Genomic DNA, 72,089 nt, shown 5'->3' on the forward strand with positions numbered 1-72,089 from the left:
CAACTGCCTAGTGCCCAATAGTAGGCCACGAGTCGAGTCCCCGTGGTGGCTCGTTGACCTTGTCCAATGGTACAGTCCTCTCATGCCCCTTAACCTCCTTATATAAAAGAACTTAGAGCTCTCAACGCCTTTTGCCTTGGTTATGGGACTAGGCATGAGTAAAAAGTAAGTAGTAGAAAGTAGAAACCGGATATAGGCTGCAATTTACTGGATATAAGTAGAAACCAGAGGTAGGCCTTTTTGGGCCCATTCTTTACATTTGAATTTATTGGTTTTTGCTCCTAGTATATATATTTTTTAAACTTGTTTATATTAATGGCCTAATCTTATATAAAAGGAAGTTCCAAATAAAACAATTTTTTAATTGATTAAGAAAATGAATAATCCACTAATCCATATATATTCAATAGTGATGTGGAACATCTCATCAAATCCATTCTTGCTTACTATGCTGATTTTTGTTAAACTGAGCTATAAAATTGATAGGACTTATAGAGTAGAATTAAATAAACATGTCTATGTAGAAGTTTCTATTTTTACACTAATAAAAAAATTAAAATGAACGAAACAATCTTTTTTTTTTTTACAACTTTAGTATTTTAGTATATTATTTGGTGTATCCAAAAACAAATTATTCCCGAATTATACTGATTTGGTGTTTACAAAAATGAATTATTTTTGAATTATATGCAAATCACGAATTTTTAACTCTGCTGAATTTTTTTCCGAAATATTAAGTTGTCACAATTTATGTCTTTCATGTGAGCACTGGAAGCGTGTCATGCAAGGCCACGCTGGAGCTAATTCGGTACGTTCGTTAATCGCTATCCATTGTTCCCTGGTGTTTTTTATGAAACCCTGAATCTGTGAGTATGATGCTGTACCATTATGGGCTTGTGTAAACTTAGGGGCTATGGGCTCATGTCCAGTAGGTATTCAATCCAAGTGTCAGTTGTAACATTATCTCACTCACTCTATACAAGAAGATACATAATTCGTATCCTTTGCAATAACTCAAAAAAGAATCTTTTGAGTTAATATATCTGGACCGTATTTGCTGCCACTTATAAGCTGTCTATATTTCCAAAAAAATTATACTTACAAATTAATAAAAATTTAAAGCCTTATTGACAGATTGGAAAATTTGAAAAATCCAATATGATTTAGTTCCATGCGATGATACTGTCATGGTATGACTGTTAGCAATGGTTCTCAAACAGAAGTTCTGTAAAGAAATTTAAGAAGATTGATCCTTTCTTAAATGTGATAATAATAACAAATCAGGAGGGGGATATTATATAACTTTACTCTCGCTGCATGTTTTGATTCAATCAACCATTTTGAGAATTTTTACTCCCAGACCCCTTGTTTGGATTTTGAAACTGTTAAAGCTTAATACTTTATCTGGGTAGGAACTAGGAAGACATGAGTAATTCCTGCAGAGATATTCTTAGCCCATTGATGCATTCTCTACTATTTTTTCGTTTCTGGACAGAGACCATGTCTCACCTAATCACCTTGTCTCCAGGCAACTCCAATATGTTCATGGTGCGCCTCTTGACAGTTGACACCAACCTACTGCTTATCACTTCCTATCTACAAAAAAATTGATGAATGGTAATGTAACCTCATTTTATTTCATATTAATTATTTCTCTGACTTGCACAAATTGAGTTTTTGGAGTCTAATATAATATGTATTATATTTGTTTGAAAACACAAACTCATGGAATATGCACTGACATGGCGCAACAAATCAGACCCAAACGGTATTCTTCTTTTCTCTTCTATACTTGTTTTTTAAGATCGTATTTAATTTTCATCATGAATTAAGACAAACTTGTAACATATGCATATCTAGTGTTAAACCCACCACTGAATCCAAATAAATTAAACATGATCAGGGCCTGTGTACTACAAGGGCGTCTACCGCCTCTTCTATCAATACGATCCGTACCCATATGGTACGGATGGCAAAAAAAACAAAAATGGGGTCATTCTGTCTCAACCGACCTGATCAATTGGATAGCACTTGAATCAGCAATTATCCCATCCGACCCATTTGACAAGTATGGTAATTGGTCTGGCTCAGCCACCTTACCAGGTAACAAACCCGTCATCCTCTACACTGGGGTTATTGACCCACAACAACAACAAGTACAAAACATAGCATACCCAAAAAAGCTTTCAGACCCGTACTTTGAATGAATGAGTCAAACTCAATTACAACCCAGTAATTACACATGCTGAATGGATCAATGGAAGTTAGTTTTGTGACCCTACAACTGCATGGCAGAGACCTGATAACCAATGGAGGGTTGGGATTGGAAGCAAGTGGGGTTCAGAGGGGAAGGTCATCATGTATAAAAAGTTCAGATTTCATTATATGGATACGTGTAGAGAACGCACTATACTCTGTCTAATGTATCAGGCATGTGAGAATGTCCAGATTTGAAGTGTTGAAGGTTAGCTTGGACTTGTTGAGATATGATTGGTACATTTATATTACATTTACAAAGGGAATAAAAATATAAAATATGCACCCCACCCACTCTCAAAGTGCAAAACTCATATAATTATTTTGATACTAGTGAAAAGTAAGTGCCGATCTTTGAATGCTAATATAAACATTGTTGTCGAACTAATTGCCAAAATATATAAAGAAGAAAATAATATATAAATAAATAAAAAAACATTGTTGTCAGTGGTGACTTGAACTCTTTCTAAGGAGTCTGCGTTTTCTGTTACATACATCAGCTGCAACTCGTTGTTACAAGTCCCAAACAAGTGGGTCCCACAAATTATATTATTATAAGGCCCATATGAAGTGATAGGGGAACCCACACATTAGCCCACTTTAACGGGAATTTGTGACTGAACCTGAGAATTCAAAAAATTTAAACAAGCACAACTTGCCCCAACCTACCAGAGTATGACTGAACCCGAGAATCCCGACAAATCAAATGGCAAAAGCCTAACCTGACCCCAAGCTTGATATAACATACAGCCTAGCATGACCAGTATCCTGGGATTATACATAACCAAAATGGTATTGAACTTTGATCTGATTTGAAGGGGCCCCCTGAGATCACAAACAACTCAGAATCTAAATTTGCCTTTGAAGTGGACTTATTTACTGAAAAAGACTTGTCAGACACAAACAAAAATTGACCAGAACTTAACAGTAAAACAACAATGAACCTAATGAAATAGAATGATAAGCATCATAATTCGTGTTGGTTTTATATACATAAATGCACTAAACTAATCCTACCAACTATTATTATATAAAAAAAAATACTATCAATTATTTGTTAACAAATACCAGAGTCTACTACTTGCATTGTCTTGGCCGAAAGTTCTCTTCTAGCAGAAGGGATCCAATAAGCCTTTCAAGCCTCTCTGCACCAGGGCCCAGCTGTAAGTGGGTCACATTGCCCACAACTAAGCATGGATCAGAGGCCTCACTGTCAGTGACATTCTCAGCCGGTTTTTTACCAGCACACCAGCCACCTGGCACGATCATCCCGGGGCTACGAAGTAGGAGATCTGAGTCAATTTGATCCAAAACTGGGTCGTTACTTCTGAATTTGCGGGCAAATGGTGCATTGCTACTGACCATCCTGAATAGAAGAAATATAAAACAAAACAAATGAAGAGATGAGTAATAAAGCTCCTGTCACCAGGATTTCATAACAGTACATTACTTCTGGCTGTGACTCACAAATTATGAAAATTCAATGTTATCTTCATTAAAATTGATGGCACTGCGCATAACAATAACAAACTTATGCCAGTTACTACTTACTAGCTTGACCGGGACATACCTAGAGAAGTCAGAGACAGTGAGGTGGTGGGGATGTTGCTTAGGTGGGTTATCCCAGGAGATAAAATGTAGATCATGATTAACTGTAGTATTCTGAAATTCCTTGGAATTGCAGATCACTGTGTGGAAATATCCCTCGGGAGAAGAAAGGAAATTTGCATAGTACATTAAAATGGTACGAGGTAAGTTGTCCCAACCCCATATGCAATAGTCGACAAAAGGCCGTGACAGTGCCATCCATGCAGATCCTGATTTAATAAAAGGAAAGAATAAACAAAAATAATATGCCACTCAAGACATTTGTCATGCATCAGCAAATAAGATACACTTGAGAAAACTTGCAAATACGAATATTTCCTAGAAGGCTTTGCTGAGGCATCAGAAAATTCTCGGTCTGTACTTCCTTACAAAGTACAGGCAGCCAGCACATGCATGGTTAGAAAATTTCTACTGATACTGTATCAGTTCCCAACAAAACTAGACTTTCCCAATAGTATTACAAACCAGTACAAACTAGTGATAATCCCTGCTCAGTGGCACTTAGAAATTAGAATGCATTAACAGTACCAAGTTGCAGTGAGCAGGTTGGTACGTCAACAATTGAATACTGGCAGTTAGAGAGAAAGCATACCAGTAAAGAGCTTGAAGGCAGTTGGTACACTTCTCCTTTGTGGAATCCAAAATACATCAGCTTTTTTTGTCATGTACAACCCAGGATCGACTATAACCGGTTTCGCCCTCTGAAATCTAATTAAAAAATAAAAGAAAACGAAATTAGAAAAAAAGACAAAACACACACATCTACACCCACACTCACACATGCAAACAGATGCAAGTTAAAATGAAAGTAATTTCAAAAGTGATATATATAAGTAAAAGACGTACTCCTTCCAACCAATATCACTAGTATGATCGATGAAATTAAGATCTCGTGGTATCTTGGAGAATGCATACAACAGATCTGCATATACAAAAGTTAAGTGGCTAAGTATTTTTTAATTGTTTGTGCAACTCTGTCAAGGAAATGATAAAAATCAAGCAACTGTAAAATTTCCTTTAATACACCTCCCTATGTATTTTATTCAGTACCTCCCTATGAATTCATTTTTTTTTTAAAATTGACTCTCCGCAAACCAAAACCCAGAAATAAACAAATCTCCTAATAAAACCACAATTAATTCATTAAAACAAAGTGGGAATTAGATCTTGTAGTTGTGATTATTCTACGAGAATTGATTAAATAAACCTATCCACAGAAAGAACACTAAATAACTAATCACATTTTTTGCTAAATTAATAGCACAAACAATTGTAAGAAATCCAATTAAATGAAAAAAAGGTACCATCTTGTGTAACCAAGGGATAATCGGACGCGCTCAAATTGATGAACCAATCCCAATCACTGCCTTCCCAAAGCAACAAGGAAGCGGCATGGAGTGTGTTGGCAACCATGGTGGGCCCGCGGTAAGTGATCAAATTGGCCTTTGCGATCATCTTAACATTCCCGATTTCCTTGAAAAGGGGATGGTTCTCAACAAACACCTTAAGTGCATCCCTCTCCTCTTGCGGGGCCTCGCGATCCAGGTGCACAATGTAGCTGTTGGAGGGGTGGTAGAGAGCAAGGAGGGTTCTCTGCAACATGGACCCATCACCGAGTGAGCCAGAGATAAGGTAAGCGAGGCGTGGAGGTGAAGAAATAGGGGAGGTGTCAGAGATGCGGAGCTTGGATTCTATGAAGAGAGACGGAGCGGGGTTAGAGGAACCGAAGGAAGCGAACGAAAAGAGGAACGGAAATGGCGACAGGGAGTAGAAGAAGAGCACAAGGAGCAACAGAGGTAGGGTTAGGAGGAGAGATACAGGAAGTATCCATTTCCGATCGTAAAGGCGGGAGGAAGAGAAAGATCCTCCTCTGTGGAGATGAGATTTCATCGCCATGGCGAGGGGTAAACTGGGAAATTGGGTGTCTCCTTGTGATTTCATCTGTTTTGTGCTTTCCCTGATCAGAACAATCTAGAATTCATATCACCTGAGTTAACTCAAATTGTGAGTTTATATATGGACCGTCAGATCTTTTTCAAGGAGTCCCTTGCATTTCACGTCAGGTCGGATTGGCGCGGATTCTGATCGGACGATGAGATCTGAATTTGAGTTACTTCAGATGATCCGAAACAATTTGTGCTCCTCTCCAAGTGTAAATGAATTCCTTGAATCGCGAACCAGATCTGAACTGTTTATGATCTATCGAACGGTTTAGATTAATATTTGACTCGGTAATTGTCTAGATCTTGACTTTTCCACTCTGAAATGAACAGATCAGATCTGAACGTACAATCTAATGAATACGGTACTAAATAGAGAGGATCTGAGAGTTGGCTTATCTCAGTATGAATTCGTATCCTCTGAGATATCTCAAACTTTGCATGACTTTATGGAAAATCCCAACCGTTTAAATACGTTCTGCACGAATCTCAAAGCAGACCCCTACATCACCCCCGAATAGGCACTGGACACGTCGGTCACGCAAAAATTGAGATATCTCAGAGGATACGCACTCATCTGGGTATAGCAACGAATTCAACCAACTACCAAAAAAAAAAAATGATATTGGACCCGATTTTTAGGTAGAGGTAAATTAGGAAATAAATCTGCTACGATCCTAAAGGGGTCGTAGGGTCCTACGATTCTAAATCTAATCTTTTATTTATTTTGAGATTCGTGCATAAAAAACAACTTCTATAGAGATTTGTGCAACTCAAAAATTGAAAGGTTGGATTTAGAATCGTAGGACCCTACAATCCTTTAGGATCGTAGCAGATTTATTTCTGGTAAATTAAGGGTAACAGGTTAGGTTGGATTCACGTTTAATTTCTCCTTGACAATTACAACACGCAAAATCAAACTTTTCTTTTCAAATGGAAGACTTGAAAATTTAAATCTTTCTTCTTTTAGTGCATGTTATTGTGGCTTGCAAAAAAATAATTCGAGTTAGTTGACATATTAATTTTATTTTGATTAATTTAGTAATCGAAACCGAATTGAATTCAAATGGACAATATATCAAAAAATTAGCATAAATGAATTTGAATTGACTCGAACTGTATCGAGCTCCAATTATTAGTATTTTTTACTTATGTCATATTATTTTATATAAATAAAGTGAATAATGACTTAATAGTTATTTTTAGGTAAAAAATAATTTAATTATTAATATCATGCTGATATTATAGTAAAATATTTTAAGATATTACAAAACCACATGTCTAACATATATGATAGGCACATTGTGTACAGGTTAATAAATACTTCAAAATTGAATAACTTGAGAATTTAAAATTTTGTTCAATTCGAGCTCGAACAAGTCAATCAAAATATATTTGAATTCGAACTCGAACAAATAAAAAATCTAATCAAGCAAATAAACTCGAACCAGAAACATGAGTGAACTGCAAGTTACAAACTAATTAAACTCGAAGCACATTCATCATTATATATTTTGAAGTTAAAAATTTGGATCACACAATGCAATGCTCTTTATGTAGGATATGGTAAGTTTGAAATTCAGAAGAAATGATTAATTGTGAATATTAAATAGTTGAATAATTTGACCTCCAATCTTAAAAAAAAAAAAAAAAAGTAATTTTCAATCACTGTCATGTGTTCATTGCTCTCTTTTTTTCCTGCTTACTAAATGTGTCTTAATTTTTCAATGGATTTGTTATCAGATGTGATGGAACTTCAATAGGAAAATAGTGAATACAAGATTAAAAACAAAGCAGCCAAATCAAAAAAAAAAAAAACAAGAAATTATGGTGGATCTCTTAAAAAGATGTGCATAATTTTAGAATAAATTATTAAATTTTAATGTCATATCGAGCTATACAAAATTAGTTACTCAAAATTTTTCATGAGAAATGGTTATGAACTTATGATAAGAATAAATAGTTTTGCACCTGTCAAAAAAAAATATTTTTTACTGGTTAAAAAGAAAAATTGACGACACTGTCGTTAAACTGAAACTAATACAAATATTGAGCTACGAGGAAAACAACTCTCTGAACATTTTTTTCTTTGATCGCTAATTTCGGTTATGTGGTCCTTAAGATAAAGATGAAATTATAAGATCCTCTAAAAAGAAAAAAAAATGCGAAAGAAAAATTTCATTAAATCGGTACAAATTTAAAAATGTAAAATAAAATAAAAATTTTAATATCAATGAAATTGTGGGCTAGACTCATATTTTTCTTAAAAAAAAAATTAAAATAGTTTTATTGGTTCAATTAATTGCCAAAGCTTTTACTAACTTTTATTCTGGCCGGTAATAATTATGTGAACCCGTTTAACTGCTTCTATTACTTAAAAGTATTTTTAGGTTGGGTTGATCCTTTGTCAAATTTAGGTATAACAAAAGAGTAGTAGGCAGCGCCAATGTGGAACAAGGTTCTTCAAACATGCTTCACTACTGCCTTGCTGAGTGATGAATGATTCTAAGTTTTTGGTTTGTTTAGTTGTATGATTTTCAATTTTTAAAGTACATGCAAATTTTAATTAAAGTTTTGCATGTACATGCAAATTTTTTAATTTGTGTGATCCGTTGAAATTCATATACTGCATAAGTGATGCATGTACATGCAAATTTTTTAAAGTTTTGAATTTATTTAGCGCACGGTCAAGCAGTCAAAACAATGAACATTTTATAAGTTGTTTTTTAATTGTTTCATGTATTAATTTTTCATCATTTTTTTTACCACTTGACTGTGTGCTAAATGAATTTGAAACTTTAAAATTTTTGCATGTATATGTATTACTCACAAAGTACTTGAATTTTAACAATTTGGATCTGTAATTCGAAATCAATCTGATAGTCTTTTGAATGTGTGCTCACCAATCTTTCTTGATGAGCACATCACACTCTAGTTTTGTTCTTGAATATAAGATTCGTAGTTCAAAGTCAACATGTTGAATGTAAGATTTGTAATTGTAGTTTTGGTACCTATTCCCCGTTAATTCTTGTGGTTTTTCGAATGAAAATCGGTGTATACATCTTACTTTTGATTAAAAAAAAATAAAAAATAAATATGTATTCAACATTATAATGACGTGCACTTTAAAAATTTTGAAAAATTGTCCGTAGACAACACTTAATCTAATGTATATCCTTTTTTAAGTCTGAGGAGCTTATGAGGCAGGGAGGTAATTAGGGGCATTTATTCTTTGTCAAATTTCAATCTCGACCACATTTAATTTTATGGTCCAAATGGGTCTGACATGTGTCAGAATTCACTCTCGATCACAATTCCATGATTATAATTTCATGGTCCAGATGTGGCTGACCTTTGTCAAAATTCACGCTCGGTCATAATTCCATGGTCTAGATTAGTGGTTTGCTAAACCCGTTAGGGGTTGAACCCGTTTTGCCCGGCCCGTACCCGTTACCCGTGGTACCCGTACCCGTTGCCCGGGTACAAACGGGTAGACGGGTACGGGTAATAAACGGACCGGACAACATAATTTTGAAAAAAACCCGTTGTACCCGTACCCGTCTACCCGCCAACCCGTACCCGCCTACCCGTACCCGTACCTGACCCGTTACAAAATTTGAATTTCAAAATTTTTTTGGCGGCACCCTATAGAATTCAGATCCAGTGCAATACCTGACTGAGTAGAATGAGATCTGAGTCATCAATTTTAATTTGGCATGAATCTCAAAACGGACCCCTATATCTAAACTCCATCCGGGATGTCCTTTAACTTGGCACAAATCTCAAAGCATAAAAATTCAGAAAAAAAACAGAAAAGAAAAAAAAAAAAAAAAAAACCCGCCCGTACCCGTCAACCCGCAACGGGTACGGGTAATAAACGGGTAGGGTAGTGGTTTTGGGAAAACTACCCGTCTACCCGTTGCGGGTTGTACCCGTACCCGTCCTACCCGTCTACCCGTTACCCCTAACGGGTTACCCGGAACGGGTCACGGGTAACCCGTTAGCAAACCACTAGTCTAGATGTGTTTAACATTATCTTCAGCATTTCGGAAGCTCAGACTTTACACTTGACTATGTAACGAGTGAAGAAAATTGTATACATTTCGCAAAATTAACTAAATCCCCTGCCATGCTTTTGTATGATGCATAGAATTAGAAACATAAACAAATATTATATATATCTGGATTTTAAAATAAATAATTTGTGTTGCTTCAATCTTTATTGTGCATGGGGTTAGCAAACATACTACAAAAAATAATTCATCCTGTACAGTTTTATTGAGTCATCCATAACTGCTTTATGTTCACATATATATATTCTAATATGTACATTTTTTTTTCTGATAAGCAGTGTATAAAATAAAAAAGGCGCCACAAGCATAGCAACAAGGGATGCATAAAAGAAAACTCTCCTAAATCATAAACCCTAAACTCTAATTAATGATTGGCTCAAATATATTTATTTAATGACACACTGTCTAATTGATTGGCTCAAAATCTTTCTTAGTGTTATCTCACTACAGCAGAACTAGCTTTCAGCAACCAGTATCCCGGTCGCTGAAAGTAAAAGCGTTGGTCACAGATACTTACCCCGGTCGCTGATGCTCTACTGATGACGTCATCGATCGCTGAATGACGTCATCCGGTCACTGATACTTTTTCTGCGACCAATTTTTTTGTCACTGATATTTTTTGCTAACGTCAGAAAAAAATATCTGCAATCACAAAAAATGATCTCTGATAATGAAAACCGGTCGTAAATACTCAAATTTTTAGAGACCAATATCAGTGGTCGCTGATAGTTTTTTTCCGAGACCAAAAAAACGGTCACTGATACTTAAAACTGAAGCACTGATCGCAAACTCGGATCTGGAGGCGGCAGAATATATGCATTTGGACCGCGAACATTTCTCTGACTATACTCTCCTTCGTTGCCCGCCGGTGCCTTCTCCTTTCCCTTTCCCTTTCCACTCGGTGTCATATCTAGAGTTGAGATGATAAAAATCAATTAGTTTCACTCAAGCGAATTAAAAAAACCAAGTAAATATAAAGATATTAGCCTAATATGCCTATTGAAAGATGATAAAAAACAAGTAATACGAAAGATATTAACTTAATGTTTTAATTTACGTTGTTTTTTTTTCTTTTATTTTCTTGATTATTTCCTTGTAATTCTTGTTTTGTTACAATCTCAGGAACAATCCCATCAACGAAGAGACTTGGGTCATTCAATTCATCTGCAGCACACACTACAAATTCGGTTGGCGGACCATCTTCCTGAAAGAACTCGGTCAAATGTGGAGTGTTTTCCACAGATGCATCTCCATCGAACAAAATAAGTGGTTTTCTTTTCCGTTTTGTCTTGATAGTAACCCACCATTCTTGTCTCTCTCGCTTCGATGACGCATAAGGCAAGTAATACACTTGCATTGTTTGGCAGGGAAACACAAAATGCTCATCCTTTTGAAGAAGCCTTATATGATTCATCTCCACTAATCCATGCTCCTTATCTACCCGCAACCCCCTATGTGTGTCGAACCAACGACACTTGAACAAGAATACTTTGTTGTTCACGCCACTATATTCCAACTGAATAATTTCTTCAAGTATGCCGAAATAGTCCATTGATGTGCCTTCCCAATTCTCTCATTCAACACAAACACCGTAATTTATTGTTTTCATGTTTATCCCATATGACTCAGTGTGAAACCGGAAACTGTTCATATCGTACATGTTGTAACATTGAACTCATCGTGTGACTGGCCCACGCGCAATTTCAGCTCATCCACGAGAGGTTGCAAGTAGATGTCTATGCTTCTAGTAGGACTATTGGGCTCTGGTATCAATAGGGACAAGAATATGTTGTTGTCACACATCACCAAGACCTGGAGGAATGTTATAAACAACTAGAAATACAGGCCAATTGCTGTAAGACCGACCCCCCATATTGAAAGGAGAGAAACCATCTGAACAAAACCCAAGATACACATTTCTAGGGTCTGTTGCAAAATCTGGGTTCAGACGATTGAATTATTTCCATGCTTCACCATCAACAGGATGAACCATGACCCCTTCCTTTTCCCATTTTCCTTCTTTATGCCAATGCATTTGTTCAGCGATTGTAGAGTGAAACTAATTGCAGTCGGTTCGATGTTGAAAAGGCTAATACATAGAGACTGCTAATCGTGGCTAGGATAGACATGCGAAGAATGCTAGTCGCAGTCGGATTTGAGATATACATATCCCTGAGTTCCCTGAGTGAGGGATGGTCAGTGATTAACAAGATTTTAAAGTAACAAGTCATTACATGAATAGTAGTCATTGCATGGTATGATAATTTAGATTGCATTGTGATTGTCAAATGAATAAAGTTGTTTAGTATGATCAAAAGGAAATGTTTTACAAATCTTTAGGCTGAAACTAAATCCTACACTAAGAGAATGATTGATCTCTCACTCGTTCCATTTTTATGTGAGTTCTAGATAATGAGGAAGGTGTCAGATCAAGATCGCGAGTAAAAGCAAGTGGAATGATTCGTATTTAGATTAAATGTCACTTATGTTTATTTTGTTTCATATGCTATTTTTCAATAAATTGATACCCTTGAATAGACATAGTTGTTACCGTATTTCTAACCATGTTTATAATTGCCGCAATTGAACCACTTTGATTATTGTTGTAAAACTATGATTTGTAAAATTGATGTGAAATTTGTAGATGTTATTGATAATGTATGTAATGTGTATACGTATTTAATACATGATGGATTGTCTGACATAATTTTAGCTTAAGTGCTGACGTGCGGATCATATGTATGTTTACTGATTACAATAGGTAGATATCAGTTCGAAGATGATGAAGATCGATCCAAAAAGTGAATACAAGTGTTTTGACAGATTTCATTTTTTTTTTCCCATTGTTTTGCTTGCTGCAGATGACTTTTAAGTTAATGACTTCAAAAAGGATAGTGAAAGTGAAATTATATAAATACAACTTCCAAAAAGAAAAATTATATGAATACTACAGTTATTTAATGAGAGAACCGTTGTACTTTGGTTTGAAGATTCAACTTTTTTGTAGGAGTGAACCAAATTTGTTTCACACTTGATGATGATGCATAATTGTACTTGACAATTAAGATACCATATACCATATACCATATACCATTTGACCTGTTTTACAAATCCAAACACTTAAATCCAGAACCCTAAATCATAAACCTGAAAAATCTACTTAAAATGAAAGGTCAAGCTATAAATTATTCAACAATGCACAACTTATAAGTATTGTAATAATTAAAAAACCCGTACACTTCCTTGAATTTGTGAATACCTAATTAAACCTTCTTTATTTAATAAAAGAGGAGGGATGAGTTACAACACTTTTGAGTTACAACGTCTATTTTTTTCATTTTCAAAGTCCAAATCGTCGATTCAAACCGTTAGATATTCAATCTATATTAAAATGTGCTTGGAGACCAAATTATATTTTTTGGAATTTTTTTGCTATTTATTAAGATGGGTACAAAATCGTTGTTTTTTTTTTTTTTTGAAAACTTGGTAGTAGCTACCAAGGTTCGTGAGGGGGAATCGAACTCTCGACCTTTGGGTATAACAACTCTAGGACATTTTCCTAGCCAATTGTACTACCTCCCCTTTCAAATCGCTGTTTTTTAATTGTAACTTTGTTGTAACTCAAAAAGTGTTGTAACTCGATCCCTCCTCTTAATAAAAATTTAAATTTCTAAGGAAATAACAAATGAATTTCAAAATATAGGATAAATGAGTTCTAATAAAAATACTGACCCAACATATTTTTACAGACAATTAAACAAAAATGAACAGGGATGGGATACACTATTGCATCCCAAAATTGAAAATAAATCAGGTAGCTTTTCTCTCCCTCCTCTGTTGCATCAAAAATTAGAAGTTGGAGACAGGAAGCATGTGTTCCCAATTTTAAAACGCGGTGGTATATTCCATTAGAAATGCAACGAAAACTGATAGCACAATGCAAATCCCTTCGTCATTCTTCTCAGGCTTGTAAGACAAGTGTTATAATATCTATAGCTTAATATATCATATGTTCTATCATAAACACACACAGATTATACTAGTCACAAACATGAATTTATAACAAGAGCAAAGAATGCCGGGGGGGGGGGGGGGGGGGGGGGGGGGTTTATTAGGTGGCTATATAAATAAAATTTGCACTAGTCTACATATCTTTCCCCTTCCCTCTCTCTCTATTTTTTATCTGCCACCATAAAGTTAGCTTAGCAAGGCAAAATTAAGCCAACTCAAAAATTCTCTCAAGATGAAAAATCTTGATTCCAATATATACTTTTACTAGTTAGGCTTCACCTCTACATGATTTTGATCTGCAAAAAGCAAAATGGCATGTAAATATAGCTTGGTGTGAAACTGAGGAAATAGAAGCACTAGGAAATTGAAACAAATTTCTCACCTAGAGCAAAATTTGAACATGCAACTATGCAAGAAAGGATCTCATGCCTGGTTCACATCTATCGGGTAACTTCCAAGCACTCTCAAAAAGGTTGCAAATTCCTATCATACAACCAAACAATCGTGCTAAATTATTTAAGTATGACAGAGAATAGATAGATACCTTTAACGGATTAAGCAAGTCTACTAGTGGAAAATACCTTCAAATGGTTAAGAGCATTGCGGGAATTAGGTTCAGCCATCGATGCCATGAAATCCACATAAAAGAGATAGTCGAAGTACCTAATCACAGCATATACCAAAATAAACATGTTACATTTTCTTTAATTCCTAAACATATAGTAAGCTGTTTGATGTGCTCACTTTGATTGTACTCCATTGCCATCATTACAGATTCGCAATGGTCTCTTCTTGCTCGGCCGGCTTTCTATCTGTATATAAAAAAAAATGTAAATAAACTTGAGTAGAACTAGGGTGCTCTTAAGCTCACCAAAGTTTTGGTGAGCTTAACTCTAAAACTCATCAAATCGATTTCAAAAGACGAATCCGAACCGTTGAAACCCACCTACCTTACGTGTGATGCATCTACATGTGAAATTTTTAAACATTCGAATTAATTTAGTATAAAGTCAAGCGGTCAAAAACGTCCAAAAAATGAATGCACTAAAATTAATTTATTAACCTTCTAATTTTGACCGCTTGACTTTATACTAAATTAATTCGAATGTTTAAAAATTTCACATGTAGATGCATCACACGTAAGGTAGGCGGGTTTCAACGGTTCGGATTCGTCTTTTGAAATCGATTTGATGAGTTTTAGAGTTAAGCTCACCAAAACTTTGTGTGACCTTAAGAGCACCCTAGTTCTACTCAATAAACTTAGCAACATGCAGAATTCCTTCCATTAAATCTGAAGGTACAATAAAATGAATGAGATAATTTTTACCTTAGTAAGGTTGATATCCCTCATAGCAAATACAGCTAGTGCTTTGAAAAGCACACCAGGGCCCTCTTCTAGAGAAAAGACTATGCTAGTCTGTAACAAAGAAAAAAAAAACCAAATAACAATAATATACATGGTAGTCTACAGAATTAAGAAGCATATATGGCACACTAGATCCAAGAATAAATCAAAAAGTACAAAAATGATTAGGAGGACAAAAATTATACCTTGAATGGCTCCTCGATACGAGGCATTATTGGCTCTCTTGCAAGCATCAAGAAACGGGTGATATTATCTTGGTCATCCTACATTACCATACAATAATACAAGTGTGAACTTAGAAAAAGAAGAAAGGTATGAAATAAAAATAAAAAAGGGGGAGATATAAAAATTACCTGAATATCTGGTGCCAGAATATTCATCCCATATAGCTCTGCTGCACGTGTGCTGGCAATGGCAGCAGCGTCTCGTATATTGTTAACAAAAATAAACTACATAAAAGTTTATTGTTATTTATAATTCAATTTTTTAAGCAGCACAACAACATTTTTCTAATTAATTACAGTTCAGACACGATAACCATGCTAGGTCAAACCATTAGAACCCTAAAAAAGAGCCTCAGATGTGAATGCTTAAATTATTATGCTCAGTATGAGTAACATAATTATAGCCATCATGAAACAGAGGTTCAGTCTGTACCAGTCAGCCTCCCTAAGAGCACCACATGATATGGAGAAGGCAATGGTGGAAATAAAAACAAAAGAAAATTTGTACCTGTGCAGCACCAGCTGTATCATCAACAGCTTCTCTAACCATGCCTTTGTTGGTCAACAACTTTGTCAAAGTGTGTTCGCACTGTGCCAGAGCCTACAATGATACGATTTCCAGATACAGAAGGCATTTTTTTTGGAGAGCAAAAGAAAAAGAAGAGTATCAACCAACAAATTAACTAAAGAGCTTAGGTAAGAAGGACTTAAAAAAAATTGTTTACCACTTGAAACCTAAACCCTGCTTGAAAGATAAAAAATAAAGAAGTAAAATCATGATGCAACTTTGTTATCAGGACGGAGAATTCTTAGTTTGAAGTAAGAACCAGATTTATAAATCAAATGACATGGTTAATTAAATAAGGTTTCCTATATGAGCTAATGTTCGAAATAAAAGTTTGCAGGACTCAACAAAACTAAACTCGAAAAATAAGATGAAGAAAAATAAAGCTCTTTCATATATTGTTTACCTAAGCATGACTATAGTTGAAATAAAAGTTTGCGGGACTCAACAAGACTAAACTCGAAAATAAGATGAATAAAAAGAAAGCTCTTTCATGTATTATTTCGTAAGGATTGAGTGTATGTAGACTATGTTTTCCTTTATCCAATATAATATTAGCAAAACAAGACACAATAGTACTTCTGGTGTAAAACTTACTGAACCAAACCAAATTAAAAAGCCACTGCTCTTAGATAACATTAGCACACAAGTTTGAAATAGATATAGATTGACTTATCAACCATGACTTCTAAAAATGCTAAATAAACAAAACATAAATGCTATAAACACAGAGATGTGCATGAATGTACCTGGGGATGACTGAGAACCCTCTTAATATCCCCAAAATTGACACCTGGAAGAGCCAAGAGACAGTGGTGAACAGCATGCTGCACCTCTCCAACAATGTGCAAATTATGCCGCAATAACAAATCATAGTTACGGTGTATGCTACCCCCCAGTGAATTCTCAATTGGTAAGACTGCACAATCAACTTTTTTGGTCTCCACTGCCTGTTAGATATGCAACAAATCACAGCAAGTATAATTAGATTAAAAGTTGGGTATTGTACAAATCATAAATACACACTCTGTTGTCTGGAATCCCAATTCATTGATTATAGCCTCAATATTACACTCTACCTTTTTGGATTGCACATTCCAATATTATTTTGTATTTTCTGATTGCCAAACAATTAAAAAATGGACAGCAACAATGATATCAAATATTTTTTTGTACTTTCCGATTGCAAAACATTAAAAAAAATGAACAGCAACACTTACATCAAATGCAGTCTCGAAGAATTCGCAAGGAACAGCATCACAATTTGGATATGCTTTTCTAGCAGCCGCTTCGCTGTGTGCCCCCGGCACTCCCTAAATTACAAAATATAGTTCAATTTAAGAATAAACACCTTTGCACATAGAAATCACAAGAAAAATAATAATTACTCAACAAAACAAATTACCTGATAAGCGACTCTTAATTTGGGACCATTTGCTGAGTTGCTGACATCAGAGCTCGTGAGAGGCCCTAAATTAATAATAAAAAAAATAACAAGGAAAGAGAAACTATCAAATAAAATTTGGAAAATAAAAATAAGAGTATATTAAGTGAAGACAAGGGGGAGAATCTTAGAAGCTGTGCTGGTCTCACTTGTCGGAGACCCATCAAACTTGAGGGCCTTGGCAGTGCGACAGTTGTCTCCAAGAAGAGAGGCCGAGAAGAGGGTTCTTCGGCACATACTCTCAATGGAGGGGGCAGTAATCAGCTTGAGCCTTCTCTTCATGATTTGTGATGTATACTGAGTGGTTTGATGGATTGGATGTTGTGGGGAGAGAGCGAGGTACATGCTTCAGTCTACAGATGAGAGAGGAGGGTCAACACAATTGAGTAGTAGAGTATATATATCAAGGCTTTATAAGTACCACATATCACGCTAATAATTGCAACTTGCAAGCAATAGAAATGCAACAGTATTGCAACATTTGACATTGGTGCAGTTTAAAAGACTAAAAACCAAAATATGGAGAAAATGCTAGCTAGCAGAGAATGCATGCTGAAGGCATAACATAAAATTAGAATATTTCCTGTAATTCACACAAACATAAAGATTGGGTTTCCATATTACATATACTTGATTTCAAAGTGCTTGCTGCATGCTTATAGATACACAACTAGGAACATTAAAATAGAAAGAATAAAAGAGTTGATACTGGTGCAGTCCCCAGCATTCTGTGCAAGAATTAAATCATAACTCAAAATGTGTGTTACTGGTACAGTCCCCAGCATTTTGTGTCCCAGTCACAGATAAGTATGATCAGCCCCCAGAAACACTTTATGCATGTGGTTTGGATGGTTGGTATCATCAAAATCAAGGAGGGAGCCTATGTGTTCTACACCGGCACTTACTCAAATCAGGTATAATATGGCTGTGTCAAATGATCCCAATGATATTATACAGTTTGACAATTAAATAATCAGGAAAGCACCGTTTAACTTTATTAGAAATGAAAATCCATAATACTACAGGACCACATTTTTTTTTAATTGATAATCAGAACAAAGGCACATGATTATATATTTAGATCCACCCAAGTATAATTTGAGTTACAAGGTATTGACAGGAAAATGCAATCAGACATGTCAATTTTCACAGCAGTCTAACACAGCTACGAGAAAAAATGAATAAAGAGAGCCCCCGTTGCCAAGATGATATCCACCAAGCGCCAAATTTTAAATAAAGGGCAGATGTTGACAAGTCGTGTGAAATGAAAAAAACATAAAAAGTACAAGAAAAAATAGAAACAATAAAGAAACCAATAAGTAAATGCAAGTAGGTATGAGTAACATTCCAAGTCAAAGAAGTATTAAAATTATAATCAGGGACAAATCCAAACCAGTCTAGAAGTAGACATGTGTCCTTCCTTGGAATTGGTAAAGGTTAATTAAAATTTAAAAAAAGGAAGCCTAAGCATATAATCAGATTTAAAAAAAACACCGACTCTTACTTCTCTCGAGTGTTTCTAAATTGCGTGCTCTATCTCTCTCTGGATGCAAAATTTACGATGAAAAAATATAGTCAAAACAATAAAAATTGACCTTGTGCTGGAGTTTAACAGGGTGAGATCGAGATCGAGAGAGTGTCGTTTCCATCCAAAAGCGCGCGAGCGAGAGAGGGAGCGAGGATCAGACGAAGGTTAGCAAGAGGAAGAGATTAAGCGTCAGGCTTACGATTGCGTGAATTCATATCACCTGAGGTAACAGAAAATTTGAGTTTAGATCCGGACGTCCGATTTGATTAGGCACGAATATTAAAGGATATCCGTACATACTACCCCGGACCCGATTAGCCATGATTCTGATTGGCGGTCCGGATCTAAGCTCATATATTCTGTTACCTCAAAGAATGAGGTCTCACGATGCGTACGGAGAGGAGAAAGGATGAAAAAACACCTGAGATATGATCCGACGGTTACTATTGATTAGCGATTAAATCGAGTTAATCGGTGACGGTTTAAGGATCAAGAAAGGTCGATCAACGGCTGAAATTGACTCTATCTGATCGTTTTAATCTGAATATTGACGGATCAGGATTCAGGACAACTACGTATTAAAGGGCATGTTTGGTTGAAACGTTAGAACAGTTAGAATAACAAAATTGATGTTTGTCTTACTAAAATAGCTTGTTCTAATGTTTTGTGAGAATAACTTACACGTAATTGGTCCCGTTTGTTGAGTTTGGTCACATTTAACCATATTATTCATAATTTAAGTTAGTTCATTTAAAATTTACTATTTGATCAAAGATCTAACGATCATAATTACACGCGACTACGTATTGTGCTGTGATTAGATCTTTTTTGTGGTGTGCCATGTTGTGCCAATTTTTTTTTAAAGATGATCATAGTACGTGAATAACCACAGTACATAATCCGCAAATCACAATACATTACCAGTATACCGTATCGTACAATATCGTGACAGAACCATATCATGCAGTGAAGTATCCAGTTAAGCATAAGCATGACTTGTTTACATCTTGTGGCTGTGGTCCACAAGCTCGTCTCGATTCATTTTCTCAGGCAATTCGACCAAATTGCATGAAATTTTGGTGAAATGAATTGCAATTACTATCAAATCAGGATTTACAAAAATATATATGAGTATATGACACTCAGTGGTGTAATCATAATTTTAGTCAGGAATGGACAATAAAATAACCAAAAATTTGATCTAAAATTTTAATTGTTCATGCTATTTTTTTCCATATCCTTAATCAGTTAAAAAAAATATTGAAGAAATGAGAAAGAAGCAAAAAAAAAATTAGAAACTAATTTAAATACAAATAAAAAAAAAACAAAATTAAGAGAAATGAAGGCGTCGTGGATGTTTAAATGGAGGGAAAAAGGAGAAAAAGAGAAATAAATAAGAGTAAATTGATGAAAATGGAGACATCCTATGCATTGAAAATGGAGAGAAGAAAAATATGGCAACAACAACTTTTTCTCTATGTAGTTCCTTGTATATAATATTTTATTATATAGACATGGCTCATATGATCTCATTACAAATCTTTTGGCGGCTCATGTACACGAATTCGTATCCTCTGCATTAACTCAAAAGGGAATCTTTTGAGTTGATAAATTTTAATTATTTGATATGTTTTAAAATTCGTGTAGACTAAATCTGCACTAATATTAAAGAACTCCTAAGTTATAAGCAGGAGCTGGATTGGCTCCGTTTAAAATCAGACGGTTGAGATTCATTAACCCAAAATATTTTCTTTTGAGTTAACACAGTGGATACGCATTCCATGTACACCAAGTATAGGTGAAGGGGTCATCTTCTGCATCTAATATTTGACAATGGAAAATAAGAAAAATTGGATCTTAAAAATTACGAAAATGAACAAGAGAGACGGATTTATCAAGCTTATGTTAGAAATTTATTTTAAAACTCAAAATTTAAATAATATTTATTTTAATATTAACGGTTTTTAACTTTATGAATTATAGAGCTATTTGTGAAGTAATTTCATTGATCCAATCTCTACATAAAAACTCACTGTTTGCTGCCACAGAATATCAAATAAAGTATATATTATATATGAGGCATGAGCTGTGTATTAATACTATCAGTTATAGGCAAAGAACTTAATGACTTGATATGCAATTCATTGCATTTGTCCGTTTGAGCTCAATTGAATTCTATCAGTTTGAGGTACTCTATGACTCATTCATTTTCATTAATTTTTGAAACATTAAAATATAATGAATATGAATGTCATGAATGCACATATTTGCCTATAAATAGTACATGATACTTGAAGATAAGATTATCCAAAGAATCATCCAATAATCTATTCAACAATTTACATTCTCTTGCTCTTCCTATTAGCTCTATATAATTCATAAATTTAATTTCTATTCTCCCACAAACAAATATTTTATTTATAGAAAACATATTATTCTGCTATCATTGTTGAAAGAAGCTACATCAACCTCTACCACGGTTGCGCCCGAAGCTAGAGGAATACCGGCATAATTTGGGGCAAGCTTAACCGATTATTCTTGCGCTTAGGACGGAAAGTTACCTTAGGTTCGCATTTTGCAGCTCCGGGTAACAAGGTTTTAATTATTATATTCTTGATTAAATTTTAATTATATTTTAATTTATTTTATTGATCAAATTTCATATTTAAATTAGTTGATTAGTTAATATTTTTCCAACAGCTTATTCCTTGTAACCAAAGGAAGAGAGGGTTGAGAATAACACATCTACACATTTTCATTGTAGGGATAGTCAGAATTAATAATCTGTGGTAGGGAAAACTCAAATATATGGATTAAGCTTGATTATCAAAATCCAGGGGTGGGCACACCCTTGATCTACTGTAGCTCCGTCTCTAATGACACTATTGAAATGGTGCATCGTAGCTAGGGATGAAAACGGTATGGACAATATTTGATTTGTATTCAAAAACTTAGATGTGGATATCTAATATCCGAATATCCACGTGGATAAGGATATTGATATGATTTTACGTTTTAATTATATGTATCTGAATAGTAGATATATACCATATATTTTAACATATATTATGAAAAAATTATATTATTCATCATTATAATTAGATAATATTACAAACTTTAATATTTGTTTATATCATTTTCATAAAATATCTGATTTGATCCGGATCCGTATCTGTATCCGTCTGATATCCGCTTTGTATCCGTATCCGAAAAATGAAAAGGGTTATGTATATGGTTTTACCACTAACCGCTTTGTAGCTGCTCCATTTTCACCCCTAATCGTAGCTGGTATTGCTTCTAGAATGGAAAAAACATGCTGTGACTAATACATCGTGACTTTGATCTCGTACTGTGCCGTGTCGTAACCAAGTTAATTTTTCACATGCCATGTCGTGACTAAAATATCAAAGGGGTGATCACGCCACGTGAGTCACGTCATGCCCAAACGTGCCGTGACCAAACATGCCTCGCATGCCTCGCGTGACTTGCGTGACCATTTAATCATAATTTAAGTTAGTTTATTCAAGATTCATCATTTAATCAATATCTAATAATCCTAATTACACGTGACTCGCGTGACTATGCGCTGTGACTAGATCTTTCACGTGACATGACATGTCGTATCATGCTAAAGTTTCAAAAGATAGTCATGGCACGCGAATGATCACAGTACAGGACACGCGTGCCGTACCGTTCCGTAACGAAACTAGCTCCGCCATGCCATTTTTCCCACTCTAATTGCATCTGTTTATGTCCCAAGTTCAATCTCATGTTGATCCCACCTTCCAGTCTCGGAGGAATAGATCTCAGGCTCTGCACCGCGGGCCTTCCAGCAGGTGAAACTTGACTCCTTATAGCGCAGCGAACATCAAATGGGAGGGTGGGGAATTGATGGAAAATTTTGGATCTCACAGATATATTTTGTTACTTAATTCGAAGAAGAAATATTAAGTTTGATGTTTTGAAAATAAAGGACATTGTATACAAAATTTCAATAATTATCATTGCTAGGATTGTTCATCGAGATTTATTCCGAAAATAATGATATCTATTTCAGAATTAATTAAGTTTTTACAATGAAGAATTTTATTAAAGAATCTTACAATAAATCTCATCAATTTTTGTAATGATAAATTCAAATTCAAATTTTATTTTTGTAGTTTACAAATTTTGAGTTTGAATTCTGGTCATCCGCATCAGATTTGACACGAGCATTAAAGAGGTTTGAATTTTCAAATTGATTCGAATTGACTCAGATTTTAATCAGACAGTGGAGATTCAAACTCAAATTTGAGTTACCTTAATAAATAGGGACCCATAACTATATCCCCAATTCATATTACCTAAGGTAACAAAATATTTTTTTTGGACCCGGACCGTCGAATTCATAATCTGCACGGATATTAAACAATTTTATCATTAAAATTTATTTTAGTACCTAAAATTAATATCACCTCGGAGGGATATGGAGATGGTGATGTTTTGAAGACTAGGTTGGAATGATGTTATATTTGAAGGATGTAGGACTGTAGATTAGTGTCTGATTCTGATATGATATCTATTGAGCGCCGATACTGTCGAGTAAAGCTAGCGTGTGACATGCTCACCAAGAAAGTTTGGTGAGCATAACTCCAAAAGTATATCGGATCGACGTTAAATGTCAAATCCAAACCGTTGAAATCCATGTACTTCATGAGTGATGCATATACATGCAAAATTTTGAAACTTTCGAGTTTATTTGCTACACGGTCAAGTGGTCAAAGAAATAATAAAAATTGAATATATAAAATAACTTATAATAAAATGTTCATTTCTTTGACCACTTGACCGTGTAGCAAATAAACTCAAAATTTTCAAAATTTTGCATATATATGCATCACTCATGAAGTACATGGATTTCAACGGTTTGGATTTGACATTTGACGTCGATCCGATATGCTTTTGGAGTTATGCTCACCAAATTTTCTTGGTGAGCATGTCACACGCTAGCTTTACTCGATACTGTCAGTGTCAACTGTAGATTCGTAGTCCGCAATGCCCATCCATCTATTTTTTGGTTTTTTAATCATAGTCCGCATTGACCACACGACGAGTCACTCGGTCCCAAAAGGCCCAAAATAGGTGAACCCAACATGAGACTGTCTATATATCTGATACTGATACTGACCCAGGCCCAAATTAAAGTTGTACGAAAGAACAAAAATTACACACGAGAAGAAATGAAACCTGCTCTGAGTGCTCTCTCTCTCTCTCTCCCTCTCCCTCACCTTTAACAGTCTCACTCTCCTTCCAAAGTTCCAATCCTATGTGTACTGAGTACTGACAGGTTTTTAGGATCGACTCGCGTCTAATTAAGAAAAAAAAAAAAGAGAGCAAGAGAGAAGAAATTAGAAGCAGCGATCGACCGCCGACCCAACTCGTCATTTCTGGTTTCTTGGTCGACCCAAATTGAAATTCCTAACCCATTTCTGAGCCTGCCCTCGAAAAAATCGTTTTTTTTTTTTTTAATATCTTTTTTGCCCCCTTGTGCACAGTTCTAATTCATCTCTCGATTGAACAAATTGACGCTCTTTTAGTGTGAATTCTCCTTGCCATGGGAGACCTTGAGCCATGGTTGGTCCATTCCAACGGACATTTGTCACAGCCTAACCCAGAGAGCTTGCTCCATCCATACCCGCCAAATCCTGATCCGACGACCATTGATGAAGCCACGTGGCAGCGGGCTGAGGAGGCCGCAAAAGAGGTCCTACGCCATGTTCACCCAACTATTGCTTCAGAGAAGAGTAGAAAAGCTGTGGTCGAGTATGTGAACCACATTATTACAAAATATATTGGAACCGTGGTAATTTTTTTTTTTTTAGGTCCTTGATTTCAGTCTAAGCAATGGCAGGTGCTTAGTCTTATTTATTTATTGTAAAGTTTGTGAGCCTTAGTTTAAACTTTGGTTGTTTCTTGGGTTAGGTGAGACCATTGATTATATACTGGACAGGTTTTAGTTTGCGTTTTAGGGCCTAACTTTTGGTTATGCATGTTGAATTTACTGTGCAAATACTTTTGACTGTTTGAAGCTATCTTTTAATCTGTTGAATATTTGTGTTTGAAAAAGGATAGTTAGGGTAAGATCCATACCAGAGACATCTTTGATGGATGCATTAGTTTCTTGCACAAGAGAATCTAATGTTAAATTTTCATCACAGAATAACCAGAATGGTGTTCATATTTTGGGAATCATATGGTTGCACAATTGCCTTTATTTCACTATGGAAGATGGGTTGCAATTTTTTTTTCGGTTATTCCATAGTGTGATGCTGTAAATACAAATGATTTTGCATTTAGAAAGCGCAATGTTTGATACAAAAGTGCAACGACTGAATGGCTCATTTTATCAGATTGCAAAAAATTTTGGTCATTCCCAAACTGTGATGCTGTTAATACTATTGGTTTTGCATCTAGAAAGCCTAATGGCTGATAGAAAACCTCATTGACTGAAATTAGCAGGTGCAGGTGATTTCTTTAGGGTGGTGTGGGTTGCTTTTATTGTTCTGTTAGGAGAATTCTTATTAGTGAACCTAGATTGTAGACATGTGCATTTATGTTAATAATGCATGGAAACAGTTTTTTTTTTTTTTGGCATTCTCGGTTAAAGAGGGTCCTTAATAGCTAGCTGCATGTCATGGGAATTGAAATAGATATTTAGTGCACGCAGTGTGGTATGTTTCAGTCAAACATCCCACAATAAGTCTGTTCATTACATGACTTGTACAAATTAACTTATTAGTAAATTCCTAAATGGCAATGTAGCTTTTCAGTGAGCTCTCTATTTGAAATGAGAAGCATATTTTCCAAAGTTCTGATGAGTGAAGAAAATAAATATTGTACTTCCCATATTTTTCTTAATACACATACAGATACTCTGATTTTTTTTTTCCTTTTTCATTTTTCCATTCGTACTTCGCACGTATAACGTATTCAAAGCAAATGCACTTGAGCTTATACTTTTAAATGATTGATACTGGTCTAAAATCTAAGAAATAATGCTCTTTAAGCTAACAAACTTGAGTATATTATGTTTTCTGTTTTTCTTCCCCTTTTTTTTTGTTTTCATTTGTTCTCTATTTTGCCATAAGTTGGCGTCTCCATCTCCATTTAATAGGTATTTTTCTTTACCATTTTTTTCTTGTAGGTATCTCCATTTGGTTCGGTGCCTCTAAAAACGTATCTGCCTGATGGGGATATCGATCTGACGGCTTTGGCGGAGCCCACCTCAGAGCACTTGTTGCCTGAAGATGTGTGGAATGTTCTTCAAATGGAGGAGAGAAACCCTTGTGCTATGTATGAGGTCAAGGACGTGCAACTCATCCTTGCTGAGGTTTGTTTTCTTATACTATTTTTCATAGTTATTTTCATTGTCGAGTCCAGTGTTCAGTGAGAACTATTGAAGTTTGAATTTTTTTAAAAGGAGAGTTTGACATGGAGTAATTCAAAATTACTGATTGACTATCATCAAGTTACAAAACTTAACTGAAATAAAACTGAAAAGTAATTGAAAACTGGGTACTTCTCTGCAAAAAAATGCGGCTGAAGGTGGGTTAGTGAACAGCAAAATAAAATTGCTAAACAAGACTAACGGATACTTGCAAATAAAATTAAGAAATGCTTCCTTTTGTCAGCTTATTAAATGGAGTTTTGTTTTTCCGTGTGCACTTCTACAAAGGCTAAAAAGACTTTAACCATTTCTGTAACATTTAAATTGATGAACGGTTATTTTACAATTTCTGGAAAATGTAGGGATAATTGAAACAGCATTTGTAAACATTTGCCCTTTTGTTTGTATTGTTTTTTCCCCTAATAACAGGTGAAACTTGTGAAATGTTTAGTGCAAAATATTGTGGTTGATATTTCATTTAATCAAGTTGGAGGCCTGTTCACTCTCTGCTTCCTTGAAGAGGTGTTTTTATTTATTGGACCCTTTCTTTCTCATATATTTCTTTTTTAGTGAGGTGTTTTTTTTTTTTTTTTAATGTTTGGATTCCTTTTATGTAGGTGGATGTTCTGATAGGAAAAGATCATCTTTTCAAGCGTAGCATCATGCTAATAAAATCATGGTGTTACTACGAAAGCCGAATCCTTGGGGCCCACCATGGCCTGATCTCGACTTATGCTTTGGAAACACTTATTATATATATATTCCACCTTTATCACAAAACTCTCGACTCTCCCCTAGTGGTGAACATTTCTTTCATGGTTGATTTATCCTTTTCATGCTTACCAATGATTGAAATTCTAGCAAGAAAACTCGAACCACACTCACTTTTTTTTTTTCTCATTCATTGCCTTCTTGTAGGTTTTGTACCGTTTTTTGGATTACTATAGTAAATTTGACTGGGAGAATCAGGGTATCAGTGTCCATGGACCCATATCTCTTGCATCCTTACCTGAAATAGTAGGTAAGTAAAGCTCAACCCTAAAAAAAAATAGTGGCCAAGTAAAACTAAGGAACTTACTGTTATATTAAACAATAGGTTTTATTTTTACTGTTGTAATTTTTTTTTTGTATTACTGTCTTAAAATAAAAGCTGAAACACCTGTGGTCCCTGCAAGTGACCTGCTAATACAAGAAGACTTTGTGAATCGATGTTTGGAACGATACCAGGTTAAGATACCGAATAGACCTATTGATGTCAGAGGTTTCTGCCGCAAGAGTTTAAACATTGTCGATCCATTGAAACCAACAAATAATCTCGGTCGCAGCGTCTGCAGAGGTTAGTTTTTATTGTTTTCTACTGTTCCCTCTATGAGGGAGCATCCTTCCAGTTTTCCAATTTGGCCCAAGCTAGCCCCAATTGGGCCTCTGTCAGTTGAGCTTCTTAAATTAAGTATACAATCAAGGCTTAATTAATTAATTCCAAATAAGTCTAATTATGCGATATGTAGATATTTAGCCATCAATTTAAGCTTCAACATTGAACTTTTCATAATAATAATACAACTCCATTTGTTTTTCCTTCTATATAACCCTAAACTGGATTCGATTTTACCACAACTCTTAGTTGCAACCAACGATTCAACCAAACTTGTGACAATTCTAAACTTCTGTGAAAACTCAGGCAACTTCTACAGGATACGCAGTGCCTTTGTTTTTGGGGCCCGCAAGCTGGGCCAGATACTAAGTCACCCTGCTGACTCTATCCCTGATGAGGTCAGCACCTTCTTTCGCAATACCCTTGAGCGCCATGGCTCTGTGGGTCCCCGTCCTGACGTTCCTGAACAAACCTCCCCTTCTCCCTATGCAGATATCAAGGTATCCCTTGCACAGATGTCAATACACTATCCTAACGGGCTCATGCCAGATTATAGACCATTTGGCTACCCCCACCATCTCGCACCGAATTATCCTAATGTTTCTTCACAGTTCGTCAATGAAGAGAACTTTAATAGGTCAGGTGGGCCTGAGCCTGATTTGTCAGAGTCCGGCTCAGCATCTCCCTCGGAGGAACCTTCAGAGCCTGATGGGTTTGCTGATATAACTGGTAACAATGAATTGAATGCAATGAATCTTTTCTTTGCAATTAATCTTTTGGAGAACAAGCAGCCCGACTCGTTTATCTTACCGGGTCAATCTGCGGGACCGGATTCTAGTCCTGTGGTGCCCATTGCGTATAGGCCGTTTATGGGTGGAAGGTATGGGAGAAGAGGCATGTATGGGTATCCGGGGGTGAATGGTGTTGTGCCTGGTCCACATTTTGCAGCGGGCCCCATTGGATATTATGTCCTGAGCCCACAGATTGTCTCGCCAACTGGCAGCCATCATGTTGCAGATGATCCACCCAAGACAAGGGGGACTGGTACATATCTCCCATTGTCGGTAAGAAATTTATTTTATCTCCTTTCTTCTAGTAAAACACTAATACAATATTGTTTTAATTTAAGAATTCACTTTTTTAAATGCAAGGATAGGCTACAAATTCCGTCAAACAGTTTTGGGGAAATTTACATGTCTCGACTTGTGTATGCAAACCATCAGCAGTAAATATAAGACTATTAGACAAAAGGAAATAGTAGAATAGAATTATATAATGTATGTAGTTCCTTTCGCGAAAAGTTCTTGTGATTAAATCCAGGACCAATTTTCTACTAGCGCCTGATCACTGTGCAGGAAACCTTCTGTAGTTCTTTCTTAACTGCAGTAACCAGAGTCCATCATATATTTTCTCCTGAATTGTTGCAGCATCATAGAAAACACCGTCATCAACAGCAACAACACCGAGAACAGGTACACCCAAGAGGCAAATCCCGGAATTCGGTCTGGTCAGACCCACAATAATGCATTTAAGATGTTACTAATGCTTTGGTAGTGATGTTGTATCATAATCTAATAAAAGAGGTTTTTTTCCTTTCTCCTTAGCTATGCCACGCACGGCTTTTTGACCATTTGAATCTCTTCTTCTACGCTGATTTTGTATAATCTAACAGTTAATATTTTTTACTGGATTATATAAACATAATGCATTTAATGCTTCCATGGACTTCTTTATTATTGTGTAGGTTCGCCTAATGTAAGGCATAGATTGAATTTTCACATTGTGCGATTCTCGTTCGAAATTTTTGTGCATAGATCGGCGTTGTATTTAATATGATAGTCTTCATCGTATTTTAAAAATTCAATTTCCTCTAGCGTATTTTTCTGTTTTCATAGCAAAATCCGAAGAACAACTCTAATTATTGGTAACAAGCATTATAACTATTAGAACTATGAGATTTCATGATGATCATGATATGAAATGATTTAGAAATAAGTGACCGAACTGAAACGAGAAAACGAACCAAGCACGAGCTCATTAGATAAGTGACCGAACTGCAACGAGGTAGCTCATTTCCAGACCTGAATCGAACAAGCTATTTACGAATGTAAGCCCGAACTTCAATTGTAAGAAAATAAAACGGAAAGAAACCCTGGCCTTACCAACTATCCATGTTGAATTCACATACAGTGCAATAAATAAATTCGAACCAGTTTTTTTTTTTTTTAACTTGACACGAATCTGGACTCTTAGAATTTGATCCGATTAGAATTAATCTGAGCCCTTAATTTCTCATGCAACAACCTCAGATGGCTGAGGAGGAGACGGAGTCATCCATATAAGGTGACGATGATGTAAGTGCCACGTGTACAAAATGCCATGTCGGCGCGCGCGTGTGAGAGGTGTGCGCAAAAGAGAACAGGAGAGGCCAGACCAAGAATCAATCATTCTCTAAAGGCCCAAAATAGGTGAACCCAACATGAAACTGTCCATGATACAGGGCTACAGGCACAAATTTCACAAATTTCTCAGAAGTTTTATTAATAAAGAACAACAAAATTTACACACGAGAAGAAACCTTCTTTCTCTCTTTGCCTCACTTTTACACTTTCTCACTCTCCTTCCAATCCGTCTTTTATCCTCCCCTCTCTCTGTACTGACAATTTTTCAGGATCGACTCGCGCCTGAGAGAAAACGAAAAAAATCCGAATAGAAAATTTGTGTTTATATAGCGATCCGCCGCCGACCCAAGTCGTGATTTGTGGTTTCTTTGTCGACCCAGATTGAATTTCCGACTAAAAATCCCATTTTGTCAATTACCCAAATCGCCATAACCCATTTCTGAGCCTCACCTCAAAGAAGTTATCTTTTTTCTCTTTTCCCCCATTTGCACAGTTTCAATTTATCTCTCGATTGAACAAATTAGCGTCCTTTTAGTGTGAGTTCTTCTCGCCATGGGAGACCTTGAGCCATGGATGGTCCAATCCAACGGACACCTGTCACAGCCTAATCCAGAGGGCTTGCTCCATTATGGACCGAATCCTGATCCGACAACCATTGATGAAGCCACGTGGCAGCGGGCTGAGGACGCTGCACAGGAGGTCATACGCCATGTTCACCCAACTAATGCTTCAGAGAAGAGTAGAAAAGCTGTGGTTGAGTATGTGAACCACATTATCACAAAATATATTGGAACCGTGGTAACTTTTTTTTTTAATTCCTTGATTTTAGTATTAACACTGACAGGTGCTTAGTTTTATTTGTTTATTGTAAAGTACAGCCTTAGTTTAAGCTGGTAGTTTTTTGGGGTAGGTGAGACCATTGATTTATTTATATACCTAGCAGATTTTAGTTTCAATTTTAACTTGGGATGAGTATATATGTAGCTTATGGGGTTTATGGCAGGTATTGTTAATATATTAACTTATAAATAGGAAAGTGAATCCAATCTGATACTGGTCGTTCCATTAACTATTTAAAACCTTTCGACTTTTATAATGTTAATCTGCTGTAGGGCATGTTGAAATAACTGTGTAAAATTTTTGACTGTTTGAAGCTATTTTTTTAATTTGTTGATTATTTGTGTTGAAAATATTGAAGAAGAATTTGCATGATTCATACCCATCCTTCAGAAGAATACAGTGTGGAAATTTTGCATTGTTGGATTAGTGGGTTTGGAATATGTTAAGATATATTTAAAAATGATAGTTTGGTTAAGATCCTTGCTGGAGATATTGTTGTTGGATGTGTTAGTTCCTTGCATTCCTTGCACAAGGGGGGTGGGGGGGGGGGGGGGGGGGGGGGGGGGATGTTATTCATTGCAGGCGGCAAAGTTGTCTCAGTTAGGAGGATTCTTAAAAGTTAATCTGGATTGTAGACATGCACATTTATGTTAATAATGCATGGAAACAGTAAAAGTTTTGGCATTCTCGATTAAAAGTAGAGGGTCCTTAATAGTTGTGTGTCAGTGGAAATGAATAAGAAATTTCAGTCAATTCTAGTCTGAAGACATGGCAATAATTTCATCATTAAAACGGCTGGAGCACTTTTAGTTTGCATGTAATCTGTAGGGTCGCTAGTAGTGCACGTACAGAATTTTGGGTTATTTTCTTTTATCCTTATTCATTTTTACATTCGTACCTTGCACTTACTCAAATCAAATGTACTTCAACTTAATACTTCTTAAATGATTAATACTGTTCTGAAATCTAACAAACATGAGTATATTCTGTTTTTTTTTTTTTTTTTTTTTTTTTGTTCTCTAATTTTGCCTTTAGTCAGCATCTCCATTTAGTAGTACCAACCAGTGCACCAATATGTATCTTCTTTAGTTATAGGTATTTAAGTATTTCCAACATTAACTTTTTTACCATTTTTTTTCTTGTAGGTGTCTCCATTTGGCTCGGTGCCTCTAAAAACATATCTGCCTGATGGGGATATAGATCTGACGGCTTTGGCAACGCCGAACACGGAACATTTGTTGCCTGAGGATGTATGGCATGTTCTTGAAACGGAGGAGAGAAACCCCCGTGCTATGTATGAGGTCAAGGACGTGCAACTCATCCTTGCTGAGGTTTGTTTCCGAATACTATTTTTCATAGTTATTTTCATTTTCGACTCCACTGTTCAGTGAGAACAATTGAAACATCAAATTTTTTAAAAGGAGATTGGGTGTGGAGGAATTCAAGATAACTGGTTGACTATCATGAACCAAAATTAAATAAAACTTAAAAGTTGCCAAATAATTGAGAAATGCATCTTCTTGTCAGCTTATTTTGGAGCCTTTTATCCCCGTGCACTTCTAAAAATGCCTCTTGAATATTTTACAACAATGAATGGTTATTTTCCAATATCTCGATAATGTAGGTAGTTTTGAAACAATTGAAACAGGATTTGTAAACTTTTTTTTTAATTGCCTCTTTCCCCTAATAACAGGTGAAACTTGTGAAATGTCTAGTGCAAAATATCGTGGTTGATATTTCATTTAATCAAGTTGGAGGCCTTTTGACTCTGTGCTTCCTTGAAGAGGTATAATATCTGTTTGTTACACCCTTTCTTTCTCGCTTATTTCCTTTCGGTGAGGTGTTTTCTCTTCTGATTTTTGGATTCCTTTTATTTAGGTGGATGTTCTGATCGGAAAAGATCACCTATTTAAGCGTAGCATCATACTAATAAAGTCATGGTGTTACTACGAAAGTCGAATCCTTGGGGCCCACCATGGTCTGATCTCGACCTATGCTTTGGAAACACTTATTATATATATATTCCACCTTTTTCACAAAACCCTCGACTCTCCCCTTGCGGTGAACATTTCTTTCATCTTTGATTTATCTGTTGCATGCCTAGTAATGATTGAAATTATAGCAAGAAAACTCGAGTCATACTCACTGTCCCTTTTTTTTCTCATTCATTTTCTTGTAGGTTCTGTACCGTTTTCTGGATTACTATAGTAAATTTGACTGGGATTCTCAGGGTATTAGTATACATGGACCGATAACTCTTGCATCCTTGCCTGAAATAATAGGTATGTAAAGCTGAGGAATTTACTGTTATATTATTTATAATAGGGTTAATTTTACTGCTGTAATCCGTTTTTTTAATAACCGTCTTAAAATAAAAGCTGAAGCGCCAGAGGTCCCTGCAAGTGACCTGCTATTACAAGAAGACTTTGTGAATGGATGTTTGGAACGGTACCAGGTAAAGATACCGAATAAACCTAATGATGTCAGAGGTTTCTTCCGCAAGAATCTAAACATTGTCGATCCGTTGAAACCAGCAAATAATCTCGGCCGCAGCGTCAGCAGAGGTGAGTTTTTTTATTGCCTTCTATTGTTCTCTCTTTGAGATAGCATCGTTCCAAAGCCCAAGCTATCCCCCAATTTGGAATTCGCATCCCCTGAGATATCTCAAACTTTGAGTTGATATGTCAAAAATCCGGACCATTCAAATCCTTTCTGCACAAATCCTGAAGCACAATAGTACTTAATCCGTGCATTCCGAATAGTCACTGAGAAAAAATTGGCCCAACTTTAGATTAACTGAAAATTTGAGGTATCTCAGAGGATACAGATTCCCAATTTGGGCCTCTGTCATTTGAGATTCTTACATCAAGTTCACAATCAAGGTAGAATTAAGTGTAAGCTAGATATTTAGTCGTAAATGTAACCTTCAACATTGAACTTTTCATAGTAACAATCCAATTCCGTATGGCTGAATTATATTTGATTTCATCACAACCTGGGGCAGAGTCAGACATTTAATGGGAGTCAAATATTATACCAAATGATGATATTAGTACAATGATCGTATTAAAAACATAAAACTGTAACTGTAGAGGTCACAGTGAAATAAATCTTTACATATATATGAGGTTTTAATATAAACTTTTTTTTAAAAAAAAAAAAATCTGTATACTTGTATAATTTGAAAAAAAAAAAAATAGGGGACATTGCTCCCCATTTATTCCACTTGGATCCGCGGATGACCACAACTGTTAGTTGCAACTTGCAACCAACAATTTTGCCCAACTTCCGACAATTCTAAACTTCTTTAAAATCAGGAAACTTCTACCGGATACGCAGTGCGTTTGTTTTTGGGGCCCGCAAGCTGGGCCAGATAATGAGCCTCCCTGCTGACTCAATCCCGGATGGTGTCAGCACCTTCTTTCGCAATACCCTCAAACGCCATGCCACTGGTAGGCTCCGTCCTGACGTTCCCGAAGAAGCCTCCCCTTCTCCCTATGCAGATATCGAAGCATCCCTTGCACAGATGCAAATCCATTATCCTAATGATATCCTTCCAGATTTTAGACAGTATGGCTACCCCCACCATCTTGCACCACACTATCCTAATGTTCCTCCACAATTTGTTCCTGAAGAGAACATTAACGGGCCGAGTGGGTGTGAGCCCGATTCGTCAGAGGCCGGGTCAGCTTCTCCCTCGGAGGAACCTTCAGAACCTGATGGGTTTGCTGATATAACTGGTAACAATGAATTGAATGTAAAGAATCTTTTCTTCGCAGTTAATCTTTCTGAGAACAGGCAACCCGACTCATTCATGTTACCGGGTCAACCTGTGGGACCGGACCCCAGCCCTGTGGTCATTGCATACAGGCCATTTATGGGTGGCAGGTTTGGAAGAAGAAGCATGTATGGGTATGCAGGTCTGAATGGTGTTGTGCCTCCACCACATTTCGCAGCAGGCCCCATTGGATATTATGTCATGCCACAGATTGTTTCGCCATCTGGCAGTCATTATGTCACAGATGACCCACCCAAGACAAAGGGGACTGGTACATATCTCCCATTGCCGGTAAGAAATTTATTATTTATTTTATCTCCTTTCTTCTAGGAAAACACTTTCAATTTGGTTTTATTTTAAAAAATCCCTTTTATTAACACAAGGGTAAGTACAAAGTCCATGAAATAACTTTAGGGGAATTTATATGACTCAACTTGTGTATACGAACTATCACTAGTAAGAGTTAAGACTATTTGGTCAAAGAAATTATTAGGATAGGATTATATAATGTATCTGCAATTCCTTCCTTCCACGAACTTTTTTAATGATTAAATCCAGGAGCAATTTTTTAATCAAGCCTGATTACAGTGGCAACCTTGTATGTTAGTACTATCTAAACGAAGTAATTAGAGTCCATTATATATTTTCTCCTTAATTTTGGCAGCATCAGAGACAACAGCACCAACAACAGCAACAATATCGAGACCGGGAACATCCAAGAGGCAAATCCCGGAATTCGGTACGGCCAGACCAAGTGGATACCATACCTGAACTGGTACCTGCTAAAGAAACAATCCTTGATTCTCCATCCACACAGGTGAATCAACCACCCCCACCCCCACCTCCACCACCTCCTCACGTCCCTTACCAAGCCCCTAAAGAACGGTGGGTCCCACGTCCAGTAATGAACAGTAGAGGCGGGAATAGCAGGCCTCTATTTCTGCAGGAGCAGCAGGTTGAGTTTGGGTCACTTGGGTCTGTTGTGCTTCCTACAAACGGTCCAAATTACCCTGTTGGCATGCAGTCCCCACCACCGCCGTCAGTGCCAGCTGTTGTACCAGATGGGCGAAGATCAAGCAATGGGGAACCTTCACTTGGGAACAGACCTTATATGGCGCCAAATAGGAGGAGGTATCTTTCTACGACCTGACCTTATTTGTGCAGTTCTATTTTTTGTGGTACTAATCAGAGTGCTTAAGAGATAGCGTGCTGTTAATTTTGTGAGTAGCGCCTTAGTAGTATACAGGTGCAGCCATGAGAGTAATAATAAACTTCTCATGACAGAATTTGTTAGATAACAACTGTATTATGACCAGATTTGTTGTGGATATGTTGTTTTTAGTCAGAATTACCACCATTTTTTTCTTGAATTATTTAAAGGAAAAATATGTGGTATAATTTTTTCCAGGAATAACCAGATGTACAGACAGAAAGACGAAGGAGACTTCAGGCCTCTTTCAAGATGAAGTAAAAGAAAAAACAACAATAACTAGGAAACTGATCTATCTTAGCTGAGGTTCTAGGTGTTGGACGGATAAAAAAAAATAATAAAAGGAAAAGAGAAGTAAAAAAAATCTGAAGTGAAGGATAAAGAAGGGCGCAGGTAGATCCGTGCATGTCCGATCTTGAAATTGTTAAACAAATAGTTGCATTTTTGTGGTCTCCATCTCTGTACATTCCTATAATAACCTTTCTGTAGCTCTGATTTGTATCGTAGTCTCCCACCAAAAACAAAAATGAGCATTGGAAGCAAAATATGTAGTATTTTTTTTTTTTGTGTTCCTTTTTAGTTGTAGGAGGGGATCTTGGTATTATGGCTTGCATTGTGCTTGATGGTTTTAAATTTATATGGTGAGGTGGCTTAGTTGATGCAAAACTAGACAACCCTAGTGTATCTGTTTTCTTTGTATTTTTTTTTTTTCAAGGACAAAAGTTTACTATTTGTGCAATCTAGAGAATATAGTTTGACATGGTGTTCATTGTTTCTGGTCAATTTGTAATGTAGATAACATAGTTAAGGAACGGACATGTGATCATAATTTTTTTTACTGATCAACCAAATGCAAATAACTTTTAATTATTATTTAAAAATTGAAAGTTTCTAAAAAATGTTTTTGACTACATTATTTGTTTTGTGTCACGATACTTATTAATTAAATCAACTTTGATTTTATTTTTTGTTTCCCTATCATATGATGAAATTGTATAATGTGTTTTTGGCCCAATTAGGAAATAAAACTAATGGGAATATAAAAAAAAATGGCAAAGCATACTTAATATTGAACTCATATTGTTCAGAAAATGAGAATAGAAAAAAAAAAAAAAAAAGTCAAACCGATGAAGGAAATGGGAGACGTCCACGTTCAAAATACAGACATACTAATTTTCTAAAGATATCTATAATTATTATCATTTGCAAGGGCTTCTGCGAAAAAACTTGAGGGTAAGTTTCTTTGCGGACACTATGAAGGAAAAGCTTGAGGTTCTAACTTTGTAGTTCTTCATGTTGCGAGAATTAAACAAACTGAACATACACTTTAGTACCAATCTTTACATCAATATGTACACACTTGATCTGACGAGGGAAAACGCGTCAAGTTCACCTGTCGCGTCACATTTGTGTGAACTGTGAGTCTGTGAAGACTGAAGTGTGAACAATAGACCTGTAGTCGCGGGATCCGCATCTTTTGAGATTAATGTGATCAGAAGCAATCCGGTCTACGCTTATGATGCACGGGGCCTTTAATATTAACGCGGATCTCAATCGGACGGTTCAGATATATTAATGCACGTTACGTTAATGCAGAGGATACGAATTCACGAGTGTGTATATTGGTTTGCATAATTACATGATTAATAGATACAATTGTCGTCGGTTAATGCTAACGTGCTATTTTGAAAAATGAAATTATAAGATTTTAAATCATTATGTCATAATAGGTGAAAGGCATAAAAATTTGCATTTCAAAATTGTGATTTCTATAAAAACAAATAAGGCTAGGCTAGCTGTTTTGTATGAAATGTTTTAAATGTGTTTCTTTAAAGTACATTGTATATAGGCATGTCTTGAAAGAACAACCTGTTTAGTTTTTCCATAGGTATCTTATTATTATGTGGGATTCATTCTGTGCATTTTTTTTTTATGTTGTATTCAATATGATAGTCTGCATCTCAATTAAAAATATAATTTTCTCCAATTTTCATACCGAAGTCGAAAACAAAACAAAACAAAAAATTACAATTTTACTCTTTTATTTACCGTTATCTTTGAGATTTGATATGATTGTGATAAAAAAATGACTTGCAATAGATCTTAATTAAATTAACATTTTGGTGGATGTAGAACGATTTATATATGACTCTTTTTCTTTTTCATCACTTAGAAAAATATTATTTTCCCTAGTTTATCCTAGGAATGTGTTTAATTTCCCTAACATAATTGGTTTTTGTTTCACGCAAGATATAAATTGGCACTCGAGAGAGTCTAATTATATGTGCAATGCATATCTTCCTTCACAGGATAAACCTTGCTCTTGTTCTTCCTTGCAAGCTTTCAAAATAATAATAATAATAATAATAATAATCCTAAAAATAATAATAATAAAATATAGAGAAGTTTGTTTTAAAATTCATGCAAACTTAAGATAAACAGTTCGGATCTAATTTGAAAATCAAGTATTTCACCTGATCTGAATTCATCTTTCAGCCCTATCGCGTGTGAATTTCCCTGTATTAAAATTATCATAAAATGTTTTACAAGCTTTAATTGAACAAACAAATCTATATATTCGTAACAGTGAGATTCTAATAAGCATATTATTACGATTACAACTAGGATGCTCATCAAATTTTTTTGGTGTGCTTAATTTCAAAACTTATAGAAATAATATTAAACGGGAATTCAAAGTTTTAAACTAATTTAATTCAAAAATTTATAACTTTGATATGTGAACACATTACTCATAAAGTAAATCAATTTTATTAGTTTGAATTTACCGTTTGAAATCAATTTGATATATTTTGAAATTAAATTTACTAAAAGACATACTGGGCTCAAGAAACAACCTTATTCTAATCTACATCATATATCATATGTTTTTCAGAACTCAAATTATGTTTTTTTGAAAATATTTCATAGATTATATGCATGTCATTCCCGGTACCAAATTTTACTATTGTTTATTTATTTTTTACTGATTTTTTTTATAATATTTTATTTTCTTACTATTTTTAGTCCATTTTTAAATTTAAAATTTTTCAAAAAGTTAATAAAAATGTATAACTTGAAACCTATACAACACATTTAGCAACTTGAATTAGCCGTTCGGACATAAAAAATACATAATTTAATTATTTGTATATGAATCGAACTATAAATATTGAGTTTGGTTAAGGTGGTATGAATAGCATAAAATGTCCCGTGTTATTGTCTCAAAAAATCATTGGTTTTTAAATTCATTTTGTATAAAGTCAAGTAGTCAAAAATAATAAAAAATAAATGTATTAAAATTAACTTAATTTTTTTTTCTCAACCTCTTAATTTTATATTAAATGATCTGAAATATATATAAAATTTACACGTAAATACATCAATAACATAGATTTTCAAAACGATAACACATAATAATATTTTATGCTATCCAAAACAACGTAGCAAACTCTAAATATTTATACGATAGTATAAGTGTATAATTCATGTTATAAATGTATGTAAAGCTCTTGAACTTCAATTGTACAAAAATAAAATGGAAAGAAACCGTTGCCTTACAAGCTAATCTCTGTTAGGTGCGATGATGTATGCACGGCGTGTGTAAAACAGAAATTTAAAATTTCAAAAACATTTTATAAAGAAAAAGAAATATGAATTTTTTTTTCTCAATGTCATAGTCTCATAGAAGAAACGAATTATTAATTAAATTTCTTTAAATATGTCTAAAGTAATAGAATCAATGTTTCAATATTTTTAAGTGCATAGAAATTATTTTTTTTCTTTCCGACAAAATACTTAATATATTTCTAAAAATGCCATGTTGCCGCCTGTGTGTGTTGTGTGCTGTGTGCGCGCAACTGCGCAAGAGAAAGGAGAGGCCAGACCAAGAATCAATCTTTCGGTCTGGAGGAGTCCGACGTTCTATATGGACCGTTAGATTTGATTATAGATGCGCGCTTCCGATTAGATTCAAGAAATAGTTAATAATTTTAATTTCCACACAAATCTTAATGTGGATCGTACGTCGGACCGGATTTGATACGATGCACAAATTAAAGGTTTTCTTAATGAACAACAAAATTACACACGAGAAGAAACCTTCTCTCCTTCTTTGCCTCACTTTTACCCTTTCTCACTCTCCTTCCAATCCGTCTTTCTCCTTTCTCTCTGTACTGACAGGTTTTGCGGATCGACTTGAGCTTGAGAGAACCAGAAAAGTTTCAAAAGAAATTATATTTTTGTATTAGGAAGGTATTAATTAAGAGAAAAAGAGAGAGAGAAAGAAAGAAAAGAAATAAGAAGCAGCGATCCGCCGCCGACCCAAGTCGTGATTTCTGGTTTCTTGGTCGACCCAAATTGAAATTCCGACTAAAAATCCCATTTCGTCAACACCCAATCATTTTTCAGTCTCACCTCGAAAATTCCTTTTTTTTTTTTTCCCTTTTTCTTTTTCTTTTTCCCCTTGTGCACAGTTCCAATTTATCTCTCGATTGAACTAATTAGCGATTTTTTAGTGTGAGTTGTTCTCGCCATGGGAGACCTTGAGCCATGGCCTGTCCAATCCAATGGCCACCTGTCAGAGCCTAACCAAGAGGGCTTGCTCCAGTCATACCCGCCGAATCCTGATCCGACTGCCATTGATGAAGCCACGTGGCAACGGGCTGAGGCGGCTGCGCAAGAGGTCATACGCCATGTTCACCCAACTATTGCTTCAGAGAGTAGTAGAAAAGCTGTGGTTGAGTATGTGCACAGCATTATCAGAAAATTTATTGGAAGTGCGGTAATTATTTTTTATTTTCTTGATTTTAGTATTAACACCGGGAGGTGCTTAGTCATATTTTTTTTATTGTAATGTTTGTGAGCTGAAGTTTAAACTTTGGTAGTTTGTGGGCTAGGTGAGACCATTGATTTATTTATATACTGACAGATTTTAGTTTGAATTTTAACTCTGATATTGTTATTATAGTAACATTTTATAGTGCTAATCTGCTGTATGGCCTAACTTCTGGTTGTGCATTTTGAATTAACTATGTAAATATTTTGACTGTTCGAAGCTATTTTTTATTTTATTTGTTGAGTAATTGTAAATTGAAGTAGAATGCTGCATGATTCACACCCATCATTGCAAATAACACAAAATCAAGAATCCAATTGTTGGGTTAATGAATTTGGAATATGTTAAGATACATTTAAAAAGAATAGTTAGGGTAAAATCCTTACCAGAGATATCTTTGTTGGATGCATTAATTCTTTGCACGAAAAAAACCTTGTTGTTTGTAATTTTAGAATCATATCCTTGGCAAGTACTTTTTTTTAAACCATGAACAGACTTATTGTGGGGTCTCAATATCGCAAAATAAGATTGTGGGATACTGGCTAAAAAATGTTCATTAGGAGAATTCTTAAAAGTGTATCTAGATTGTAGACATATGCATTCATGGTAACAATGCATGGAAATAGAAGAAAATTTTGCATTCTCAGTTAAAGAATAGGATCCTTAATAGTTGCATGTCATGGAAAATGCAAAAGAAATTTAATTCATGTAGCATGTTTTAATTTAGTCAACTCTAGTCTGAAGACATGTAAAAAATTTCATCATTAAAATGACTGGAGTGCCTTTAGTTGTTTGCAATCCATAGGCTTACTAATAAGTGCCAGGCAGATTTATCAAAGGCAGTAACCCGCAATCTTATTTTGCGATATTGATACCTAACCTTAAGTCTGTCCATTACATGACTTATTAGTAAATAGAAATGCAGCATTTCAGTGAGCCCTCTATCTGGACATATGGTATCAAAACTTTTGATGAGTGAAGAAAAGATATATGATTGTTTCCATAGATGTCTTTTATCCTTTTTCATTTTTTAAGTTCTTACTCTGCATGTGTTCAAATCAAATGTACTTGAAACTTATAATTCTTAATTGACTGACACTGTTTCTGAAATCTGAGAAAGTATGCTATTTAAGCTAAGAAACTTAAGTATATTCTATATACTGTATTCATTTGTTCTCTAACAATAACTCTCTTTTGCCTGATTTTTTTTTCTTGTAGGTATCTCCATTTGGTTCGGTGCCTTTAAAGACGTATCTACCTGATGGGGATATAGATCTGACAGCTTTGGCGGAGCCCACCTCAGAACATTTGTTACCTGAAGATGTGTGGAGTGTTCTTCAAATGGAGGAGAGAAACCCTTGTGCTAAGTTTGAGGTGAAGGATGTGCAACTCATCCTTGCTGAGGTTTGTTTTTTTATGCTAACTTTTATAGTGTTCGGTAAGAATTACTGAAATATGAAAATTCTTAAAGGAAGAGTTTATGCATGGAGTAATTCAACATTACTGATTGACTATCATGAAATTGGAAACACTTTAACTAAGAAAAATGATAATTGAATAAACTGAGTATTTTTCTGCAAGGAACTGTGACTAATGGTGGGCTAATGAACAACAGAATATAATTGCAAAATATGACTAACAAGTAATTACAAAATAAAATTGAGAAATGCTTCCATTTGTCAGCTTATATAGTAACTTGTGCACAGGATTTGTGCACATTTGCTTTAAATACTGTTGTATTGCCCCTTGCCCCTATAACAGGTGAAGCTTGTGAAATGTCTCGTGCAAAATATCGTGGTTGATATTTCTTTTAATCAAATTGGAGGCCTATTCACTCTCTGCTTCCTTGAAGAGGTATTTCTATTTATTTGTTAGACCCTTTTTTCCCCATCTATATCCTTTCACCTTTTCTTTTTTAGTGTTTAAATTCCTTTTATGTAGGTGGATGTTCTGATAGGAAAAGATCACCTTTTCAAGCGTAGCATCATGCTAATAAAGTCATGGTGTTACTACGAAAGCCGAATCCTTGGGGCTCACCATGGCCTGATCTCGACTTATGCTTTAGAAACACTTATCTTATATATATTCCACCTTTTTCATAAAACGCTCGACTCTCCCCTAGCGGTGAACACTTCTTTCATTTTGATATCTTTTTCTTGCTTAGTCATTGGAATTATAGCAAGAAAAGGCGAGTAATACTCAATGTTCCTTGTTTTCTCATTGCCTTCTTGTAGGTTTTGTACCGTTTTTTGGATTACTATAGTAAATTTGACTGGGAGATTCAGGGTATCAGTGTACATGGACCCATATCTCTTGCATCCTTACCTGAAATAGTAGGTAAGCTAAGCTCCAGGACTTACTGTTATATGTAACCAATAGGTTTTATTTTTACTGTTGTAATCCTTTTTTTTTATTAATTAATGTCTTAAAAATAAAAGCTGAAGCACCAGATGTCCCTGCAAGTGACCTGCTAATACAAGAAGATTTTGTGAATCGATGTTTGGAACGGTACCAGGTTAAGATACCGAATAGACCTAATGATGTCAGAGGTTTCTTCCGCAAGAATCTAAACATTGTTGACCCATTGAAACCAGCAAATAACCTCGGACGCAGTGTCAGCAGAGGTAAGTTTTTATTGTTTTCTATTGTTCTCTATATTAGGTCCTCCTTCCAATTTTCCAATTTAGCCCGAGCTTGCCTCAATTGGGCCTCTGTAATTGAGCTTCTAATTAAGCGTTAGCTAGATATTTAATCATCTATGTAAGCAGATTTATATTCAACACTAAATTTTTGATAGTAAGAATCCAACTCCATTTGTTTTTCCTTATATAATCCTAAACTAGATTCAATTGTACTACAACTCTTAGTTGCAACCAACAATTTTGCCAAACTTCTGACAATTGTAAACTTCTTTATAAAAACAGGCAACTTTTACCGGATACGTAGTGCATTTGTTTTTGGGGCCCGCAAGCTAGGCCAGATACTTAGTCTCCCTGTCGACTCTATACCTGATGAGGTCAGCACCTTCTTTCGCAATACACTCGAGCGCCATGCCTCTGGTGGGCCCCGTCCTGACGTTCCCGAACAAACCTCCCCTTCTCCCTATGCAGATATGGATGCACCCCTTGCACAGATGCCAATGCACTATCCTCCTAATGGTCTCATTCCAGATTATAGACCATTTGGTTACCCACACCATCTTGCCCCGCACTATCCTAATTTTTCTCCACAATTTGTCCCTGAAGAGAACTTTAACGGGTTGGGTGGGTGTGAGCCCGATTCTTCAGAGGCCGGGTCAGCATCTCCCTCGGAGGAACCTTTAGAGCCCGATGAGTTTGCTGATATAACTGGTAACCATGAAATGAATGTAAAGAATCTTTTCTTCGCAATTAATCTTTTTGAGAACAAGCAGCCCGACTCGTTCATGTTACCAGGCCAACCTGCTGGCCCAGATTCCAGCCCTTTGGTGCCCATGGGATACAGGCCTTTTATGGGTGGCAGGAACGGGAGAAGAGGCATGTATGGGTTTCCAGGTGTGAATGGAGTTGTGCCCGGTCCGCATTTTACAGCCAGTCCTGTTGGATATTATGTTGTCCCCCATATGATCCCGCCAGCTGGCAGCCCTTATGTCGCAGATGATCCACCCAAGACAAAGGGGACCGGTACATTTCTCCCATTGTCGGTATGCAAAACTTAATTGTCAATTTATTTATTTATTTTTTCATCCTGTCAAGTGTGAAACTACTTTTATTTTGTTTATTTAAGAAAATTTCTCTATTAAGTTACATAGTCCCTGAAATAATTTAAGGGGAATTTATATCTCTCAACATGTGTTTGTCAATAAAGCATCTCCAGTAAAAATAAGTCTATTAGGTAATGGATTTATTAGAATAAAATTATATAAGAGTGAGGCTACGGTACTATGCAAAGCGCACATTGGTCCGTCCCATGGATCTGTATCTCTATTTTCAAAGTCCAAAGAGTCAATCCAAACCACCCAACATGATCTCCGTATGAAAATGTATTTAGATGTCAAATTTTATATTTTTTTATAATCTTTTTACTTTCTTTTAGATAGGTAGAAAATAACTACTTTTGGATGGTCCATAATCTTTAGATCATGTGAATTTCTACTAGGGGTGCAAACGGATCGGATAGTGGTAAAACCATATCCATATCTGTTTTTATTTTCTGGATACGGATACGGATCGGATATTAGACGGATACGGATACGAATCGGATATTAACCGGATACGGATACACGGATATCTGCTTTTTATAATAGTGAATGACATAATTTTTTTCAAAATACATATTAAATTATATAATATATATCTACTATTCGGATACGGATAATTAAAATTCAAAACCATATCTGTATCCGTATTCGCACAGATATTCGGATATCGGATATCCGTATTAAATTTTCGGATACGGAGTCGGATACGGTTGGGTAATATCCAACCCGTTTGCACCCCTATTTTCTACCCATCTAAATAAATAGTAAAAAAATTCTAAAAAATGTAAAATTTGACCTCCAAGTATATTTACATAAAGATCACATTGAGTGGTTTGGATCAACTGTTTGATCTTTGAGAATGGAGATACAGATCATAGTACAGGCCAATGTGCGCTTTGCATAGTACCGTAGCTCACTCATTATAGAATGTACCTGTAGTGCCTTTTTATTAAAAGTTATAGTGATTAAATCCAGGAGGAATTTCCTACGCTAGCCTAAATACTGTATGGGCAACCTTTTATGTTATTTTATGAGATCTGAAGTAACTAGAGTCCATATATTTTCTCCTGAATTGTTGCAGCACCAGAGACAACTCCACCAGCAACAACAGCAGCAACAATACCGAGACCGGGTACATCCAAGAAACAGAACCCGGAATTCATTTCGGCCAGATCAAGCGGATACAATGCCTGAACTGTTACCCACCGAAGAGTCAATCCCACCCCCACCCCCATCCCCACCACCTCTTCACATGCCTTACCGTGTCCCTAACGGGCGGTGGCCTTCACGCCCACCACCAATGGAACTTGTTATCCATGGGAATAGAGGCGGCAATAGTGGGCCACCGCCATTCCCACAGAAGCAGCAGGTAGAATTCGGGTCGATTGGATCTGTGGTCCTTCCTTCAAATGGTCCGGGTTACCCTGTTGGCATGCGGGCCCCACCGCCGCCGCCGCCACCAGTGCCAGCTGTTGTACAGGTCGGGCAAAGATCAAGCAATGGGGAACCTTCAATTCGAGGCAGACCTTCTATGACGCCCAATAGGAGTAGGAGGTATCTTTCTATGACTTCACCTTATTTTGCACTTTTGTTTTCTGTGGTTAGGAGAACAGCTTGCTGTATATTTTGTGAGTAACACACTAATAGTACCTTAGACTGTACTCCAGAAATTTCATGAGAGGGGGAAGTGGAGGGGAGGGGAAGGGAGGGGAGGGGAGGGGAGGGGAGAGGGGCAGCCTAAAGAGTTTACCTCCTCTACACCCTGATTTGAGGGTTACAAAATTTGAATAGTTTATATATAGAGTTCACCTCTTATATCCTTCTCTCCCCTCTCCCCCTCAAAATTTAGTGTGATGGAGCAAGTTAACCGGGACCGATCACGTCCGGTCACCCCTTCCCTCCCATCCTCTTATGTACCCTTATGGAGCACAGGGTTAGTGACTTCTCATTACACAACTGGTATATATGATTATCATCCTGACTGGTTTCTGATCATATCACAGTTGGTACCGCCAAATTTGTTGTAGATGTGTTGTTTTTGGTCAGAATTGCCACCACTTTTTCTTGAAGTAGTTAAAAGGAAAAGTATGTGGTTTAATTTTCAGGAGTAACCAGACGTACCGACTGAAAGACGAAGGAGACTTCCCGCCTCTTTCAGGATGATGTCGAAAAAAGAAAATAGAAAAAAAGAAAACTGATCTATTTTAGCAGACCCATTTTTAATTACAGGATGAACTTCTAGGAGTTGGGACGAAAAAAAAATAAAGAAGAAAATAAAAAGGAAAAGAGAAGTAAAAAAATCTGAAAGCAAAGGATAAAGAAGGGCGCAGGTAGATCCGGGCATGTACGGATCTTGCAATTGTTAAACAAAAATAGTTGCATTTTTGTAATCTCCATTGTGTACATTCTTATAAAAACCCTTTCTGTAGCTCTGATTTGTGCCCCCCGGCCTCCCACCAAAACAAAAATGAGCATTGTTGGCAAAATATGTAGTATTTGTTTTTTTTTTCCTGTTTAGTTGTAGGAGGGAATCTTTGTATGGCAATCATTGTGTTTGATGGTTTTCAACTTGTATGGTGAGGTGGCGGAGTTGATGCAAAACTAGTGTATTTCTGCCCTCTGTTTTTCTTCTTTAAAGAAACAAAATTTTAACTTGGTGCAAGCTAGAGAAAATAGTTTGACTGAGATGGTGTTCATTGTTTGTGGTGAATCTGTTGATGGTCTTCTAGAAGAAATTAAAAAAAGGAGATTATAAATTGTGGTTGAAATTTTTCTATCAAAAAGTTTATAATTTCTTGTCAACCACTAGTGCCACTGCCATACAAAAGCCCCAACTAAAGCATAAATTATTGGTTGAAAAATCCATAAAGTGATTAAAGAAAAGATGGAATGGATTAGACTCATAAAACCATGTTCACAAATATATAGCTCTATATAAAGTGATGTACATTCTCTAATCTAGCACAGAATAAACAAGAAATTTTACCCTGCCTACCATTCTTTTTTTAATGTTATCCTTCGTTAATATTCTATTTGTTTTTACAAGCCAAAGAAATATCTTGAATCTTACAAGACATTGCAGCGTTCCATATCTCAGTTCATCTTCTTCCTAAGACCCTTTATCCCCAAAATATATTGATTTAATAGTGTATTATGTACCCTTGGGATTTTTATGCACACTATCTTATTCTTTTTTTAGATTAAGATGAGAGTCAAAACTTCTTAATTTAAATATTCATAAGAGAGCTTTCATTTGAATTCTCAAAATATTAGGGAAAAAGCTTTTTGTGTGATGGATAATTATTCTTTTCTGAGCCCAGCCCTTAATACAATTATTATTTATATATGTATATTGTTAATAATAAAAGAAAATTATTATTCGGTGTGCTGAAATGATTAATAAATCTAAATATTCATAGGGATATTTTATGTGCCAATTTAAAAATAGAATTCTCAAAATATGCAAGAGAAGAGAACCACTAGATTTTTAGTCAGCATGCTTAAAATAATAAGAAATCCTAGAGACAACCTATTGTCATATTCCCTGAATTAGTAAATAATTATAAAATATACACCATTATTTGATTAGTGGACAAGAAATGATATCAAAAGAAAAATATAAAATTCTCATAATTTGCTATATAAAAAAACACAATAATTTGTCTGTTGGGAATCTACCTGGCATCTTATAGTAGTTAAACACTATTTTCTTGTAAGTTGTAATCATATCCAAGAGGAAATTTATGTCACATTTGATCAGTTGCTTTCACAAATCACAACCTTATCTTTTCTTAGCTAAGGTAAATGTGACATGCATTAATTATATGCTCAGATGCGCACACATATGTAAAGTGTTGTTCTTAATGTGTTATGATAATTAATGGATTCCATTTTCCAGACCAATCAAAATTTAGCTTATAACAGCAAAATAAATTGTTTACAATAATGCGTTTAATAAAATTTATTTTTATAGTTTATTTATTTGAATAATTTTATCGTATTTATCCAAGCTTAAATATTAAAATTGAAGATGTATTAAACTCGTTGCAGATGAGAAGAGGGGTTATAGAAAATATATATTTCCGAAAGTTTTTAATTATTTGCTTGTGTAAGCGTCATAGCAATTTATATACAGTTGGAGATACCAAAGCAAATTTTAACTTGGAAGGCATGCTGTCCATGTACTCAATTCAAAGAGGCGTGTTTAGACTTTAGATGCAGTTATACAAAACTTAATACTTGTATTAATCAACAAACTGTGATCTCCAAATAAAACAAAACACTAAAGAGGTTCTGCTTCTGGTTCTTATCTTAGTCAGAATGTATATGATATCCTCTGCGGTACCCTACCGTGTAGAAAAGGACCCTTATAATTCAAATAGACACCGAAATTATATCACCAAAGGAAATTAACATGACATTAATTCTTATAATCTAGTTAGAAAGCTGATAGTTTCTTAGTCATAATTAAATACCGAAATTTTTATTGATATCCAAAAAATATCAAATTTCTAAATCTATACCTGATTTGCAAAAAATTTAGAATCTGCCCATTCCAAAAAATTATTTACCGGATTCAGGATCTGAATCCGCAGAATAATTTCCCGAATCCAAAATTTCTCTTTCGAGTAAATTGTTTACCGAAAATGGTAAATAATTTACCAGAAATAGATTTTCTGATTTTTTTTATTTTTATTAAATAGAAAATGTTATGATTTTTTTATTAAAATATTAGAAATATTAGAAATATTTCTTTAAAAATAGATACAATACTATATAATTGAATTTATTAGAAAGACTGCAACAAATAACTTGGATCAACATTTTTCCAGCCATTTTTATTAATACCCTTAACAAAAAACTTAATTTTAAAAATGCCATTTTGTACCGTTTTTTTTTAAACTACCCCGACTGCCAAGCCCATGGGCGGCCCAAAAATCCAACCAAACCGCCCGTGGCTGGGGCGCCCCATGGGTTTTTTTTTTTTTTAGAGATCTTAGTATTTTGATTTAAATAATTTTGTGAAGAATTTTTTTTTTGTTTAGAGTGTATGTCAAAAAATAAGACAATAGTTGATTTGAAGTATATTTTAAAGAACTAAATTATTGATTTGATTCCTTAAAATTTATATGCATACCAAAATCATTAACCATAGACAATAGTTGGCAATACAAACTCAAAAAGATCGAATCAATTAGAAAGTGTCTAAAGAAATCAAATTCAAAATTCAAAATTTTTTCATGCCATTAAAAAAAAATTCATCTTTCATATTATTTACAAAATATTTAATACATTTCTATAATAAAAACTTTTACCATAGATTTTGGTTACAAAAAATTATTAAATAAAAAAACGATTGTACTTAAAAAATGAAAAAAAAAAAACACTTGCACACATAGTTTATAGGTGATTTGATTCGAAGAGGAAAAAATATGAATAATTATAGTCATTTTTGCACTCTAGTTTTTCTTTTGTCCTCGTAACTACAATAGAAGAAGGTTATATTATGGTCTCCACTAATTTTATGGCCTTCTTTTTCAGTCACTGCATTAGTTTATGCGTCAACTTTCATAGGTATAAATACTTGAGAAATAAAAGATTAATACTTGCAAAGAAAGATATTAATATTTTCGTGTGTAAATTGATATGATGATCCTCTCTTTTCAATACTCCAATAGTCTCCTCGTCAACATTCCTCTAATGAAGTAGTTGGGGATTGATACAGGGACTAAACTGCAAAAGTGATTGCACCAGCATGTAGAGCATTCAAAAATACACAGAATTGATATAAATTTAAACTTATTTGGATTTTTCTACAGTTAGTTATGAATTTTCAAAGTTTAATTTTCAAAAAAACTTTAAACAGCCATAACTTTGGCTAGGAAAGTTGGATTTACGCGTATGAGCACTTTTCGGAAAGGGGAGGACGAGACGGATCCGATTTTGTCTTGATGGTACACCAGGCATCGTTGTATCGGAAGCATCAGAATTTCAAAAAAATGTCGTTTAGTGCCTCAAAAATCCAGTTTAAGTTTTCGTTCGACGGTAGGCATTAAAAAACAGCGATTTTCAAACTATCTTAATAAATAGTATGCCCCGTTTAATTCACGAAGTAGCGTAGCCTTACTCTACATGTATATATATGTATATGTATATGTATATGTATATGTATATGTATATGTATATCTATATGTACATATTTATACATATATACTTATATTATAAAAAAAATTGTATATATGTATATATGTATATGTGTATATGTATATGTGTATGTGTGTATATGTATATATGTATACGTATGTGTATATGTGTATGTGTATATATGTATATGTATATGTGTATGTGTATGTGTATATGTGTATGTGTATATGTATATGTGTATATGTGTATATATGTATATGTGTATGTGTATGTGTATATGTATGTGTATGTGTATATATTATACATATATTATAAAAATCGGAAAAAAAGAGATCAACAAGCTGTTAGAACTTAAAATTTTTTGAATAAAAACCAAGTCCTTAATTAGTGTTATATTTAGACTTGTGATATCTAACTGACAAATAAAATCAAAGTTCACCAAAAAAATAAAAAATAAAAATCATAGTTATAAAGAGTTACGACATCACTTCATAAATATATCAAATGCTTTATTTTTTGGCATACACTCTAAACAAGAAAATTTTTTCTTTACAAAATTATTTAAATCAAAATACTAAGATCTCTCTATAAAAAAAAAAGCCCTTAGGGCGCCCCAGCCACGGGCGGTTTGGTTGGATTTTTGGGCCGCCCGTGGGCCTGGTGGTCGGGGTAGTTTTGACAAAAAACGATACAAAATGACATTTTTAAAATTAAGTTTTTTTTGTTAAGGGTATTAATAAAAATGGCCGACATTTTTCATGCCGAATTTTTTGCAGTTGTAAAAAAAATTAAAATATATTTTTTTGTGTTATTGAAACAAATATATATATTTTGGATCTGAATTATTGATACCGGTTTAAAAGTTACTTATGGGTAAATAAATAAATTATTGTGGTTCTTCTAGTACATTCAAATTGTAAGTTACTCTATATATTTTTTAATAAAAAATTGATTTAGCTCTGCCGAAATGTCAAATCAAGTATAATTTATTATTTAATTAATAAGTTTTATTTGAATATAATTTGACCAAGCTGTAAACTAAAAGAATTAACAGCGGAGTCAAAAACCGGAAAATATAACATGAAAGGGGCCTTGAACCGGTTTCAACTAAACCAAACAACCTACATGCTTTATTATTTAGTATAAAAGTATTATTCTTCAGTTTAGATAATATTATTTTTAAATTGTTTGATTATTTCAGGAACTAGTTCGGTTTAATTATAGCAATAATAATAACAGGTAGCATCTGAACATTTTCTAAATTTATAAAAAAAGTTATATTACAAAAGGAGTTCTTTGACGATAACATTAAATTTTAAGACAAAAGAAATATTATTTCGAAATCTTAAAAAAATGTATAATGAAAAATTACATGATATGTCGTGTGGGAATTTTTAATAGAGAAATATATGAAAAAAAAGAGTAATATCATTTTAACAGTTTTTTTGACATGTTAGACACATCAAACATATTTTCTTTAAAGTAGGAGAGAAACAGATAATTATGAGTAATCTGATCAAAATAGTTGAGGAGAAAAAGCAAAATCATCGAATTAAAATGTAGATAGTACGTTACGGCTAAGAACTTGGAAGCGTAATTTTCTATTTTGAGAAAATTTCGAATGTTTCTATTATATTTGCACCTTTTTATCCTTTTTATTCCCTAATAACACAAATTTGGAAACTTGTATGACAAAATAAAATGAGTATATGGTACTATGCATATCACGAGTTGGTATGTAATACAAATCTATATTTTCATTTTGAAAGTTCTAACGGTCCAAACCGTTCAGCATGATCCTCATATGAATATGTACTTGCAGATCGAATTTTATAATTTTTTACAATTTTTTTACTATTTTTTAAGATAGGTAGAAAATCACTTGATCTGAAAATTTGACCTACAAGTACATAGTACCATAGACTCGTAGATCTGAAAATTCGACCTACAAGTACATCCAAATAGTGTTTTTCTACCAATCTTTAAAAATAATAAAAACTTTCTAAAATATATAAATTCGACCTACAAGTACATATTCATATGAACATCATGTTGAACGGTTCGGATTGACCGTTAGGATTTTGAAAACAAAAATATTGATCTGTATTACGAACCAAATTGTGCTATACATAGTACCATAGACTCACTCAAATAAAATTGTTAGATATGATCTATATTCTGATTTTTTTATCAATACAAAAATAAAATAAAATATATCAATAATGCGATACGTTTTTGTGAAATTTCAGAAAATAAGATAATGTTATGGTTTACAACATTCAATTAAAAAATACTGTAGCTAGACTTTATAAATCATAACGTCCAGCTACAGTGTTTCTTTTTAAACATTCGTTAACGATCATATTAACTAGACGTTGTGATTTATAACGTCAAACTGTTATTCCACCACTAATTGCTCTAAAACTGAAAATAATCGCAATTAAGAGTAAATAGATGAGTTTAGAGAAATTTGACACGCGGGATGTTAACGAAGTTCGGCAAAACAAAGGCCTACGTCTCCGGGGCTTCGCAACCTCTTGTGGGTGCGCCTTTATATTATCCAATACGAAAGGATTACAACTTGTGAACCGTTGAGCCCTTACACACCAAACGGGAAATCAATCGGCCAACTCAAAGAGATGAGAACAAGGTCTCTTAGTTCAAGCTACTCAAGAGAAACACTCAATAGATCACTCTAAACTAATCTAACTCAAGATTAGTGAAGTGGGTTTGAGGTTGTTTGAGGAATTTTGAAGTTTTAAGCTCTCATAACAATGGAGTAAGCTAATCTCTCAGAAAATTATTTTTTATAAGTTTAGGGTCGGCTCAGATACTTTGGAAAGAAAGCCCAAAGCCATATTTATATAAACAGCTCAAATATGAGCTAAATGAGCTAAAACGTTACCAACATTTTATAAAACGTTACAACGTTTTTATTCAAAATGCGATTTAGGGTTTCAATTTTCTGACAGCTCAGCTAATCGATCAAAACGTTATAACGATTGTATAACGTTTGTATAACGTTTTGCACTGTAAAATCTTGATAAAAAAACATGAATTTCTGAATCTCATAATTAATTAAAACGTTACAACTTTTATCAAACGTTACAACGATGATTTTCTAAATCGTTGTAACTATTGACAAACGTTATAACATTTGTGACTTGATTTTGAATTTGATACAGCTTTACTTAACATTCTGACATACCTAAAACGTTACAACATTTGGTAAAACGTTATAACGTATCGAGTTGATTATGTACAGCTGTGCTTCAGCAGTTCTGATAATCTTGAAACGTTATAACGTTTTATAAACGTTACCAACGTTTTAGATTCCTTCTGCGTTTGATCAAGTTGTGCTGAAAACGTTACAACGTTTTATCAACGTTTTAGTAACGTTTGTCCCTGTTTAAACAGCCTCAAACTTACTTTACCAAGTTTCTGATTTTACAATTTTTATTCTTGATAAAAGTCTTCATGATTTTTTCAGTCCAAGTATTCCATAATGCAATTCCATTTGACTTGAACCTACACATCTTTCAAAAATAGAAGAAATCGTAAAATTCAATAATTGTATATTTTTGCAAATTAGTCAAATAGACGAAAAAGATTATTGCACAAACAACACAAACTACAGGTATGAACCATAACATTCTTCCTATATTTCGCAATTTCATGAAACTGTACCTCATTATCAATAGTTTTTCTTGTTTTTCCTATTAATAAAAATTTTGTGATCTATATTACTTTATTTACCGATTTTTTTATAAATACCCAAAAGAAATATAAAATTACGAAATTTATCCACTGTCTGATTGAAATTCGAAAAATACCCAATCCGGTTAACCAATAACTAGATTTGGGAAAAACTTCCGGTTAACCATTAACCGGTTACCCATTAACCATTCAAAACAATATATCCGGTTAATGGTTAACCGGAAAGTTGTTGGTTTTTTTTTTTTTTTTTTTAAAACATAAAATTTTAATTTTTTTTTTATTGAAATATTAGAAATGTTGAATATATTTCTTTGAAAATAGATGAAATACAAAATAATTTGATTTATTAGAAAGACTGCAACAAATAACCGGATCAATATTTTTCAGGTCGGATTTTTCGCGGCTGTAAGAAAAATTAATATATTTCTTTATGTGTTATTGGAAAAAAATAAAAATGCTTAAATTCTGAGTTATTGATCCCGGTTCAAAAGTCACTTCTATGTAATCCAGAAAATATTGTATTTCCTTCTAGGGCATTTAATTTATAAAAAGTTATATCTATTTTGATAATTCTTTTTTAATAACAATTATTAAATAACTTAAAGTTTATATTTTTTTTTCAAAAATAGATACAACTTTTTATAAATTAAATGCCCTAGAAGGATTATTATATTTTCTAGATTACATAGAAGTGACTTTTGAACCGGGATCAATAACTCAGAATTTAAGCATTTTTATTTTTCTCCAATAATACATAAAGAAATATATTAATTTTTCTTACAGCCGCGAAAAATCCGGCCTGAAAAATATTGATCCGGTTATTTGTTGCAGTCTTTCTAATAAATCAAATTATATTGTATTTCATCTATTTTCAAATAAATATATTCAACATTTCTAATATTTCAATACAAAAAAAAAAAAAAATTAAATTTTTCTGTTTTAAAAAAAAAAAAAAAAAAAAAAACCAACAACTTTCCGGTTAACCATTAACCGGATATATTGTTTTGAATGGTTAATGGGTAACCGGTTAATGGTTAACCGAAAGTTTTTCCCAAATCCGGTTATTGGTTAACCGGATTGGGTATTTTTCGAATTACAATTAGACAGTGGATAAATTTCGTAATTTTATATTTCTTTTGGGTATTTATAAAAAAATCAGCTTTATTTACATGCACATAAAAATTATCACTTTTTTGTTTTATTTTGTTTTTATATAAATCAATAAGTTGAAAAATCAATGTCCATGAATTATCCACATCAATATTTTTTTGCAAGTGTTTGATACCAATCAAAACAAAGTCGAAATATCATAATCTTTTACATATACATAGAAAAAATGATAACAATCATATATAATGATTTTATTTGATATTTAAGATTTAAATTTTAAGTTATTAAAGTTCTAAAAATGAAGACATAAAAACATAAATACTGAGATATTTGAATCCTTCTCTTTAAAAATTTATGTTGGATGCAACCTATCAAACATTGAATTTGTAATATGAATATCCCAGTTTTTTTAAAAACAATTCCCGTGACATATTTTAACTTAGGACCCTGATAACAATCCCCGCAGGTCTATCCTCGCAAAAAACCCCGCACAAACTGCCAAAAATATCATGGGGGGGACCGCCCAGTCATTAATGCTCCGCAGAAATTGTTAGTATTTAACTTGAAGCATCAAAGTATTTATCTTGAATTCGCAAAGTATTAATCCCTATGCAATGATCTCTATTTAGGAAAGAATAAATCAACCCATGAGTTGTCCCCGCACAAAATTTCCTTTTTTTTTGAATCGTCCCCGCACAACTGGGGACCATTAAATAAGCAATCCCCTCATAAATACTTGCCATTTATCCCCGCACAAATTTTCCTTTTTTTTTTCTGGATTGTCCCCGCAAAACTGGGGACAATTAAATAAACAATCCCCTCACCCAATGATAAATACTTCTCAGACATAAGGATAAATACTTTATGATACATTGATAAATACTATATGTTATATGGATAAATACTTATCAGACATAATTGCAACTTTTAGTACAATATCAATGATAAATACTTCTCAGACATAAGGATAAATACTTTATGATATATGGATAAATACTATATGTTACATGGATAAATACTTCTCAGACATAATTGCAACTTACAGTAAAACATCTGTGACAGTGATAAATACTTCCCATATATAATCGTAAATATTTTTCAGAACAACGATAAATACTTTCTTGAACTTTGTTCTTGAACTTGTCAATAAGTAATGTTTAATCAAATCAAAGTATTATCATGTCAGGGACAATGATAAATACTTCTCAGACATAAGGATAAATACTTGTCAGAACAATGATAAATACTTTCTTGAACATCAATAAACAGATTAATATTTATTAGCGGGAATTGTTATTAAATGATAGTATAATTAATGCGTGGATTGTTATTAGAGGACAGTATAATTAATGTGGGGATTGTTAATTAATGCGGGGATTGTTATTAAAGGGCAATAAATAATGCGGGGATAAATGGAAATTCTTAGAGGAATTAGTGCGGGGATAAAAGGCAATTAAGGGAGTTAATTTGGAGAGAGAGAGTGCGGGGTTAAATGGGGGGACAGGGTTGAGGGGATTGTTATAATTATTCTTTAACTTAGCATGCTATCACCTTGACCTATATAGACAAGTACATCAGGATTTAAAATCTCACAAGAAGGAGAATTGACCTAGTTTCATGCATTATTGAACCAATAATGCAATTCTAAATTGCCACTTGCACTGATATTTCCAGGTGTTAACCCATTTAATTTAATCAACAATTGTTTGTGGCTGAAGCTCCTTGTAAAGATTAAAATTTACCTGAGTCTCTATCATCGATACACACTTTGCTTCTTTTTTGTATTTAAATATGTAGTTTACAAGTTTGATTAACGAGCTTGGAAAACCAAAAATGGAAGCAACACAAAATAAGGGGGAAAACTCAACTTGAAATATGATGTAAAATGCCAGTGATTTTTGTGGGTGCTGATTTTAACACAACTATTTTTTTTATTAACACAACAATTTTAAATTTTTTATTTGTATAGACAACTTTGTCCCTCTTTTATTGTTGCTATAACTTGCCTTATTTGATTATGCAATCAATACTTTCTTTATTTTAATGATTTTGATTCATTTTATTTTCAAAATCAAAATATTTCTCTCTAGATGTATTATTTCCTAAAGAACGAAAGACAATAATTAAAATTTAAAACTCATAATTAACGAGCTGAAAAATCAATTTATCAATCAACAAAAAGAAAACTTATATTTAAATTAACAGATAATAAATTGTAGATTTTATTAATTGAAATGATCATATTAAAGATAAAATTACCTAAGATTTAATTAAATTATATAATTTACAATTAACAAAAAATATTGTCAATATAATTTTCAATCAATTGAGTAACATAATTAAAAGTAGGAAGCAATTACATTTATAGAAAAAAGCAAAAAAAAAAAAAAAACTACGTGGCAATTGGGGCATATTATTTCAAAATTTAATTGGGTAACATGCTAAATATTTGTTTTCTTCTTCTTTTCATCGTATAGTATACAATTAGAAGAAAATATGAATGAAGGATAATAAATTTAGAAGTTGATATTTAAAAACTTGTTAATTAAAAAAAGAAATAAATGACTCCTTGATTGAGAAATAATTTGAAGGGTAAAGTTGTCTATTTATTAAAATATTTAAAGAGCTTGTTGTGTTAATAATATTTTTTGTGTTGCGAATATCAGCACCCATTTTTGTAAGTGGGAGCAGTAATTGTACTAGAAAAATCCAAGTCCTTTATATAATAGGTCAAACTATAATTTGAAATTATTTATCCGTAATGTTAAAAATATTTATATTTTACATTACTAGAATTACCATTTTTTTCAGAGAAAGGTAAGGTAGAGTTACTAATATGAAAGTTGTATTTAACTTATCAACAAAGTCTTAAACTTAAATTTTTTTATGAACATTCAGAAAAGAAAATATGATAAACACTTCAGAATTCAGATATAAATAACTTATATGTTAACTATTTTTAGAGAGGTATACAATTACTGTTTTCAGATGATTTTGAACCATCTAAAATAATAATTTTGTATCTATCTAAAATACATAAAATTTTGTCTCCAAGCACATTTTAATATGAAGATCATGTTGAGCAGTTCAGATCAACTGTTCATATTTTGAATATGGAGATAAGAATGTGACACATTATTATAGCACAAAAAATTGGTGTATTTTAACCCTACTCTAAGTATATATATTTTTTGGTTTGCATATAAATAGTGCAAAAAATGGGGTGCAAGAATAATTTCTACGCCTGATTTAATATACAAAAATTAATTACATTATTATGTGGTCATTAAAATGCTTCTATATTTTTTTTAACTTGTACTATATTTGATAATACTTATTTCATTTTAAAAATTAATTATTTTTCTACAATACATTACGTATTTTTTATTTTGTTGTAAAATCTCAAAAAATAGTCCTGGTATGATGGTGATAGGAGCAATAATTGTACTAAAATAATGCAAGTATTTTATTTTATAACAGGTCAAGCTAAGTCTACTACTTGAGAAGGATCAATGCATTTAATATTGCTAAAAAAAAATCTAATTTCTTTTCCAAACATATCTGCCAATCCAGCCTTTTTCTTTAAAAGATCACCACGAATTTTCTCTCAAAAGAGCAACTCTTTACAAATTATATCTGCAGTAATTCTTTTTTTTTTTTTCCAAAAATGCTAATTTTTATTATAAATAGTAATAATTAAGAAGCCATTTGGGAATCTTTTTTATTTTTATTATTTTGCTTAATTACATGTTAATTACATGTTAGTCACTTGTATTATTGCAATTGGTCAACTCAACAAGGTGTATTATTTTCCAATACAATCTGAGGTGCAGATTCAACATGCGTCATCATGGCCTCATGGGCCATGCCTAATTTTAAAAATTGAAGCATCTTTCAGTTGGTCAACTCTTAAAGGTCACCACTGAATAATCACCTAAAAAGGCATCAAATTTTGCATAGAAAGAGGTAAATACATCTTTCAATTAGTCAACTCTTTACAGTTATTAAAAAGTAGGTGAAATTGAGAAAGAGCTAGGTAAAATCATACATTTTTTTATTATGAAAGACTTTGAGCAATTTTATGGAGATATCTATGCACAATTTTAATGCGCTTCAATTTTTTTTTATTCTAATAATTGTCTCTACACCTTTATATTCTCATTATCCCCGCATCATAATTATCATAACTGTCATGAGGACTACAAAAGCTCCAACAATGATTTTGTTTTTCTAAAGTATTAATACATATGCACGGAAGTATTTATACCTATAAGGTAAATAATTTTTACATAAATAATTGTTTCTCTAACCAAATCTTAAACTCCATGGGGAATCATGTACGTTTTTAGAGGTGTATTTTTTTTCTTCATTCAACCTTGTCCACATTTCTAACGATCTATGAAGAATTTTGTAAATCTAAAACCAGGAACATCTTCTACACAATTTTCTCTTTCAAATCATGATGACGTACTTTCGGACTCGTCGTTGCACAAGTATTAATATCTATGTACAGAAGTATTTATACCTATAGGTGAACAATTTTTGCATAAATAATTGCCTCTCAACAAAATCTCAAATTACATTGGGGCAATACACGTTTTTGGATGTGGATTTTTTTTCTTCGTTCAATCTCGTCCACATTTCTGATGATTTATGAGAAATTTTGCGAATTTAAAACCACGAACGTCTTCTATACAATTTTCTCTTTCAAATGAGATTCATTATGACATACTTTTTGACTTGTTGTTACACAAGTATATAAGTATTTATACCTATGCTTGCAAGTATTTTTTACATATGACACTGGCTGACATTTAAAAGTATTAATATCAAGTACTACAAGTATTTATACCTATGCAATAGAGTGTTTATACCTATGTAGTCAACTATTTTTGTTAGAGAAAAATTAATGCAGGGACAATTGGGAAAGGTTGATGCGGGGTCCCACTACTTCATTTGATGCAGGTTGACGGCTTGACACGGGGAGCCGGGGACTATTGAGGAATTGGAAAAGGGGATGGTTGTATCAAGTTATGCATGTAATTATTAATATCTTATTTTTTGCAAGTATTAATTTATTATCTTTCAAATATTTCTACTTATGAAGATTGATGCATGACGAGTGTGGAGACTGAAAAAGAGGAACCATATAATTAGTGAGAATCATAGTACAATTTTTTTCTAATGTTGTTGCGGGGACATAGGGGAGACATGAGTGTGGGGAATCATATAATTATTCATTTTTTTTCCTATTAAATATGTTTTTAGAACGTAATATACAAAGAAAAAAAGTGAGACGAAGAGGACATAGGAGAGGCACTTTACAATACAATCTGATGTGCTATCCAATTGCTATGTAAAGAACTCACACTTTGTAGTTACTAGAGTTGTTCTTTTAATAAATAAAATATAGCATTCATTGGAACACAGAATTTTCTATCTATTAGATATATTTTTACCAATTAAGCTCTCAATTGAAATTTTCAATAAATTTTATGTTATATTAATTTTCTGAAGTTTTATACGTTACATTTTCCAAACATATCATATTAAGGTAATCATTTTTGGCGTGTAACGTTATATTAATTTATTTGGATCACCATCTTTCTCAAATTAATAAATTCAAATAAAATAAACCCAGGATGATAAAAAGATCAATTTCTGGCCCAAGGGCAAATCACAACCACAAAAAAATAAAAAAAAGTAAAGATCAATTTCATCTTTTTTTTATTTATTCGGTCAATTTGCAGCGACTCAATCTACACAAGGCATAAAATAAACCATGACATAATCAAGATTTTATTTTATACATATATAAGAAGTAATAAATAAAACTTGATAGAGAGACTGATGCTGTATAATCCGCAGTAATGCACATGACACAAATTATTTACTATTTCTTTTATAACTAAAAAAATTGCTATCCTTAATTCATTTTTTTTTTTGGGTCTAAATAAGCTTTTTTCGTCATTTTTTCAGAAGAAATTACAATAATATGTTTGTATTCAAAATATAATTATGTAATATCCTAAAAATTTTACCTCACACTCTTATGTTTTCTGAATTCGGCTCTACGTATTTGAAATAGATAATTTTTATAAATATTAACCAATTTCATTAAAAAGAAACAAGAATACTGAATGTTTGTTTCTTTTGTTTAAGATTAGCTCCATAAAAAATGCAAGTTTTCTTTTATGCTGACAAAGTTTTCGAGTATAAATATAAAATAAGAATAAAAAAGTGCTTCATTTTTGTGAGCACAAAACGGAGAAACTAAGTTTGGCCAATCTTGACGTGAATTTACTAAAAAAATGCTCTAGAATTAAAAAAAAAAATTAATTTGTAAAGTTGGGTTGCTATATTATTTTCTGTTTTTTATGCTAAAAAAATAGTTAAAACTTAAAAGTTAAAAAGGGGCGCTTTAATCTTCTCCAATATTGCAAGATCTTCTGCGGGGGCTCCAAAGGGACCCACCAACAATACAAGGTGTGTGGGTCCTACTTTATAAATTATCATTAAATGTGGGTCCCCCCATCCACAAAATACTATATGTTGCCTCCAATGGTGGTGGGGTGGGGTCGTGATAAATTCTTTATGTCGAACAGTCGAAATGATTTATTTTGCATACTAAGGAATTCTATGAGAAATCAATTTTTGGCAGGTTGAATTTTTTTCCAAGATGCCCAACTTTTATGTTGTAGCCTTGTAGGCGGGCATTTTTATTAATATCCAAAAAATAAAACGTAATTTTAAAAATAATCAGCAGTTCTGTTTTTTTTTTTTTAAATAACCTAACCGCCTGACTCACGGGCGGTCTCCTAGGGGACCAAACCGGCTCCCCCCCCTCCCGGGCGGTCTCATTTTTTTTTTTTTTTTTTTTTTAGAGATCTGAGTATTTTGATTTAAATAATTTTGTGAAGAAAAAATGAGTTTATAACACATGCGTTTATATATATACATATATTATAAAAAAAATGAGTTTATAATAAAAAAAATTGTATATATGTATATGTATATGTATATGTATATGTATATGTATATGTGTATGTATATGTACCGATTTTTTTATTTATATCCAAAAAAATATATAAATTTAAAAAACTAACCAAACCGCTTGTTTTTTTCCAAAACTATCCAAGCCGGAAAATATTTTCCGGTTTCAATACTAATTTCCGGAAAATAAATTTGATATGCAAGCACATTTTAACATATATACATATATATACAAGTAAATTGCATGTATATCAATAAATTGCAAGTAAATTGCATGCATATCAATATTTTTGAAAAAAAAATATGCATATATATTTTTTCAAGTAAATTTATATTACATTTAACTAAGAAAGTTTTAAAACTAAGCAATTCCATAGACTAGCAAATTATAACTAATTAGTTACAACATAATTATAACAAATCGAAATAAGTTCACACTAGCAAAATAACAGGTTTATCTGCCCCTGCTACCACGTCTCAATAGACCTAACAAACGACTAGTTCTACTGGTACCAGCTGCAGGTGCGGCATTACTTGTAGAGCCTTGGCAACTAGATGATTGGCTCGGAGGAGGGGGGGTTGTGTTCTACCAGTTGCTTCAGCAACAACTCTGGCATTTTCTCTTTCGTTGTGCTCGTTTATGGCATCTGAACATAAGAACACAATTTAGTTAGTAATATAATAAGATCATAAATAAATTTTGTACAATGCTACATATCTACCATGCGCCTATCAGAAACAGAACGGCGAGCCTGATTTCCCGACGGTCGCCTGCCACTCATCTCGTCCATGGTCATTATAATACGCTTGTGTCTCCTCCTCCCGTTTCTTATCCATCCTTCTGAAGGGAGTATTCTATCACCGACATATGCAGGCCACTCATGCTGATCGGGATAAGAATGGAAAGATCCACCCCAAGTGGAAGCAAGGTAATCGGTACGGTACATGTCAGCAACATAGTGATCCTCACAGTAGTTCCTCACTCGGCATACCGCCATCACGTGACTGCAGGGTATGTGACTTAGCTGGGGTCCTTGGCATGTACAGGTTACCGCCTTGGCATCTCCGAATTTAACCACGTACTTGCGAGACCTTTTGACAAACGCCATAGTGCCATCTGGTTTACGGCTGGTAGGAACGTACTCATTTGGATTTTGCACTTCAAATTCTGTTCCATTATTACCCATCGGGATCACGGTCTTAGTTGCACCTTTGTCCCTGTGTCGTCTTAGTTTCTTCTCCACCCTTGTTGAAAATGACTGGTTCATCCTTATTAATTCTGCGACCTTAGCACGCCGTTCCTGAAACCAGGCATTTAACTTGTAGAATGTGTCCTCTACAACTGCAGCCACAGGCAACATCCGGCTCTGCTTGAATATTGCATTCAACGACTCAGATCCGTTGGTGGTCATAATTCTCCAACGCCAACCTCCATCACGGGATTGATATATTTTCTCGTATGCTGGATCTTCGTTGACATCTCGGGGATTATTTTTGCCCACCTTCATTAAGTAGAGATTTGCCTTTGGCATGTACTACATAAAAAATAAGGAAATAAAATAATGTAAGTAAACAATTGTACTAAAAAAAATTGTTTTCTTAAAGTACAATAATATATGTAAACAATTGAAATACATGTACCTTTGCAAAACTGCTAGTCATCTCTACCACCCTTCTCGGCTTTTTCTTTCTGCAATTCCATCTAAATGTATCAGTAACCCACTTGTCGCCCCTGGTTGCCTTGGAAAGGTTCTCCGCAACGTGTTGCATACACAACCTGTGCACACACTGGCCAGTACGGGTTGACCAACCGTAATCTTCACAATCAAAAACATATTTTATTCCTTTGTGCTAGTCTGATATCACACAGAAAAACTTCCATTCCCCAATCACCCGTCTTCTTAAAAACTGCATAAAGAATCCCCAGTTCTCACCATCCTCTTTATGAACAATTGCAAACACCAAAGGCAACAGCTGGTTCTCAGCATCATATGCACATGCTATCAGTAGCCTCCCCTCGTAACGGCCAGACATGAAGCATGCATCAATGCTTATAACGGGTCTGATGTATGGCACAGCTTGGATACAAGCACCAAAAGCCCATGCTATGCCCTTGAATTGTTGAGCTCCCTCTATTAGTACTCCGTCTTTATCAAAAAAAGGGTCATGCCATCGCTCATTACGGTGCCGACATTTGTACTTGCCATGGCCTGGAGCAATGGTGCCAGATAGCCATATGAATCCTTCCAACTACCGAATATTCTGCAAACCGTAAGTTCACGACCTCTCCACAGCCTGTTGTATTTTGGGATTACATATTTGTATTTGTGTCTGACGGTCATAGCCACCGCCTTGATGCTCATCGATGGATCCAACTTAATGTCCTCCTCAATTGCATCGGCAATTAATGATGCCGTCAGCTGCGCGTGGTCTGTCCTTGTGGACGCAGACTTGCATGTGTGAGGTGGTTCACACTTCTTAATCATCCATGCTTCCCCTGAACCCGCAGGGGTTGCATAAAGGCGGAACTCGCACCGCGGGTGAGTTTTACATAGCACAACTAATCTTGTTCGCTCTCTTTTGTGTATTTGACATTCCCAGTTGCCGTGAACATGGGTCTCATTGATTTTCTTTACAAGTTCGTCTATGTTGGTATAAAGTTGCCCTGCAGCAAGTTCTTTATTGTATTGAACACGAGGACCAAAGAAACTAATGTCTGCCTCTTCGAAAGCTGTGGTATCATTGAATGTGGCGACCGGATGCTTATTCCCCCGACCTCTAATCGGGAATTTTTCTGCCTGGATAAACCTAGTACATTTGCATCACCATCTGATAAGTCATCAGATTCCCAAACCCCTTGGTATTCATCTCCCGTTTCCATTTCCCTTTCTGGTATGACATCAATAGCATCAACATCAATATCAATATCAGTTCGATTAACGGGTACCGGTCCTGACTCTGGCATAGTTGGAAATCTAGGGATTATGGGTGTCTGTCTGGGTGGTGGTGGTAACACTTCAATATTTTCTGGGGAGTTGTGGTAACCCTGGTTGTCATAAGGGGAGTGGTGGTTGTATCCCTGGTTGTCATAACCTGAATGCCCAGCCCCAGCCGCACTTGAAGGTCCAGCCCTAGTCCGGGGAACCCTCTTCGAATATATTTTCATTATCGGGACCCCACTACCCGCAAATTGAGTGTACACAACTCTCCACAAATTCGCATCTGTTATTGGAAACTTCACAAAGTAAGGTCTACCCCCCCACCCCAGGTGAGTTGTCAATCCGTGTAGCCAATTCTATTTCATACCTGTTGGGGTTTACAGCAGTCTTTTCATATATTAGCTGCTTCAGTTCCTGAAATGTGGTATTTTCATTAACCTCGAAGGCAAATGCTGCATCTTTCGTGTACTGCACGCCATCTTCACCCCTTTGTAGCCTGCCGCCCACATACAGTGCAACTAACATCTTTTCCTTAACAAACTACATTTAAAAAATTATTTCATAAGGATTAAAGTTTTGTACAATAATTATAACGGGTACAGTAATCAATGGCAAATTAGAAAATAAAAAAAATTACATATTGCTACAGTAATTTATGTTGCTACAATTACAGTAATTGTAACAGTTACAGTAATTACAGTAATTGTAATAGTAAATTTGCTACAGTTACAGTAATTAAAAAAATTGCAACAGTTACAGTAAATTTGTACAGTAATTGCAACAGTTACACACAGTAATTAATAATTAGCAAATAATTAACAAGAAACTAAAAAAACACCTGTTGCTACAATAAAATCACCTTTCAATCGCCAGAGCTCTCTCTCTCAAACAGTAAAATCGCAGCACAGTAAAATTTTGATTTACAGAATGGTTGGAGTGGGCAGGAGAGAGAAAAAATCGGGTTAAATACCTATAGAGGACCGCCCGTGGGGGGGGGCGGTTTGCTCCCTAGCAGACCGCCCGGTTTGCCTATTAATTGGGCCTGACGGTTGGGTTATTTAAAAAAAAAAACAGAACTGCTGGTTATTTTTAAAATTACGTTTTATTTTTTGGGTATTAATAAAAATGCCCGCCTTGTAGGTATTGTGTGTTTTTTTCCCATCAATTTATTTCCGAGGAAACTGCGAAGAATTTAAAAAAAAAAAAAGAGATTCCGGGGAAAATTTAGGGGTGCAAACAGAGCAGATTCGGAGTGGATAATGTTAATACTATATCTGTATATGTCTTTCAATGAGCTGATACGGATACTGATAGTAAACGGATATCAAAATTTAAAATCAAATCCGCCTTAAACGAATATGAATATGGATACAAAGTGAATAATCTACAAATATATATTCGAATACGGATACGAAACAAATAATTGAGATAATTAAGTTATACACTTTAAGATACAAATAAAAATATGATAAATAAAAAATTATAATTAATTAATAAAAAATAATATAAAAGACAAAATAGTGGTTTTTTGTTGTCTTAAAACAAGGACTAAAACCAATTTAACAAAGGCTAAAAGCAGACTACAGTCACGGGCTAAACTCTTGAATGGAAAATAATGGAGAGTGAAGAAATGAATGTAAAAATGAAAAAAAAAATAGCACTATTGTAGCACCATCACCAGCGAAAAAGAGATTAAATTGAAAACCAAATCATATCATTATTTATCTCACAACCAAGACTAAAATGAATATGAGATAATTATATAACAACTTCAATCAAGAGCAGTAAAGTCAGAGTCAGCTGGAAGCAATTTCGGATCTGAATACATCCGGATATCCACTCCGTTTACACCTTCATGAAACTATATGTATCTGCCATTATTTAACCATATGCAAAAAATACATGTATCCGTATCAGCAATTATCTATATTTGTTTAATTCAGATTCAGATAATTTCCGAATACGAAGAGAAGATGGAGCAGATTATTAGTATCTGTTTACACCCCTAGGAAAATTTCACACATATACCCTTCAAAAATTCAAAAACACGTATTTTCCCTCTAAAATTCATAAATCAAATTTATCCTTCTAAATTTCATAAAACTCACAAATTTACTAATTTTGTTGTCTTTTCTATTAAATCACATTCTAATTTTGAGGACAAAATGTCAGTCTATTAATTTTCTACTTTTAATACTTACACGAGCATATAACTAATACATGTTCAAATAGAATTATCAATTAAATTATAATATATGTGCTCAAATTTTCAGAAATTATGATATGTATGATATAGATTTCAAAATTATACATCCCCTTACAAATTCAGATTAAGTGTAGTACTGCACCTCGTAGGATGAGATTCAGACTATTTGTTTTAATCTAGCACAAAAATTAACGGGTCTCCGTGAATCTAATGTAGGCCCGTTTTGATTTGACTAGAATAGGAGCTAACTCTAGTCCCTAATAGCATTTAGAGGAGGTTTTAAGGGAGTTTCAGAAACTCTTTTATGTTTTTTGGTTAAGCCCTCTAAACTAACAAGTCAAACAGGTGTGTACACAATAAAGTAAATAGAGAAGAGTTTACATAAATTTGACACGCAAGACGATAACAGAGTTCGACATAAATTGCCTACGTCTACGGAGTAGAGCAACCTCGTCGGCTCTCCTTTTCTATTACTCAAAAAGAAATGATACAACTAGTGACACGTGATACCAAAGTGTATGAACTGTCACGGCCAACTTCATGTACAGGTTGGACCTAAAAGCCATAGCTGGCAAGTCCTACACAGAGGATTGTCACACAACTTTAAGTGTATTGAGAGCTCAAGCTAGTGTACTCCTTCGCACCCTACAAGCAGACCACACTAGCTAGGATAAGAAAGCTCTAGAACTAAATTCTAGACACTAAATTATCTCCTAAAAAATAAGACTCGTGGATTTGAGTGTATTGAGAAAATATTGAAGTCAAAGTTCACTCTACAATGGAAGCTTTAAAGAGTTGCAAATTAATGCGTTTTCAAATGTGAGAGGCGGCTAGATTGAAGAATCTGAAGTGAAATAACTATTTTTATAGTGGGAATTCAAATTCATCAAAATCTATTCTAACAGGCAAAAACCCGTCAGCTTGGATTATACGGATATTAAAGTTAGGGTTTCTGCAATTTAATTCAAATTGATATTAACCGTTATGAGCGTTTATGTATGTCCATAACGGTTGATATAATTTGTCCCACAAAACTTGATAAGCTTAACCATACAAATAACACTCATCTTGGACGGAACCAAACTGGAACATGTTGACTTGTTATTTGAATTAGTTCCACATTTGTTCCATTTAAGATGAATGCTTCAGAAATCAACAAGTCTCAAATATATTTTACTTAACTACTTGATTATTACACAAATCTATAGCTCCGTAAAGATCTTGTTGACTCCTCATGTTCATCAAAAGAACCGAAATTTTTAAATATACCATAACCCCAAAAAAGATAAACCAAACCACCACATTTTCTGAAAATTTTGAATTTTGACACGGCCGCATCCCCAAAATGCGGCCACCATTTTTTTTTTTCCTTCTCATGCAGTTCAATATGAACGAAAAAAAAGGGTGGTCGCACCTAGGGGATGCGGTCGTGTCAAAATTTGAATTTTTCAGAAATCGTGGTTATTTGGTTTATCTTTTTTGAAAGTATGGTATATTTAAAAATTTTGGTCAAAAGAATTTTGAAATTCAGTACTTCATAAATCTTGGTCCTTCATTACAAATTTTGAAATTAAAATTCTAAACTTATCTTTATTTCTTCATTATAAAACATGTAACTAAAATAAACATACAAACTCACTAAATTATATAAATGATTAAATTCAATTAGTGTACGTTTGCAAATTTAATCAAACAAAGTAACCTCATCCTTTGCAAATTTAAATTTATATAAAGTAAGATACTTGATAGGATCAAGTTAGATCCAAACCGTTTAATTAATAAGTCTGCATGAATTTTAAAATAGATATTTATATTTCAAATAGATTCGGAAAAAGTTTTATTCGAATTTGACAAACTTGTTAGGAGCTGATATTGCATAAAATATTCTTCTTTCTCCTGCAACACCGCATATCAGACTCACGGAATTAAATCGGCTACTATTCTCGTCCCGTGAACAGTAACCCTGCTATCTCTGCTTTTCTGAATACAATCGTTCAATTTTTTTCGGGAACAAATCTCAAAGCAACTTTTTTCAAAACTTTTCTGTGCACGCATCTCGAAACAATTCAATGACTGAATTTGAAAAAACAGGAATAGCAGGAACATTATTCATTCACGAGAATAACAACAGATTTTGATCCCAGACTCACCCTCTTATCATATTTGTTCCTTTCAGTGCATTTAGGAACGTATAAAGAAAGCTGGATGAGAATTAATCAAGGTTCTAAATTGCGATTATAGTGGCATAGCAGGGAGACAAAAAAAAAAGCTATTACAAATAGCGTAGCTATAGCGGAAGCTATCATACATAGCATTTTTTTTTCTTTTTAAATTTTATATTCTATATTTCTATTAATTATCAACATGATCAATATTGAAGAATAGAGGTAACAACTAAATGACAACTAATATAAGTCTATACTTTTTATCAACTACGCAAGTAAGAAGGAAAAAAAAAATCTAAAAAGTAACATTATTTAACATTTCATATTTCATAGTATTACATATTATAATAGACGAAGAACAATTAATTTTATAAGAAAAATGAAGTCAATATACCTATTTAAACATTTTATATATTATAATAATAATCAAAATCAGCTTTCAATTGAAATGAACGATAATAATTTTACAAGTTAATACTATACGAAGAACAATCAAAAGGAAGAATTAATATTTGAATATTTCTCGGTATAGAATGAGATAATAAATCACAAATAAGAACAGAAGCACATAGTTTGGTTTAGCATACTTATCGTAGAAGACCATGTAGCATTAGAAATAGGAATAGAAGCACATAAGCCTATATAAATTGCAAAAAGAAATCCATGTAGCATAGCGGTAGCAATAGCACGCCACGCATACCGGTAATAGCGGTCGTAGCTGAGTTAGCGCACTTTTATCTCATAACTTAGTGTTTTTGGTCCGGAAAAGCTATAGCTAGCTATTTAGAACACTTAAATTAATTAATCTTCATTTTTTTTTAAAAAATTATATTGTTATATAATTTTCTATATAACTTAAAATAAAATATCATGATACAATAAAATTAATTTCATTCTCCGTAAAAAATATTTGAGAAAATTGGTTATTTGCCACTCCAAAACCTTCAAATTGTAAAAATGTCATCCCAAAATTTGAAATTGTGAAAATGCCACTCCAAACTTTATTAATTTGTAATTTTGTCACTCCAAATAATTAATAACTAAAATACTCTCCTTCTCCTTCCATGGCAAAAACAACAAACAGACAAACAGACGATTTCTCTAATCAGTTATATAGGGGTACAACTCCTCTCCAATTTATTGGTTACAATTACTAAACCTCAAGCGCATCTGGACCATTCATTTAACCGTGGTTCTACAAAATCCATTTAGATGACTATGGTAATTTAGCAGTTAACCTCCTAAAAGACCTCCATCAATTCTGGAAGTTTCAATTATCACTCGCAATAAGCATAACCTGCAGATCATCTCAGTTACTCAGTACCATTCATTATTAATGGTACAGGACATTATTAATTTATTTGATTGAAAACCCAAAATGCCTGATAGCAAGGTTTTAAGATGCTCGTTCAAACACGAAGGTCATGGACTGCTTTATGCAGTCAGATAATAAAGCTATCCCTTGTCATTTTCTCTCTTAAATCCATATTATCCAATTGAAATCACAAGCACCCTATTTCAACAGCACGGTCCCGCTACAGTGATTGAAATAACATACCTCAGCCATAGCAGGATAAGAATGGAAGGTATTTTAGTTATTAATTATTTGAAATGGCAAAATTACAAATTAATGAAGTTTAGAGTGGCATTTTTATAATTTTAAATTTTGGAATGATATTTTTACAATTAATTTGAAAGTTTTGGAGTGGCAAATAATCAATTTTCTCAAAATATTTATATAATTAATGTATACATCATACATGTATTTGACATAGTTTAAAAAGTCTGAATTCGTCCATATACATATGATACGTTACGTTTTATACCATTAGACCGGATGTAAAGAGACTGAAAACTTTTTGACAGAATTTAATCCAACATTATCCAAACCAATGTTAAAATTTGACACGGCATTTTGCGTCCAACAAAATTTGTGAACCAGACACCAGACACCAAACAAGATAAGGTCAAACACCATTGAATGTACCCCGAATGTGCCAAATTTTAATTGCGACTGGTACAGGTGTCTGCATGTTATAAAATATAAAGAAGCAAATAAAGTAGCAAAATAAAATATGAGAGCGTGAAGATTCAAAGGTATACAATGCCACATATTTAGGAGATACCTTATATAAGAATTTTATAAAAAAAAAAAAAAAATCAAATTATGCGATGGGACTTCCTATGTATAACTAA

The 72,089-nt window shown here is 34.0% G+C and overlaps 5 protein-coding genes across 7 annotated transcripts; 3 read left to right on the forward strand and 2 right to left on the reverse strand.

The window, feature by feature from the left end:
- Positions 1-3,198: 3,198 nt before the first annotated feature.
- Positions 3,199-5,817, reverse strand: LOC144574832 (beta-glucuronosyltransferase GlcAT14B-like). The gene is made up of 5 exons (XM_078324909.1): positions 5,169-5,817; positions 4,711-4,786; positions 4,457-4,572; positions 3,827-4,073; positions 3,199-3,622 (listed from the first exon to the last, which is right to left on the reverse strand). Exons 1-5 carry the CDS (start codon positions 5,803-5,805, stop codon positions 3,334-3,336), a joined length of 1,365 nt encoding a protein of 454 aa, XP_078181035.1. The 5' UTR covers positions 5,806-5,817; the 3' UTR covers positions 3,199-3,333.
- Positions 5,818-13,556: 7,739 nt separating this feature from the next.
- Positions 13,557-19,233, reverse strand: LOC144575201 (arogenate dehydratase 2-like). The gene is made up of 13 exons (XM_078325314.1): positions 19,083-19,233; positions 17,637-17,840; positions 17,449-17,513; positions 17,264-17,356; positions 16,793-16,993; positions 15,987-16,079; positions 15,608-15,703; positions 15,440-15,517; positions 15,216-15,305; positions 14,633-14,700; positions 14,470-14,551; positions 14,271-14,371; positions 13,557-14,184 (listed from the first exon to the last, which is right to left on the reverse strand). Exons 2-12 carry the CDS (start codon positions 17,830-17,832, stop codon positions 14,312-14,314), a joined length of 1,122 nt encoding a protein of 373 aa, XP_078181440.1. The 5' UTR covers positions 17,833-17,840; positions 19,083-19,233; the 3' UTR covers positions 13,557-14,184; positions 14,271-14,311.
- A 5,041-nt stretch (positions 19,234-24,274) lies between these two features.
- LOC144574828 (uncharacterized) lies at positions 24,275-29,511 on the forward strand. The gene is made up of 8 exons (XM_078324906.1): positions 24,275-24,857; positions 26,199-26,384; positions 26,871-26,963; positions 27,059-27,241; positions 27,360-27,462; positions 27,592-27,777; positions 28,123-28,880; positions 29,244-29,511. The coding sequence occupies exons 1-8, from the start codon at positions 24,609-24,611 to the stop codon at positions 29,337-29,339; spliced, it is 1,854 nt and encodes a 617-aa protein (XP_078181032.1). The 5' UTR covers positions 24,275-24,608; the 3' UTR covers positions 29,340-29,511.
- Positions 29,512-30,286: 775 nt separating this feature from the next.
- On the forward strand, positions 30,287-36,715 carry LOC144574827 (uncharacterized). Its single transcript, XM_078324905.1, has 9 exons — positions 30,287-31,016; positions 32,204-32,389; positions 32,752-32,844; positions 32,937-33,119; positions 33,238-33,340; positions 33,437-33,622; positions 34,376-35,127; positions 35,501-35,967; positions 36,245-36,715. The coding sequence occupies exons 1-9, from the start codon at positions 30,771-30,773 to the stop codon at positions 36,300-36,302; spliced, it is 2,274 nt and encodes a 757-aa protein (XP_078181031.1). The 5' UTR covers positions 30,287-30,770; the 3' UTR covers positions 36,303-36,715.
- Positions 36,716-40,128: 3,413 nt separating this feature from the next.
- Positions 40,129-47,304, forward strand: LOC144574826 (uncharacterized). Of its 3 annotated transcripts, none has more exons than XM_078324902.1 (9): positions 40,129-40,826; positions 42,099-42,284; positions 42,642-42,734; positions 42,822-43,004; positions 43,115-43,217; positions 43,319-43,504; positions 43,805-44,562; positions 45,701-46,173; positions 46,725-47,304. In XM_078324902.1, exons 1-9 carry the CDS (start codon positions 40,578-40,580, stop codon positions 46,780-46,782), a joined length of 2,289 nt encoding a protein of 762 aa, XP_078181028.1. In that variant the 5' UTR covers positions 40,129-40,577; the 3' UTR covers positions 46,783-47,304. The 3 variants fall into 3 exon arrangements, with proteins under 3 accessions (XP_078181028.1, XP_078181029.1, XP_078181030.1); XM_078324903.1 differs by having other exon boundaries at positions 46,831-47,304; XM_078324904.1 differs by having other exon boundaries at positions 46,849-47,304.
- Positions 47,305-72,089: the final 24,785 nt, after the last annotated feature.

This window comes from Carex rostrata, chromosome 23 (genome assembly GCF_964058835.1).
Source record: "Carex rostrata chromosome 23, lpCarRost1.2, whole genome shotgun sequence".
Classification (NCBI taxonomy): domain Eukaryota; kingdom Viridiplantae; phylum Streptophyta; class Magnoliopsida; order Poales; family Cyperaceae; genus Carex; species Carex rostrata.

Bases quoted from the DNA above. Each gene is read 5' to 3' on its own strand.
- LOC144574832 (XM_078324909.1), bottom strand. From the start codon at position 5,805: ATGAAATCACAAGGAGACACCCAATTTCCCAGTTTACCCCTCGCCATG. The intron at 4,787-5,168 runs GTACCTTTTTTT...TTGTATATGCAG, and splicing joins TCCCTTGGTTACACAAGATG to ATCTGTTGTATGCATTCTCC. The intron at 4,074-4,456 runs GTATGCTTTCTC...TTATTAAATCAG, and splicing joins TGCCTTCAAGCTCTTTACTG to GATCTGCATGGATGGCACTG.
- LOC144575201 (XM_078325314.1), bottom strand. From the start codon at position 17,832: ATGTACCTCGCTCTCTCCCCACAACATCCAATCCATCAAACCACTCAG. The intron at 14,701-15,215 runs GTAAAAATTATC...TTTTATATACAG, and splicing joins GGGATATCAACCTTACTAAG to ATAGAAAGCCGGCCGAGCAA. The intron at 14,552-14,632 runs GTGAGCACATCA...TGCTGTGATTAG, and splicing joins GGCAATGGAGTACAATCAAA to GTACTTCGACTATCTCTTTT.
- LOC144574828 (XM_078324906.1), top strand. From the start codon at position 24,609: ATGGGAGACCTTGAGCCATGGTTGGTCCATTCCAACGGACATTTGTCA. The intron at 26,964-27,058 runs GTGTTTTTATTT...CCTTTTATGTAG, and splicing joins CTCTCTGCTTCCTTGAAGAG to GTGGATGTTCTGATAGGAAA. The intron at 27,463-27,591 runs GTAAGTAAAGCT...TTAAAATAAAAG, and splicing joins ATCCTTACCTGAAATAGTAG to CTGAAACACCTGTGGTCCCT.
- LOC144574827 (XM_078324905.1), top strand. From the start codon at position 30,771: ATGGGAGACCTTGAGCCATGGATGGTCCAATCCAACGGACACCTGTCA. The intron at 31,017-32,203 runs GTAACTTTTTTT...TTTTTCTTGTAG, and splicing joins CAAAATATATTGGAACCGTG to GTGTCTCCATTTGGCTCGGT. The intron at 32,845-32,936 runs GTATAATATCTG...CCTTTTATTTAG, and splicing joins CTCTGTGCTTCCTTGAAGAG to GTGGATGTTCTGATCGGAAA.
- LOC144574826 (XM_078324902.1), top strand. From the start codon at position 40,578: ATGGGAGACCTTGAGCCATGGCCTGTCCAATCCAATGGCCACCTGTCA. The intron at 40,827-42,098 runs GTAATTATTTTT...TTTTTCTTGTAG, and splicing joins GAAAATTTATTGGAAGTGCG to GTATCTCCATTTGGTTCGGT. The intron at 43,005-43,114 runs GTGAACACTTCT...GCCTTCTTGTAG, and splicing joins CGCTCGACTCTCCCCTAGCG to GTTTTGTACCGTTTTTTGGA.